This window comes from Humulus lupulus, chromosome 2 (genome assembly GCF_963169125.1).
Source record: "Humulus lupulus chromosome 2, drHumLupu1.1, whole genome shotgun sequence".
In the NCBI taxonomy this organism is placed as follows: Eukaryota; Viridiplantae; Streptophyta; class Magnoliopsida; order Rosales; family Cannabaceae; genus Humulus; species Humulus lupulus.
Genome location: NC_084794.1, coordinates 236738317 through 236810405, shown reverse-complemented (window position 1 = coordinate 236810405; position 72089 = coordinate 236738317). Strand labels below are relative to the sequence as shown.

Sequence of the window (72089 nt, the reverse complement as noted above, 5' to 3'; positions counted from 1 at the left end):
TTTAATCTTTCAACTTCTTCTTTTAAGGCTCTCGAGCGATCCTTATCGAGCAGCCTTCTTTTCTGTTGCACGGGTGGGAAACTCCTGTCTATGTTCAAGACATGGCTGACCACTGCAGGATCTATCCAAGCCATGTCTTTGTGCGACCAGGCAAAGACTTCCTGGTTTTTCCGCAAAAACTCCACCAGTGCATGCTTCGTGGTTGGTTCTAAGTTTTTCCCGACCTTCACGACTTTGGTCGGGTCTTTCTCGTCAAGTTGGACCTCTTCTAGGTCCTCGACGGGTCCAAAATTTTCTTCAAAATCCCCAAAGCAAGGATCTAAATCTCTGTCCTCACTTTGGGCAACACCCTATTTGGTGACTTCATCACCGGATTGGGCTTGTGTATCAATTTCCATCTGCAACCTATTTGGGGGAGTGATCTTTGATGTTCCCTTCTTCGCCTTTGTGACTGAGGCGTTGTAGCACTCCCTGGCCTCCCTCTGGTTTCCCAACACGCGTCTTACCCCTGCGTCTGTCGGGAATTTCATGGCCAAGTGCCATATGGAGGTGACGGCCCGTAGATCAACCAATATAGGCCTCCCAATGACAGCATTGTACACCGAAGGACAATCGACTACTATGAAAGTAGCGAGTAATGTCCTGGTAGCAGGCGCTGTACCTGCTATCACTGGTAGTTTGATTGACCCTGCGGGGGCGAGTCCCTCACCAGAGAAGTCGTATATTGTTTGGTTGCAGGGCTCCAAGTCCTTAACGGACAACTTCATGCGTTCCAGCGAAGACTTATGCAGGATGTTCACCGAACTTCCTGTATCAACTAGCACTCTCTTCACCATCATGTTGGCCATTTGGATATCCACGACTAGTGGATCGGAATGTGGGAACCAGACATGTTGAGCATTGCATCAGAGAAGGTTATTTCACCCTCTTCTGACCGAGCCTTTTTCGGTGCGCGGTCATCCACAGTCATCATCTCGATGTCTTGGTCGTGGTGCAGAGTCTGAGCATATCCTTCTCTGGCCTTTCCGCTGTTTCCCGCGAGGTGCGGGCCTCCACAGATGGTTAACAATGTGCCAGTTATGGGGTCAGGCTGCAAAGGTGGCGAGTGTTGGCGTGTGGGCGCTTGCTCGTTGCCACCTGGAGCTTCTCGTTGGGAATTTCCCAAGGCCTGTATATATCTTCTCAAATGTCCTTGTCTAATAAGGAACTCGATCTCATCCTTCAGCTGGTTGCATTCATTGGTATCATGTCCGTAGTCGTTATGATAACAACAGAATTTGGTAGTGTCTCTTCTCGAAATATCTTTTCGAATGGGAGCAGGTTTCTTATAAGGCACGCTGGAACTCGTGGCCTGATAAACCTCTCCCCGAGACTCAATAAGGGCAGTATAGTTAGTGAACTGAGGTTCATAACGGTTACCCTTGGATCATTTATTGTCAGAGGTGGAAGGCTCATTGTGTGGCCGTTTCCCCCCATTCTTGCCATTGTCGTTCCTGTTGCCTTTGTCGTTGCCATTGGGCTTGGACCCATTGGCGGCTTTGGCGGGCTCGACAGTCCCCTTATCCTTGCATGGGGGCTTCCCTTCATTGGAAATAGCATCTTCGAGCTTGATGTATCGATCAGCTCGATCCAAGAATTCCTGGGTAGTTCTAACCCCATGTTTTCTGAGGCTGTCCCAGAGAGGCGTGCGGCGTTTAACCCCTGCGGTTATGGCCATCATCTTGCCTTCGTCTCCCACTGTTTTTGCTCCAGCAGCTGCTCGCATAAAGCGCTGGACGTAATCCTTCAGTGGTTCTCTATCTTGCTGGCGTATTTCAACCAGCTGGTTTGCCTCAGTCGGGTGCACACGACCCGCGTAGAACTGTCCGTAGAACTCCTTTACGAACATTTCCCAGGAAACTATACTTGCAGGAGGGAATTTGAAAAACCACTCCTGTGCGGCATCAGAAAGTGTTGCAGGGAAGATCCTGCACCGAGCGTCTTCAGACACTTTCTGAATGTCCATTTGTATCTCAAACTTGTTGACGTGAGATACCAGGTCACCATACCCGTCAAAGTTTGGAAGCGTAGGCATCTTAAACTTGCTAGGAGTTTCTTCCGTAGCTATCCTCTGGACGAAAGGAGTGCCTTTTCTCCTATCGTGGTCGATATAAGATGTTCTTCCCCTGACCAGCTGCTACACTGCCTTGTTGAGGGCATCTATCTGGGCTTTTACGGCGCCAGGAATTGCCGTGGCCTCTGGTGCTGGGGGGACGTACTCGTCGTGCCGCTCGCGGCGATCGTTGAGTACATCTCTCAAATCTTCGTCTCTCCTCCGCTGCTCGCTAGCTCCGAGCCGGTTGTAGATGTTATTTTGCCTGGGCTGCCCCCTAGCGTCCCGTCTGTCGGGTTGGTCATCCCTAGGTGGCTGGCTTCTGCCTCCATCTCTTTCTTCATTCCTCTGACTAGCATTTCCTCTGCCTGAGTCGGCCTTGTTGTAACCATGGCCATCTCTGAATCTCGATTGGCTATGGTGGGATCGATTGTTCCCTCTATTGCCTCCCCGGGCTAGAACCGCTTGAGCGTTAGAGGGTGGCCTGCGTTGGTCTGTAGGTCCCCGTGCATTATCATGCCGTGGGGGGCCTTGGACCGCAGAGCCTAACTCTGAGTTCTTCCTGTTACCAGGTGGACGTTGTCCTCTGATCGGAGGGTTTGGCTCGACACCCCTGTGGCATCTAGGACTGCAAGGTGGCTGCCCGGCCCTATTCTGCCTCTGCTGCGGGGGATTGCCGCGACCAGCTTGTGATAGAGGTTATGCCTCAGGGTCCATCTGCGGGACATCGTCTTGAGGTGCCGGTGGATGCTCGGGCCTTTGTGGGCTCGAGGGCTGGATAGGCGGGCTAGGATTGGGACCCCTGTGGGGTGGCCCATTCGCAGGTTGATCAGGCTGCAAGACAGGAGCAGCCTGATTCCTAGCCAGTTGTAGGGCTGCCTCGAGGGCTGCCATGGCCTCCCTCTGGCTTCGGTCCATCTCTGCCTGTCTTTCACTCAGCTCCAGGTGCTGCCGTTCAATTTCTTGTTGCTGCCACGCCATGAGTTCGGCAGCACTTTCCTGGCCGGCCCTCAGATTGGCCAGTTCCTCTTGCAATACCCCTAGGGTATTCTTCAGCGTCTCGGAGTCAATTTCTTCCTCATCAAATTCCAAATGTGGCTCATCCTTAGCCACGTTTGGAGGAGGAGGAGGCGGGTTAGATGGTGCAGCGCCGGCCGCCTGTCCAGTTTTCTTGGTAGTTTTCGCCATTGATCTTTCAATGATAATGTATCAAGCTCTCAATGAAAGCACCAGAATGTTGACCCTGATTTTAGCCAATTGACACGGAGTCAAATTTGCTTGATGTGGACAAACACGTTGGAAAGAATGTGATGACGAAATAATAAAGGACACAAGAGTTTATAGTGGTTCGGTCCTAGAATATGGTAATAACCTACGTTCACTTGAATTTTTATTGATATAGAATTCAAAGGAGTGATCAAAGAACTAGGGTTCAATGAGTTTCACCAACCTCTGAAGAACAAGACAATATATCAAATGATCAGAAAAGCCAAAAATGAAGAAGAAGAGATCCTTTTCCCTTGAGCCCTCTTTCTATATTTATAGGCTCAAGGATGATTTACATCAGATATTATTTCCTAAATAATCGGATACTCAGGAAATCATGGGAGATAATTTCGGATACTATCTTAACTGCCTAGGATCTTTTCCGCGTATAGCATTCGTACGACTAGGCTGGTCGTATGAAGAGATTGGACGTCGTGACAGTAGATGTCGTCCTGGTCGATGGTCGAGCACGAATTCTGTCAGATGTTAGCCACGTGTACTAAATGTTTGCCATGTCATCCATGCTTGTTTTTTGGATAACAACATCATAACTTGTTATTACCCATTAAACCTATTTCTTGGGGTCTCCAGTCTATAGGTCGGGTTACCATCACGTGTGATTCATCATTCTAAGGGCAATAGTCTCATTCCTTTTGATGTTTTAAGGACTTTCTCTCTAGCTAATCCTTTCGTCAAAGGATCAGCTAAATTTTCATTAGTGCGTATATGATCCACTCTTACAGCTCCAGTAGAAAGGAACTCTCTAACAGTACTGTGCTTACGTCGTATCTGATGTCTTTTACCGTTGTAATAACGATTCTAAATTTTTGCAATAGCCGCGGTACTATCACAATGGATCAACACAGCTGGTATCGGTTTTTCCCATAAAGGGATCTCAGCTAGCAGGCCTCTCAACCATCCTGCTTCTTCACTAGCAGTAGCTAGTGCTATCATTTCTGACTCCATTGTAGATTGAGCCAGAATAGTCTGTCTTTTAGACTTCCATGAAACAGCTCCACCAGCTATGCTAAAAATATAGCCGTTGGTTGCCTTGGAGTCATCTGACAAGGTGTTCCAGTTAGCATCGATGTATCCTTCAAGGACAGTGGGAAACTTATGATAATGCAATCCAAGGTTCATAGTTCTCTTAAGGTACCTCATGACCCTTTCTATATCATGCCAATGCTCAACACTAGGTCTACTAGTAAACCTGCACAGTAGTCCCACAACATAGACAATGTCGGGTCTAGTACAATCAGTGGCATACCTAAGACTGCCAATGATGCTCGCATACTCTGTTTGTCTTACACCATCACCAGTGTTCTTAAATAGCTTTACACTAGGATCATAGGGTGTACACGCAGGTTTACAGTTAAAGTAATTGTATTTCTTTAAAATCTTCTCAATGTAATGAGATTGATCCAAAGAAATTCCCTTTCCAGACCTAATGATCTCTATACCAAGGATCACATTCGCTTCTCCTAGATCTTTCATGTCAAAGTTTTCACATAGCACAGATTTCACATCATTTATGACATGCAAGTTCGAACCAAAAATAAGCAAGTCATCCACATATAAACATATGATGGTGCAAATGTCATTCTCAGATTTATAATAAATGCATTTGTCACTTTCATTTTAAAACCATGTGAGATAACTAGATTGTCAAACTTTTCATGCCATTGCTTAGGTGCCTGTTTCAAACCATACAAAGATTTATCTAATTTTCACACTTTATTCTCTTGACCATGGATCACAAATCCCTTAGGTTGGTCCATGTAAATCTCTTCTTCTAATTCACTATTTAAAAAAGCAGTTTTAGCATCCATTTGGTGCACAACAAGATCATGTAAAGAAGCTAAAGCAATAAGCACACGAATAGATGTTATTCTTGTGACAGGTGAGTATGTGTCAAAGAAATCTACATTTTCTCTCTGTCTAAAACCGTTGGCAACAAGACGTGCCTTGTACTTATCAACAGTACCATCAGGTTTCAATTTCTTTTTCAGAATCCATTTACATCCAATTGTCTTACATCCTGGAGGCAAATCAACCAAATGCCAGGTTTTGTTAGACTCAAGAAAGTCCATTTCATCATTAATGGCTTATTGCCACAGGTCAGCATCTAATGAGGTCAAAGCTTCTTGGAGGTTTGAAGGATCCTCCTCTAAAGTATATGCACAAAAATTAGAACCAAAGTCTTTAGAAACTCTAGCTCTTTTACTTCTTCTAGGTTCAGTTTCATTCCCCTCATGATGCTCAATGTCCCTAATCACAGGCATGTTACTAGATGATGCACCCCCACTATTTCTCAATTTAAATGGAAATCTATGTTCATAAAAATTAGCATCATTTGATTCCAAAATAACATGGTCTTTCAAATAAAAAAATCGATATGCTTTACTATTAACAACATAGCCAATAAACACACATTCATATGCTCTACTAGCCAATTTTATCCTTTTAGGATCAGGAATTCTAACATATGCCAAACAACCCCAAGTTTTAAAATAAGAGATGTTTGGTTGTTTATTTTTCAAGATTTCATAAGGAGAAATTTTACTTTTAGATTTTGGAACTCTATTAAGCACATAGCATACAGTCAATAATATTTCTCCCCACCAATAAGATGCAGCACCAGAATTAAGCAAAATAGCAACAATTGATTCAGTAAAAGTTATATTCTTCCTTTCAGCTTTGCCATTCATTTCAGGTGAGTATGGTGCAGTTCTTTCATGTATAATTCCATGTGTGTTATAAAAATCAACAAACATGCTAGAATCATATTCAGTGCCTCTATCACTACGAAATCTCTTTATCTTTCTATTAAATTGATTTTCAATTTCAATCACAAAAGATTTAAACATATCAAGAGCATGACTTTTATTTTTCATTAAGTATACATATGTAAAATCAGAACAGTCATCAATAAAAGTGATAAAATAACGTTTTCCATTTCTGGTCAACGTTCCATCAAGTTCACAAATATCAGAATGAATTAAATCTAGAGGCTCAGTTTCCCTAGTCACAGATTTATGCGGTGTTTTTGTGATCTTAGCTTGGCTACAATAGTCACATTTTTCAAAGTCATTTAAAGATAATTTAGGAATTAAGCCTAAACTACTCATATTCTTGATTATGCGCTTGTTAACGTGACAGATTCTAGCATGCCAAGTATTAAAATTACACAACATATAAGCAGAAGCATTCACTTTATTAACATCAACATTCAATTTAAACATTCCCACAGTTAAATACCCTTTCCCTACAAATATCCCATTCTTAGTTAAAATAAAAAAATCAGCCCCTATAGTCTGTGTAAACCTCGCCTTGTTGAGAAGTGTTGTAAATTTTCTAATGATTAAAATATGCGCAAGTATACACAATCGGCAACAAGTAATACAGTGACAAAGCGTCAAAGTTCGTATCCATAGGGACTTTTTAACTAAATTACTGTAAAATCAACCAAAAACAACTTATAAAATAGTAACCAAAACAAAAGAAAGAGTGGGTAATTAACTTTGAAAATACTTGTAGACAAACAAAGGAATTAAACCAAAAATCAGAGATTAAAATGACAAAATACTGGGTAGTTTTCAGATATAAGAAAAAATGGATTCGGGTGATTAATTCCCCTCGGTTCGTTCCAGTTGTTACAGCAATGGCTCAGCAATAGGTTAGCAATTATGACAGTGTTAACAAATTTCGTAAAACCCAGCAAGTTTTTCCCAAAACGTGCAATCTAATGTCTATACTCCCCTTCTATACATTCCTGCATGAAATCAGATTATAAACATTCATTTAAGCATCAATTCTTAAGTTATGCAAGGTAGCAAAACATTCCTATTCTACTACTCAAAATCACCTAAAAATAGATGAATCTCTTGCATCAATTGAATGAAATCAGCTAGACTTCCCTTTTCCAAGTTAGATCTAGCTTAGTAAATGCTAAAAATGGCCAATAATTACATTCAATAACAGTAAAACACATTCAATTGAACAAAGACATAATCACTTAGCCATTGCATTTATATGTTGAGTTCATACTTGAGGGTTCATAATCACCCAAATCCTTAGGAAATTAGTTCATAGTTGCAAACTTAAACATGAAAATAATACAGAAGTAATCCGTGGAGTTTGCAGAAATTAGATGAAATTAATACAAAGAGAAAGAAATGGTGTAGGAAGAATGAGTTGTGAGCTCAAATCCTCCTTATGGCATCAGCCTTCTTCCTTCTCTGTTGGTCGTACTCTTCTTAAATCTTCTCCCTGAAACCTTCTCTGTACTTAGCCAAAAGTTCTCTCCCTTTCTAAAAATTGGTCCTCCTCCAAAAATACGGCTGCCTCCTTTAATTCTAGGGTACTTTCCTTTACCCTCATTGGACAATCCAGATCATTTGCCTACATGTACTTTGTCCCACATACTCAGCTGACTCAGTACTCAGTGCACTTGCCACCTGGCCGCCTCTTTTCTCTTCATTTAAGTCCAGCTGGAATTTGTCACGTTTCTTCACTGGCACCTGCCGATTGCTACGTTGTGGTTGCTACAGCATTGTTAGAACAGCAACATGCTAGTTCCAGATTTGTTCCCCTTTTTAATTCCAAAGTCCCCGATCACTTATTTCAGCTTCCTTTCTTGTTTAACACATACACTAAACTACATAAATCACTCAAAAATATGACAATGCAAACACAAGGTCCCTAGCTACACAGACACACTAAATTATACACAATTACACGAAATACAAACACATTACTCTTTTGTTTGGTTCAAAAATTAAGTTTAAAGATGAGAAAATAACTCTAAATCCTAGAGTTATCAACACCCCAAACTTAGCCTATTGCTCGTCCTCGAGTAATGATAAAACAGAAATAAATAAAAAAAACACACACACAAAACATGAGAGAGAGATCTAAATAATTCAATTCAATATGGCTTAGTGAACAAGTTGCTCTCAGAAAGGTGGAATGGAATGAAATGATGCAGTGTTTATGCCTTGACTTTATATGCTGTTTTTCTCAATTTCAGTACCCAGGATATCAGTAATACCTCCCTAAAGTCACCTAGCCAATAGTATGTACAAATGCTTCCCACCTACACCTTGAATTCCTCTAACAACTTCCCCTTGATCCTCAAAATTAATTATTGCTCCCATAAGTTGAATTAGTGCACTCCTCTCCACTAATGTAGTCTAATCTTATCCCCTCGATCAAAAGGACTTTATTAAGCTTGTAATGTAAGGCTTGGGTTAGGGTACGGTAAAGGATGTCATTTAACTAGCTCATAACCTAACCACCTCACTTGTCAAGAACCAAACCTCCTTATCATGATTCATATCTCTCAAACTCACTTCCCCAACATTTCTTTTATACTCACATAGACATATTGCTCTAATGTACTTCTCTTGCTATTATTTCTGAACTTTTCTACTATATTTTTTTTTTATATAATATTTTTTTTTCTGTTTTTTATTATTTTTTTGTTTGTTTGTTTGTTTTTTTTTTTTTTTTTTTTTTTTTATGCAAGGAAATACTAAAGACAAGTAAAATAAACTGTATAACGAATAGCAAGAGAATTGGTTTGATTGTATATATGTGTTTGTCTTGTGAGCTAATTCCCCCACCCCAAACTTACATCCCAACATTGTCCCCAATGTGGTTGATATTGAAATTTCGGATTAGCTCACCACAAAGCTACACTCACCCCAAACTTAGTGTGATAATTCTTGACAAGTGAAAGCAACTAGGTTGGGAGGTGTGTGGAAAGTTCATGTTTAGGAGGGGATATGTAGCATGCAGGATCGGGATAAACAAGAAAAATAGGCTTATAGGCTCAAAGATGGGGTCGCTAAGGGAACTTGTTATATAAGGGAGGCTAGAAAGGCTCAAGCGTCCAAAAATGGCCTAGATCATTTCTAAGGGATAAGATTAGCTAGGATTTTGCCTCAAGGGGTGCACTAACCAATTCTAGATGCTTAAAATTTCACAAACAGCAGTCATTTGAAAAACTCAAAACAAGGTGGGATAACAAAAGTACATCACTCTTGATTAAAGACTAAGAGGAAGCATCAATGATATCCTAGCAAATCATCAAGCATAAACAACATATAAAATCCAGGCAGCAAACACAAATGGAGTGAGCGGAAAAAAATCATCATCGAGCAGTACACTAAGCCAGACTAAATCATCAAATCTCTCAAAGACACATTGGACAACACACACAAACAGAACCTCAAAAAAAAAACAGTGACTGGACACTAGATAACTAACAACTAACAGACAGAACAAATAGACAAAACATAGTACAGAAACTATAAAATAGATGTAGGGAAAGGAAACCCCCTGTTACTCGGAGTCCTCATCGGGAGCCTCCGGATTGGGCGCAGGGGCTGAGTAGTCCGTCCATGGGTCGAGGAGTTGCTGTGGGAACTGTGGAATCATCCTGGGAGTTAGCTTTTTGAATGCACGTTCCACGCTGCCGTCTCTTTGCTGCTCGTACTGCCAAAATGCTTGCATTCTGTCACATAGTTCGCCCTGCCGATGATGCATTTGGTGCTGCATCATCTCGTACTGAGTAAACCGCTCCATGAGGGCATTGCCGACAGGGGCAGCAGGGTCATGCACTGAGGAGAAGGCAGAGGCACGATGAGTCCTCGACGCTCGGGCCGGGCCAAAACTCACTGCTGCTCTAGGATGCAACAGCCCCTCTTCGGGCCATACCAGTACACCAGCATCTCGACATAAGGCAGTAATAGTGGCTGGTAAAAATAGCTTCCCTTTGCCCCGCTGCGCGCACTCAAAAATTTCCCGCGCTAGGACTGTGCCAACATCCACTTGCAACCCCTTCCGAAGGCAATATAACATGAAAGCTCGGGCTTTGCTGACAGTGGAATCGTGCGAAGTTGGGCATAAAGTGGTCTGCACAAATGAATAGAGACACTTCAGCTCGTGCTCTAAATCCATTCGTCTAAGCCACAGGTTGTCCTGTTCATCGACATCCCAGACATCACCTGGAGCGACATTTTCCATCACTTCAACCAACTCATCCCCCCGAATATCTCCTCGGTTCTTGGAAAACACACATTTTCCTGTCTCGAGCCCAAACAGATTATTAATCGCCTCGGCAGTAAATTGGTCTTGCACTTCACGCACTGTGACTACGGTGGGCCATTCCTGAGATAAAAAATTCGATTAGAACTCGCGAACAACTTCAGTGAGAGCTGGTTCCGGTGTCACAACAAGTTTATCCCACCCCCTCTCAGTGATTGTTGCCTGCAACCATTCAGGTAACTCGTTGATGCCCTCTGAATCTGCCACGAGTCCCTGTTCCATGTACAACTCGCGATGAACGACTTGATTGTTGTATTTGGCCTCTGAAACTGGGCAATAGAACTTGGCCACTTCATGAAACTGTCGCCTTTTGCCTTTCTCTTTGTGAGCAACTGATTTTACTCGCGGCATTTGTGGATGGTGAAGGTTAGGTTAGTTCTATTGAATGATGTGGGGTGGGGAAATGGGTACTCAAGTGGCTCGGGTAGAGGGCGTGAATATTGCTGGGATGATGGCGGTTCACGGTCTGGTCGGTGAACTGGGTTGTGCGGCGGAGCTGGGTTTGGAGAAGAGCTTCGGCTGGGGGCTGGGTTGTGGATGAGATTCTTGGGCTGGAGAGAAGTGGTGCTCAGCCTGGGGTCACCGTGGGTTGTCGTGAGGGTGACGAGATGGGTCGTAGGGTCAGAGCCGTGGCTAGGTGAGATGGAGAAGGCGATGGGATGGCTTGGTGGCTGATGTGATGGGTCCGATGGGTTCGGCGGTGTGATGAGATGGACGGACGGGACGGCTCGGAGTGGTGAGAGGCGGAGCTGGGTGGCTTGGGCAATTTCTGAGGTTGGGGTTTCAGGGGCGGCGGTCAAAGAGGGGACTGAGGGATTACTGAGGTTGAGGCTGGCGAGGGTAAACTCAATATATATATAGATATATATATGTATAGAATAAAAGTAAGATACTTATATATATGATAAAAGTAAAAGACTAATATAATTAATATATCAGAAAAGTGGCATACGAATATATATAGATATATAAAAGAAAAGTAAAAGTAACAATATCTATATATATATATATATGAAGTATACCCTCAATGTGATGCGATGTCAGGTGCATGGGGTGGGCTAATGTGAGGTGGATGGGTTGACTACACATGGGGGCCCAGTTGACTTACTCAGAAAGCCCAATAAAATAATAGAGATAGATGGACCTTTTCCTTTGGTTTTGAAAACAACAGGCTTGTTGGGTCCACAAATAGACAGAATAATACCATTACTTTGTTTGAAAAAGTTAAAACGTGCCCAATGATTGCCCAAGTATTTTTTCTATTTCAGCACGTGCCAACTGCTCACTTTTCGGATCAACCCGCCTCGATGAAACCCTGATACTTCTATTTTTGACCCAGACTCATTTAGTTGATGCCCAGTGTTGCTGACTGGTTGCTATAGCAACTGGGCAGCAATTCGTTCCCTGCGACCCTGCTAAATGCTGAAGCAATGATATAGCAATCCACCATTCCAGAAAAATAACGCCTCTGCCCAGACTTCTATTTTCAGCTTATGCCCAGCGTTATCAACTCCTAGCTGACCTGCTGCTGTATGCTCTATTTTTTTTTTTTTCAAGGGGTAATACACCCCAAACTTAGTTACATCCATTATTTATTTACAACTGTCTCTTTCACTCATGGGTTGCCCAAATGTGCCACAAGAAATGCATGGCAACCCATAGCCTTTCTCCTTCAAGCATCTTTCAAACTGACAAAGGTCTTTTCTCTGTCAACCTCCCCACCCAAATAATGCTTCAGCCGCTGTCCGTTAACTGTGAATTCTCTTCCTGATTTTTCATCTTTCACCAGGACAGCTCCAAATGGATACACTTCCATCACAGTAAATGGTCCAGACCAACGGGACTTAAGCTTTCCAGGGAATAGCTTCAGCCTGGAGTTAAACAGTAACACTTGCTGATTTTTCTCAAATACTCTTTCCTTGATCCTGCTGTCATGCCATTTCTTCATCTTTTCTTTGTACAGCTTTGCATTTTCATAAGCAAACAACCGCATCTCGTCCAGTTCATTCAGCTGCAGCTTTCTTGCTTCTCCAGCAACTACAAGATCCAAATTTAACTTCTTCAACGCCCAAAATGCCTTATGCTCTAATTCCACAGGAAGATGACACGCCTTCCCATAAACTAAGCGATAAGGAGACATGCCTAAAGGAGTTTTAAAAGCTGTACGGTAAGCCCAGAGTGCATCATCTAATCGTTGGGACCAATCCTTCCTGCTGGGATTCACCACTTTTTCAAGAATTCCCTTAATCTCTCTGTTCGAAATCTCCGCCTGCCCGTTGGTCTGCGGGTGATATGCCGTGGCTATTTTATGCTTTACACTGTACTTAGCTAATAAGGCAGCCAAGACTTTGTTGACAAAGTGCGTCCCCTCATCACTGATCAGTGCTCTTGGTGTCCCAAATCGTGTAAAAACATTTTTATGCAGAAATTTCATTACCACTTTGGCATCATTCGTTGGACTAGCTACTGCCTCCACCCATTTTGATACATAGTCCACAGCCACTAAAATGTAGAGGTTCCCAAAAGATTGGGGGAAAGGCCCCATGAAGTCGATGCCCCACACGTCAAACAATTCCACCTCCAAAATGTAATTAAGTGGCATTTCTTTCCTTGCTGAGATATTTCCCACTCGCTGGCAGCGATCACATCTTTGAACAAAATCGTGGGCATCCTTAAATATAGAGGGCCAATAATAACCTGATTGAAACACTTTGGCAGCAGTGCGTTGTCCACCAAAATGACCACCATATGGAGCTGAATGACAGTGTTCCAAGATGTTGGAAACTTCAGTTTCTGGTACACATCTTCTCATTATATGATCTGGGCACTGTTTGTACAGGTACGACTCATCCCAGAAATAAAATCTTATGTCATGTAAGAACTTTTTAAGCTGCTGTTTGGTGAAATCAGGTGGATGTACACCCCCAACTAAAAAGTTTACGACATCCGCATACCATGGTACCTGTTCTTGCTCCACAACCAACAGCTGTTCATCAGGAAATGAGTCTTGAATTTGTAATTCTGCCTCTAAATTGCTGCTGTGAGTGTTAGTTTCTAGCCTTGATAAGTGGTCCGCCACTTGATTTTTTGTCCCTTTTCTGTCTCAGATTTCCAAATCGAACTCTTGCAGCAACAAAACCCAACGTATGAGCCTCGGTTTAGAATCCTTTTTGGCTATCAAATACTTGATCGCAGAGTGGTCTGTGTACACAATGACCTTAGTCCCCACAAGATAGGATCGAAATTTTTCAAAGGCAAAAATCACGGCCAGCAGCTCTTTTTCAGTTGTAGTGTAATTAATCTGGGCATCCACCAATGTTTTGCTTGCATAGTAAATAGAATGAAAAATTTTGTTCTTCCGCTGCCCAAGAACAGCTCCAATCGCGAAGTCACTGGCGTCACACATAAGTTCAAAAGGTAATGACCAGTCGGGTGCTGTGATCACTGGTGCTGTAACAAGGGCTGACTTCAATCTCAAAAATGCCTCTTGACATTCATCAGTAAACTCAAAAGGTCTATTCTGCTCCAGCAAGCTGCATAACGGTTTTGACACCTTCGAAAAATCCTTAATAAAACGCCTGTAAAAACCAGCATGACCAAGGAAACTTCGAATGCCTTTAACTGTAGTAGGGGCTGGTAGTTTCTCTATAACTTCCAGTTTCGCTCTATCAACTTCAATCCCCTTTTTTGACACTTTATGCCCCAATACAATGCCCTCTTGCACCATAAAATGGCATTTTTCCCAATTCAACACTAAATGGGTTTCCTCACACCTCTTTAAGACTTTTTCTAAATTCTCCAAACAACCTTCAAATGAATCCCCATAGACAGAGAAATCGTCCATGAATATCTCCAAAATACTCTCAGCCATATCTGAAAAAATCGCCATCATGCACCGCTGAAATGTGGCTGGTGCATTACACAACCCAAAGGGCATCCTCCTAAAAGCGAATGTGCCGTATGGGCAGGTGAAAGTAGTCTTCTCTTGGTCTTCAGGCGCGATAGAAATCTGATTATACCCAGAATACCCGTCAAGGAAACAAAAGAACTCCTTACCCGCCAAGCGGTCCAACATTTGGTCGATGAAGGGCAAAGGGAAATGGTCCTTTCTAGTGGCTTTGTTCAGTTTTCTATAATCCATACAAACCCGCCACCCAGTAACTGTGCGAGTAGGAATCAGTTCGTTGCTGTCATTTGTAACTACTGTAACACCCCCCTTCTTCGGAACACATTGGACAGGACTAACCCAAGTGCTATCGGAAATCGGATAGATTATCCCATAATCAAGCCACTTAATGACTTCTTTTCTAACCACATCCTTCATTACTGGATTCAACCTCCTTTGCTGCTCCACAGAGTGCGTACAATCAGATTCCAGCAAGATCTTGTGCATACATAGCGCTGGACTAATCCCTTGAATATCAGCCATTGTCCATCCAATCGCCCTTTTATGCTGCTTCAGCAATTTCAGCAATGACTCCTCAGCAACAGACTCCAGACAGCTTGAAATTATCACAGGCAAAGTGTCATCTTCGCCCAAGTATACATACTTTAAATGGCTTGGCAGCGGCTTTAACTCCAACTAAGGTGGTTCTTCAACAGATGGTTTAGGGGCCTGAAAGTGCTTTTCTGGCAAATTTAGAGCTTCAAACACCTTACTATATTTCTTGGTTGGTTGGCAAGAATCTACCCATGTAATCATCTCCTCATCTTCACTGCTATACTCCTCCTCATCTCCAAAAATCGGGGTTCCCATAGCAGCTTTTTCCACCCTTTTATTGAACTTCTCAGCTACCAAAGTATCAACAACGTCAACTCTAGAGCATTCTTCCACTTCATCCGGGAATTTCATAGCTTTAAACACACTAAAGGTGATTTGTTGGTCATTCACCCTCATGGTAAGTTCACCATTCTGCACGTCAATAAGAGCACGCCCTGTAGCAAGAAAAGGCCTACCCAAGATTATAGGTACCTCTCTATCCGCTTCATAGTCTAAAATGATGAAATCTGCCGGAAATATAAATTTATCCACTTGAACTAGCACATCTTCAATCTTGCCCTCGGGATGAGCCATAGATCTGTCCGCAAGTTATAAAGTAACAGTAGTGGGTCGTGCCTCACCAATACCCAGCTTCTTGAAAATTGACATAGGCATAAGGTTGATACTAGCGCCTAAGTCGCATAATGCTCTTCCCACATCTCTACCCCCAATTGAGCACGGAATTGTAAAACTGCCAGGATCTTTTAATTTAGGGGGTATTTTACTTTTCAACATTGCGCTGCATCCTTCTGTAAGTGCTACAGTTTCAAACTCCCCCAAACTCCTTTTCTTCGTCAAAATATCCTTTAAGAACTTGACATAATTTGGCATTTGCTCCAATGCTTCGACCAAGGGGATATTAATATGCAGCTGTTTCAGTACATCCAAAAACTTTCTGAACTGACCATCCTGTTGTTGTTTGCGAAATCACTGCGGAAATGGAAGGGGCGGTTTAGGACCAGAATTTACTGGAGCAGTTTGCTGACCCTTTGCTGTAGCAACTGGGCTAGTTTCAGCAATTTCCTGGGCAGTTTTGTTACTTGTTTCTCCTTCGCTTTGGATTGAAGTGGGCTCTCCACTACCCTGTATTTCCTCAGAATTTCCCAGATTTTTACCATTCCGCAGCTGAATAGCTTTACAGTGTTCTTTCCCATCTCTCCTTGGGTTTTCTGTATCACTAGGCAAAGATCCTTGTGGCCTAGTTTTCATTTCATTGGCTAGCTGGCCGAGCTGCATCTCAAGATTACGAAGAGAAGCTGCTTGGCTTTGTATTACTGCATCGTTCTTAGCCATATACTCCCTCATTAGATTCTCCAAAGAGTTCGACTGGGAGTTTTGAACATGTTGTGAAGGTCTTGGCTGCTGTGAAAAACCTGGTGGATATGCTTGTCTTCCTTGTGCTGGTGCTATGCTTGAACTTGCTCCTTGACCCCCCATGACAGATTAGGATGATTTTTCCACGCTGGATTGTAAGTGCTAGAATATGGGTTGTTGTTGCGGTTGAAATTCTGATTACCCACATAGCAAACCGAGGCTGGATTTGAAGGGCAATTCTCAAAAGTGTGCCCGTCCCCACAATATACACATGATACTTCTGCACTTTGAATGGCAGCAGCTGGCTGAATACTTCCTCCTAAACTCATATTCTTCAAGATGTTGGTCATTGAGGCCATTTGAGCTGTTAGAGCTGTTAATGCATCTACTTCAAGAACTCCCGCCACCTTTCTACTTGTAGGAGCTCTAGTGTTTGACCATTGATAGTTATTACTTGCAATCCTTTCCAAAATCTCAAATGCTTCGTTGTAAGACTTGGAAAGAATGGCTCCATTGGCTGAAGCGTCCAAAACCATTCGAGAGGCTGCATTGAGACCATTGTAGAATGTCTCCATTTGTATACAATGGGGATACCGTGGTGTGGACATTTTCTTAAAAGCTCTTTGAATCTTTCCCACGCGTCACTAGTGGACTCATCTTCAAGCTGCTGGAATGACATGATTTCACTTCGAAATTTTGCATTTCTGGTGGGAGGGAAGTATTTTCTTAGAAATTTCTCAGCCAAGTCATTCCAATTTGTAACGGAATCGAGAGGAAGGGTGTTGAGCCATGATCTAGCTCGGTCCCTCAAAGAGAACGGAAATAGCTTCAGCCTCAAAGCCTCTTCACTCACTCCTTGTAGCTTGAAAGAATCGCTCACCTCCAAAAATGAGCGAATATGGAGATGAGGATCTTCCGTTGGCAACCCACTAAATTGACCAACTGTTTGGAGCATTTGGAACATGACAGGTTTGAGCTCAAACTGAGGTGCTTGAATTTCGGGCCTCACAATGCCCGGATTGAGCTCGTTGAACATAGGGGCAGCATATTCTCTTATTGCCCTGGCTCTATCATCCGCCAAGACAATAGGATTAGTCATGTTCTGCGCACCCTCTTCTTCTTCTCCAACATTTTCAGCCATGTTGCAGCGGTTGTTAGCCTTTTGTGCCTTTCGATCTCGGGGTCAATAGGAGCAAGTTCACTGTCCTCTTGCCGGTTCATACACTGTAGGTACCTGAGATTGCACAACCCGAACCAACAAGGTTAAAAACAATGAAAATAAATTGTCAAATAGTTGATAAAACAGAATTTAATTTTAAAGTCCCCGGCAACGGCGCCAAAAACTTGTTGTAAATTTTCTAATGATTAAAATATGCGCAAGTATACACAATCGGCAACAAGTAATACAGTGACAAAGCGTCAAAGTTCGTATCCACAGGGACTTTTTAACTAAATTACTGTAAAATCAACCAAAAACAACTTATAAAATAGTAACCAAAACAAAAGAAAGAGTGGGTAATTAACTCTGAAAATACTTGTAGACAAACAAAGGAATTAAACCAAAAATCAGAGATTAAAATGACAAAATACTGGGTGGTTTTCAGATATAAAAAAAAATGGATTCGGGTGATTAATTCCCCTCGGTTCGTTCCAGTTGTTACAGCAATGGCTCAGCAATGGGTTAGCAATTATGACAGTGTTAACAAATTTCGTAAAACCCAGCAAGTTTTTCCCAAAACGTGCAATCTAATGTCTATACTCCCCTTCTATACATTCCTGCATGAAATCAGATTATAAACATTCATTTAAGCATCAATTCTTAAGTTATGCAAGGTAGCAAAACATTCCTATTCTACTACTCAAAATCACCTAAAAATAGATGAATCTCTTGCATCAATTGAATAAAATCAGCTAGACTTCCCTTTTCCAAGTTAGATCTAGCTTAGTAAATGCTAAAAATGGCCAATAATTAACATTCAGTAACAGTAAAACACATTCAATTGAACAAAGACATAATCACTTAGCCATTGCATTTATATGTTGAGTTCATACTTGAGGGTTCATAATCACCCAAATCCTTAGGAAATTAGTTCATAGTTGCAAACTTAAACATGAAAATAATACAGAAGTAATCCATGGAGTTTGCAGAAATTAGATGAAATTAATACAAAGAGAAAGAAATGGTGTAGGAAGAATGAGTTGTGAGCTCAAATCCTCCTTATGGCATCAGCCTTCTTCCTTCTCTGTTGGTCGTACTCTTCTTAAATCTTCTCCCTGAAACCTTCTCTGTACTTAGCCAAAAGTTCTCTCCCTTTCTAAAAATTGGTCCTCCTCCAAAAATACGACTGCCAACTTTAATTCTAGGGTACTTTCCTTTACCCTCATTGGACAATCCAGATCATTTGCCTACATGTACTTTGTCCCACATACTCAGCTGACTCAGTACTCAGTGCACTTGTCACCTGGCCGCCTCTTTTCTCTTCATTTAAGTCCAGCTGGAATTTGTCACGTTTCTTCACTGGTCCCTGCCGATTGCTACGTTGTGGTTGCTACAGCATTGTTAGAACAGCAACATGCTAGTTCCAGATTTGTTCCCCTTTTTAATTCCAAAGTCCCCGATCACTTATTTCAGCTTCCTTTCCTGTTTAACACATACACTAAACTACATAAATCACTCAAAAATATGACAATGCAAACACAAGGTCCCTAGCTACACAGACACTAAATTATACACAATTACACGAAATACAAACACATTACTCTTTTGTTTGGTTCAAAAATTAAGTTTAAAGATGAGAAAATAACTCTAAATCCTAGAGTTATCAAGAAGGTAACCCGAGACCAGATCCTTTCTCATCTCTGGAGTGTGCATGACTTCCTTAAGAATCACAGTCCTTCCAAAGGTAAAATTTAATTCCACATCTCCAATACCAGCAACAATCGTAGTGTGTGAATCTCCCAGCAACACTTTCTTATCCTCAGTAGCAGTATATGTCTTAAACATATTTCGATCATAGCAAACATGGCGAGAAGCGCCGGTGTCTACCCACCACCCTTCTGATCCACCAACAAGGTTGATCTCAGATATCATAGTCGTGAAAGGCTCTTCAGTTGTCAGGTTAGCCTGCAGTGCAGAGCTTGGCCTATTCCTGCACTTGCGTGCCATATGACCTGGTCTGTTGCAAACAAAGCACATAAATGGAGCAGGTTCATTATTATTATTATCATTAGGGGGGTGTTGTTGTTGCCTGTTTTGGTTCCTTTGATGGTTCCAATTCTGATTATTGTTCCGAGATTGATTGTTGCGGTTTGAGTTCTGCTCTTGATTCTGATTCTTGAAGTTTTTCCCATTGGGTGTCAGAACCGCAGTGGACTTTTTGTTAGTGTTGTTGTTGCTGGATACAACAAGCACTTCTTCTTTCTGGTCTTATTTACGAGCTTCCTCCTCAATACGAAGGTGAGTGATCAGACTTTCTAGTGAAAATTCTTTTGTTTTGTGCCTGAGAAATTTTTTAAAATCTTTCCACGCAGGGTGAAGTTTGTCAATAATCACAGCAACTTGAAATTGTTCACCTAAAGACATACCTTCATAAATTATTTCATGAGCGATTTTCTGAAGTTCATGAGATTGGGCTTCCACTGACTTGTCATCGGTCATCTGAAATTTGAGGTAGCGACTGACAGCGTACTTCTTGGTTCCAACCTCCTCAATGTCATACTTCTTTTGCAGTGCGTCCTAGATTTCCTTTGCATTTTTGTCAGAATTATAATAATCATACAAGTCACCAGATAAAGCATTGAGAATGAAATTTTTGCATAAAAAATCATTTTCAATCCAAGCCTCTAATGCCTTAGTTTGTTTGTCCTTTTCATCGTTGTCATCTTTTTCAGAGACAATAGGCTTATCAGTAGTCAGAGCAGTGTTAACCTTTTTTATTGTGAGAAAAAATAACATCTTCTTTTTCCATCTTTTAAAATGGTTACCCTCAAAACGAAATGGTTTATTTATGTCAACAACACCAGAGTTATCATCGGTAGTCATGGCAGAAACTTAAACGTCTTAAATTGTTGATATAGTTGCTGCAGAAATAAAAAGGAACGAAATTACTGAATAATAATCTGGGTTGAGTCACGGACTAGGTCGCTCTCTTTAAGACATTCGCAGCACTGCCCAGAGATGTGCAAGCAGACTATCAGCCCCGTCGTCCCCAGGATAAAACAGCCCAGTCAATACTGTATCGGACCTCCACTGCACCGTAGAGAACCGTCGTTTACTACACCCTTAATAATGCTATTGCTCGGAATAAACTCAGTGCAATTTTTTCAGATCAAAAAATATATTGAGAGTGTTTTTTTTTTCTGAAAAGCAATCGCCCTATTTTTAAAGAAAAGGTGGATCTTTATTAACGGGAAAAAAATGTTTTATTAAAACGTGGGAGAGGAAGTTGGAATCCTAAAAAAGCTGAAGAGAAAAAGTCTTCAGTTTTACCAAATATTAATCACGTTTTTATTAAATAAAATAATACTTAATAAATAAATTTTTCAAAAAAATAATAAGGTGCACACCACACCAACCAACCAGCCAGCTCAGCTCGGTCGGACGGCGGTGTGCACGCGTGTGTGGTGGTCAGGTGAGCCTTTGTGTGACTCTTCCCTCTTCCACAAAAGTGGGTACCCCTTGGGGCACAACCCCAATACTCAAGTCTACTATCTATATACCCTTACAAATGAGTATTCTAAAACAATGTGGGACTCTTCCTCTAGGGAGTCATTAAAGCACCTTTTTTATTTTTTTAACAATTCATACTTATATAGATAAGTTCCAATAGTCTCATTACTTATTTCATCACTTGAGTCCACAACGAACAAGATTTTCTCCTCAAAGAATATTTTCCATATAAAAGAAGAAGTATCTAGGAAAATGTAAAAAAAAAAAATTATTAGCGGCTAAAGTCTCTGTTTTTTTACAAGTGTTGTATTTAAGTTCCTTATTTTTTTTATTGGCAAAAGTCTATAATGTTACATAATTGTTGCACATTTTTCCCAAACCGTTATCCTATCATTAGAATGAGGACTAAACATGAATATTAGAGATTATTGCCGCTAAAAAATAAAAGATCGCGAACTTAAATGCTTCAATTTTGAAAGAACGATGACTTTAGCCGCTAATTTCCATATAATTTTTTTCAAGAAGATCAAATAATCTATAATTAACATATAAAAAAATTATTTCTTAGATATTTTAAGGAGACAAATTGTAGTTCTACCACTGTATAATCTCATATTAATTTTTTTAATTACAAAATTAAGACAAAATAATTTTTTTTTACAATATATCAGTTTCTCTATTTTTTATTTACATCATTTAAATATTATATCTTTAAATATTTTTTATTTAAAATAATAGAAATAAATAAATAAAAACTACTAAATTTGGAGGGAGAAAAAAAATAAAATTGAATAATTTTGAAAAAAAAAATGTTTAAAGGAGCTCTAAAAATTTATAAATGTAGATAAGGAATTATTAGAGCTCATTTTAACATATTTTTTTAAAAATTATTTATTCAATTTTCTTTCTTTCTTTCTCCAAATTTATCATTTATTCTTTTCTATTATTTTAATTAATAAAAATATTTAAATATGTTGACTGTCTTTTTCGCTATCAACCTTATAATAGAACTTAAAAAAAAAAATAAAGACAAACACCAAAGTTTTACGTGGTTTAGGTTATAAAACAACCCTAGTCTACGAGTCTTTAGTATAGGAGTTCTTGAAAGCTTGAGATGACAAGCTTCAATGAGGGTTTTCTCAGGCAGCTTATTTATTGCTCTGGGTACAAAAGTTGTGAACCCTTTTACAATGGTATCCTAGCCCTATTTATAGGGGCTGAAGGTCATTAATATCATTAATTACAAATATTCTCAAATTATTTGGGGAATTAATTATTATTTAGCCCCTCTAAATGTTCTAATAAAGACTGTGGGCGCGTTCATATCGCAAGGGGCCCAATTGTAGGTTGCCGCCCATCAACCTTACAGGAGACATGCTTTTGACACTGTCAGGGTGCAGCTACACGTTTTCCCGTGTCAGGCGGCATTGTGGGAAATACCAATTGTTGAGTGTACAAACCCAACGCCACTACTCGAGGCGCCCAAAAAGCTGTCTGACAAGGCTACAGTGATGGACACCTGATGCTCTCTCCAAGCCTGGGGACAAAGCTCCCAGACCTGGAGGACTATTAGATCAAGAAGACGGGAGGTCCTCTAAGGTGGTCCTCGGAATGTAGTCTCACTTGGAGACATCCACGCCTAAAACATGGAATTTGGCTTGCTGGGAGGATACTATACTTCGAGGAGCTCTGGGCGAGCTTTATAAAACTTCACTATCCTCCCAATGAGCCTAATTACTTCTCTAATGACTGCCACTTGTCCAATAATGAAATCATGGACAACAAAATAATGTAAAGAAAAGAAAACTCATATATTGTAAAAAAATATTATTTTGTCTTATTTTTGTAATTAAAAAAATTAATATGGAAATATAAAGTGGTAGAATCACAACTTGTCTAGGGTAGTCAATAGCCCCTTAAAAAATCTAAGAAATATTTTTTTTAAAATGTTAATTATAAAGTATTTGATCTTCTTGAAAAAAAAAATTATATGGAAATTGGCAGCTAAAGTCCTCATTCTTTCAAAATTGAAGCATTTAAGTCCCTCATATTTTAATTTTTAGCGGCAATACTCCCTAACATTTATGTTTAGTTCCAATTTTAACGGAGGGATAACAGTTTAGGGAAAATGTGCAACAATTATGTAACGCTAGATACTTTTACCATAAAAAAAAAAAAGATAAGGTACTTAAATGCTACACTTATAAAAAACACAAAGACTTTAACCTAAAAAAAATGAAAAAGTAAAAGAGTTCTGGAAATTGTTATTGACATGTACCAATGTGCTCGTAAGATAAGTTACTTTTCTGACGATTTACTGCCATTGTTATGGAGAATTTCTTTTGCTAAAGTTTCTAAAAGTACCACAAACTGTAAAAGTATTTTGAAATATACCGTTTCATTTTTGTCGGGCCTTTACCCCTCCCCCCCCCCCAACCATCAAATGTTTATATTGTATTTTTGTAAAAATTAGTGTATTTAAGCATTTTAGTTTATGCAGCCACAAGACAAAACGGCCTCCACCACAGCTCGTTATAAGTTAAAATTTTCACAAATTCACAATATATTTTGTTACATACACATTCATAAAGGAAAAAATGGTACAAAAATAATCAATGATGAGCGTACCCTTATTCTACTCGTGGAAATGGATTTTACACACATGCAACCGATGAGTAGTACTAACTAATGACTTTCTAGTTTATGTATAAACTCATCAAAACAATCAATAAATAAATATTTTTATATATATATATATACTAGATAGAAATAATGTTTGTTTCATGTTAAAATTGTAAATATTATCTATAATTTTAATAAAAAATGATTCACTGTTTTTTCTTTTATATATATATAATAGAATAAATTATAGTTCTATAGTATATATATATTTATATTAATAATCTCTACATATATGACATATAAGCACAACATTGACATAGATATATATATATATATTCATATGACTACATAACATATATATATATAAAATACAATAATAATTAAAAAAAGAAATTAATAATAAAAATAAAATAATAATAGAAAAAGTCATAATGTAGGCAGTAGTATACATGCATAAACTATTTTTAGTTTCTAATGTATCTCACAATATCTTTTAGTGAATTTGATGAAGAAAAAGAACTATAATCACTTGATAAAAAATAAATTATTACAATTTTATAAGATGAAAAAAATGATATGTATATCTTTATTGTTTTTAAATAAATATGATTTAATTATTTAAATTATTATAAAATATCTTAAAAATATCATATTTTAATTAATTAATTTATTTAATTTGATTAAGTTTATGTTCGGTTTAGTTTTTTAATTTGGAAGTGACAAAAAAATATTAAATATTATATATTATATGTTTAATATAATATTAAGTTTAAATTTAATTAATTTTTATTTAAATTATTAAATATATAGTTTTATTATTTTTAAATAATTATTATTGTTTACGTAATAGTATGCACCTAAATTTTGCCCAATTAACACGCATCCAATATATTTTTTTGAATCAACACCATAAACCAATTGGAGCTAGAGTAGTATATATATATATACATGTATAATATACAAATCCCCTAGCCATATAATGTCTTTGGACCAATTAATCATGATTTAACTTGAATATTTAGTATATTCTATAGATAGATATGAGACACCGCCACTACAAAAAAGACTTTTTAGGACTAGTATTGCGAGTCATCTATTTGAGAGCCTTAAAAACTGAGGTTTTTTATGACTCGTTTCAGGACTCGTATTGAGAGTCCTAAAAACTCTCGTTGAGTGCCTTTAATTAAGTTTTTAGGACTTGCGTTGCGAGTCCTAAAAAATCTGGTTGAGTGCCTTTAAGTAATTTTTTAGGACTCGCAATACGAGTCCTAAAAAATCTCGTTGAGTGTCTTTAAATTAAGATTTTATGACTCTCTTTGCATGCCCTTAAAAATAATTTTTTTTTAAAAAATATATATATATCTCATTGAAAGTCCTAAATGTATTATATATGTTAGATTTCTAAAATTTTCAAAAGAAAATACAACACAATAATTTTTTATTAATTACTCAAAATCATATTACATGATAGTTTATTCTACAGTCAAATTCTATCATCACCAAATATTAACACAAGAAATGTATACAAAGTTAGTGAAATATATTTTTGATTCTAAAAACTTAAACTACCAATGTTGTCTATTATTGCACCAAATAAATGCATCTCAATATAGACCTGCACATTATAAAAAAGTTCTTTAATTATTATGTTTATAAAACTTTTCAAAAGTTTGCTTAAAAACAATCAATCAATTGCAAGCTAATAATTAATATTAGAATATTGTATTTATAAAAAAAAATATACTTTTAGAAAATAAGTACATCCAAAAGATAAATTACACATATCTAATATAAAAAGAAATTTAAGTGCAAAACGTTAAAAATAGATGTCAATCTGCATAATGTCTAGATTTAGTATTGGAGTTTGGAGAAATATTTTGTTACACATACTAATTAACCTATAGACATTCCACATGAGGAAATAATTTCAAACCAACATTTAAATCCCAATGAACTTTGAGTGTCACATCTCTAGAAAAAATACTGCAATTTCATAAAAACTAGTGTTGGAAGTCCTTACCAAAGACAAATTCTAGATTTTGCCACACTAAGCTATTTTTTAATATCAAGCGACAAAACATGATAGATTTCAGAGAAAGAATCCTAAAAAAAAAGCAGGGAGACAATTATACTAAAGTAACTTTTAAGTATGTTTCGATAGACTATATAAAGCATGCTTAAATGTGTCTCAAACCTTTAGATGTTGGAGCTTATATTGAGATTATAGGATAAAACTTGGGACTTTCATCAAACATGTGTTATGCAAGAAAATTGTAGAACATGCATAAATTACTATAATGATATAATCACACAACATAATCTGACTGAGCAAAGCACAACATCAATTAACAGAAATATAATACATGAAAATTTAACAAAAAAATAGGTTAAAAAAAAAAACATATTACATGAAAATTAAAACATAGTAAAATACATATCTTGCACTGAAAATAGAAGAAAAAGAGAAAAGCCAACATGTCACCATCTATAGAAAATCGGACAGCATATCCCCTAATTTACTAGCTTAGCCATCTGTCACATTCAACACCAACATGTCAAACAAATCAAACAACACACAGGTTTTCATCCATATATCACCGCAGCACACAAAATTCTCATAACCTACTTCACTAAGACATGCAAGTTCTCAACCTTCCGTTATCACCGCAGCACACAGAATTCTTAGAACCTACTTCACTACGGATGAATATCTAAGATATTCAAACTCCACTAAAGTTATACAAATTCTATTCAAAATTATAAAAGATTGAAAATTAAAAAAAAAATCAAATACAACATACCTCTTGCAATTAGCTACCAATCCAATGCTTTATAAGAATCACTAAAGCATTTATAAATCATAAACACATTATAAAGACTATCACTCAAAAATCTTCCTTAAACAAAATATAAATGTAAAGCAACTGGATCCTAACAAAAAAAAAAGAGTATTGTTAATTCCCATTTCAATTACTAGCTAGCAAAAAGTACTTAATGAAAAGTTGAACACCCTTTTTCTCACCAATCCGACAAAGTTGGTCTCATACTTTTTGTAAGTTCCAAAAGTTTCAATTGCCAATCATCTAAAGCTCAAACACAAACAACATTTAGCATATTGATGTATTTGCACAAGTAAATGAAAATTGAGAATGTGTCTTCTCAGTCAGAGCAAGAGGTCCGGGCGTTGCAGTAGTGGAAGCATACAAGGAAGATTCAACTGGAGCTTTGGGCTCAACAAATTTTTTAAGAGCCACTCTGGTGCTCCTTAGTGACTGAATATATGCAACATGAGCTGCTGCTAGTGCGCACCTCCCATCAAGTGCTTGCCTAACAAACTTCTTCGTGTCACGACATAGCTGCAGGGCTTTATCTTCTTCTACTCTTGAGCTAGAAACGCCCATTTTATAATACCCGGCTGCTATATATTCCTCCTATGATGGGATGAGGACATAATCTTCTTCTTGAAGTTTAGTAGTCTGTAGATACATTAAAAGAGGGAAAGAGGGAAGGCATTATAACTTATGTGGCAGAGCAGAAGCCTTCTTCTAAGTGCTTGTTTAATTGATAACATTTTTCTTTCTTATTATCTCCAAATAGTTTCAGCATTTGCATATGATCTTTCTTATTATCTCCAAATAGTTTCAGCATTTGCATATGAACTTTAATAGTACACTCAAACGAAGGCCATAGGGAAGGATGATAAAAATAACTGCTAAAGTTCTCATGTACACTGTCATATCATATACTCTAGAAGGCATCTACGTAACTTAACTTCTTCGTAAAGGACTTTAAATAATTAATTTATACCCAAAAATAAATCGAAGAAAGTAGTTTAAGCTGACAAAAGTTCAATATTCTAAAAAAAATGACATGAAGCATGTACCACAGTGCAAACGAAAGAAACAACGAGGTTTAAAAACACCAACCTCCACATATTGGAACAATGAAGTATAGATAAACGAACATTCGCTGAATAATAATAAAAAATTACAACTTTCAATGTTTTTAAAATCCAATCCAATCTAACAACCAGGATGAACAACACTTGAAAGACATGATGAAAATAATATATACCTATAAATTTACTTTATTTATATGTGTACAAAAATACCACCAACAACAAAAGAAAAATTAAGGAAACATATGTAAGCAATGAAAGCCAGTAAAGGAAATGGACAAGAGTTAAATTAAACTGCTAAAAGCAAAAGGCTTTTGCCTCCTTCAAGTTTTCCTTTTCTTTTTTTTGTAATCTTTTTCGTTTTCCCCTTTTTATTATCTTTTTAAAATCTAGATCAAAGTTATGCAAAACCCAGATAGAGCGTAGACAAACTAAAAACTTCCAATGAGAAAGCTTTTAGCCTTGGATCACATCAGAGAGTAATCAAATGCAAATGAAAAAGCTATGAAACTAACCAAAACAAACATTAACAAAAGTTATAAGCCTGTTTGGGTACTCTATGTAGCGCACCACACTCTCCATAGACACTGACAATTGCATTTTGAAGCACTTGATCATATAATCCTCTTCTCATAATGTAACCATGAGTTTCTTTTACCAAGTAAATACTTTTCAACCCTTTACATGCCAGCAAAATACTTTCAATCATCATTCAATCAATGACCACTCCTTCCACTTGTCCCTTCTACTCAATTCTAAGGCCCTCACATGAAAATTGTTCAAAGCATAACCAACAATGATTTTGCTATTACAATAAATAAATAAAAAATGAACCTAACATCTTATACCATGTTTTCCTATTAGAGCATTATTACAAACATATGGTGGGCAGAGGCCAAAACTCTCTCAACTATAACGTGAATCATTTAACTTTACAACAAGCCAAGAAAAATTAATCAAAGATTAATGTACATAAGCTGCCAAATCATTAGAACAAGGGCAAAACTTATACTAAAAATACAAAAAAAAAGACTAAAAAGAAATGAGATAATCGACTATTAAGCTAAACTAAGCTATATTGAAATTGAGAGTAATGAAATGCTCATGGAAAATAAATCAACCAATAGAAGCTGGAAAATCATTCGTAGAAGAAATTCAAAGATTCTTTCTCAGATTTGAATCTTTTTTCTAGGGCACAAAAAGAGAGAGATAAGAGAAAGATATGGATAAACCTTGATTGAGTGAAATGCTCAAGAGAATGGAGATGTTGAGGCTGAGATTAGTGTAGAACCATTGGAGCCAAAGCACTTCGTAGGGAAGAACTCCATTGTTGCTCTCTCCTTTGCTCTTTGTTTGTTTTCTGAGAATTTTGAAAACACACTTAAGTTGTTTTCTGAATTTTCTATTTTTTGTAACTCAGTTTTTAAAAGTTGTTCATAGAAAACAAAGCCAAACACTACTACTTGTTCTCTAAAAACAATTTTTTATTTTTTAGAACAGAAAACTATTTTTAAGTTATGAAGCCAAACAGGCTCTATGAAACTATCAACTTTTATAACCCCAATGCAAAAGATATTTTCCATCATCTAAGTTCTTATCTCTGCTTGATCAGTCCCAAATGAACAAACAAACAAACAAACAATTCCATAAAGGGGAGAGATAGAGAACTGACAAAGAAGAAACCCAATTCAGAATAACTTAAAGTCAAAATTCATCAACTTAAAGTCTAAAACTCATTGAAAACTGCCATAATTTGACAAATGAACAAATTAATAAGAAAATAAAACTGCCAAAATTTTCATCACCATCAATCAAAATCGAGAAAGATACCAAAAAATATAGAGAGAGAGAGAGAGCAAAAAAACCATTTAAACTATCAATCGAAAGACGAAAAAACGAATCCAAAACAGAACAATAGCTTGAACAATCTCAGGTCTCCATAAACGAATGAACAGAAATTCAACATAATATTAAAAAAAATAAGGAAAAAAAACCTGTTGCCGAGACCATATGCTACAGTGCTGCCGCCGAGACCCTCTGCTACAGTTGTCGGAGCCGAGAGAACCTAGGAGTCGTGCGTCTACGCCAGCCTTCTTCTCCGCCTTCGTACGCCTGCAACAGGAACCCAACGCGTCGACGACAACACACCAGTCAACTTCACCGTCTGCAGCAGGATCCTTTGTGGTACGCGCTCCTGCCGTGGAGATCGTCGAAGCCGTTTTTGCCCTGCTGCCGTCGCCCCTGGTTTCAAACCCCAACAGCCGAGACCCTATTATTTCATCTTCTTTGTGTGTTGAAAAATTTCTATGTGGATCCCTAAGTAAAAATCCCCAATTTCGAAAATATTATAGTGTATTTATCAAATTTTAGTTAAAAGTTTTTAGGGCTCACCTTGAGAGTCCTTAATATTGTTTTAGGATACTCAAATTGGTACCTTACCAGTCACTTCTTTTAAATTTTTTATTCAAATTTTTTAGGATTCATACATGTTTTTAGGACTCTTATTACGAGTCCTAAAATGTAATTTTTAAGAACTCTTAATGAGAGTCCTGAAAACTAAGAGTCCTGAAAACTCTAGAGATATCTTTTAGGACTTACATTTAGGTGCGTGTCTTAAAAATGTGTCCCATAAAGTATATTTTGTGAAAAAAAAAAAAAATTGTTGTGAAACAGTTTGACATATATAGACCCACCAATTAATTCTTATTGGTTTGGTACTATTAATAATAATAACAATCATATAGTCCCTACTAATACTATTATGTCCAAGTGTATGGTGTTCTTTCATGCAAAGCAAGAGCCAGGTACTCATGAGTAGGGTTTTATTTTTATTTATTTATTTATCTATTATGAGTAAGCCAAACCATGAGTTACCCTTCAAGAAAAAAAAACACGTGTCCATTATTGAATAAAAAAAATACATAATTAACAAAATATTTGCATAAGAGATAAAATTGTTCTTCTTCCTCATTTGATTTAAGTTTTTTATTTTTTTTGAGGGAACATATACATATTTTGTTTAAGTTTGGTGATCTATAATGAGTATACTATATTCCTTTTTGGTTACAATTATTATGTATAGTTGGATTATGATATGTATAAGTTACACATGAGATGTATGCATATTATCATACAATTACAAATGAGAAGAGTAAGAGTGAAGTGTTATGTCAATAATTTAAATTTTCTTTTCAGAGTTGGTATGTCTCACTCGACATGGTAGATCGTTTTGACCTAATATATCAAAACACGAATCCCAAAGCGTGATTTTAACATATATATTTGTATATATTCTCATTGGTACCGGAGGAAGGCATATACATTACTAGATTAGAATCTAATTAGAGTTTTGAGTTTTGCATTGGTCCAAATGTACAAGACCAGCCTTTTAGAATATTTTATTAAATTAATTAGAGTTGTCAAAACTCATTATCTAATTAATTCTTATTGAAGTTAATATTAAGATTAATTGCTTGATATTTTCAATATAATCAATATTTAAGATAATTACTCAATATTGAGGTACTTAATATTTCAAATCTTAATGATTATCATATATTCTAACGTTAATATATTTTATTGATTGTCATATATTGATTGTCCCCAAGCTCAACGGTTATTCTCATACTCCATCTAAGTGAGAGATTGGAAGACCTTTACCCTTACTAATATTCTTTTTGCATATCTAAAGCTGTTAGATTGAGGTTATCAAAATCAATTGGCAGAGGTATACTCTAACGATCATCTATATTTTTGTGACAGTTCTATTCCGTCTATTCAACATATTAGGATTGTTATGCATCTATATAAATTTTATTTTGTATCAAGAACCATGTTTGTCTCTGCCATAATATTGTTGCATGCATATATATATATGTATATGATTTATATATAATTTGTCTTCATATGTACCCATATCCATTCGTGTATATGATTTGTATATTTGTGTTTTTATTGGATTTAGTTGTTAGAAATGCCTCATTTATTAAATTTCTAATAGTTTTGGCCAATAAAACTAAATAATAGGTTTCATTATGTATGTGAAAATTTTGTTGTTAATTCAAATTTATTTTTCCATAAAGAATAGCATTAGAAATTCTTTAGTTCATGTTTCTAATGATTTTGTAAGAAAAAAATGAGTGTGAAACTTAAGAATACAAATTTTTTAAAAATTTGCATATATATATATATTCATGGTCAAAACTTAAAGAAAATCAAAGTTTGATTTCTAGTTGTTTCTTTAGCAACCTAAGGTTGTAAATTTTCAAGTTCATGATTTTTCAATTAATTTGTGCATTAAAATCGAGTTTCCCTAAGGAACAAATTAATAAAATAGAAAAATTTAGAAAAATCCAAAATATTAAAGTTTTTAAAATACTTTTGGAATTAATATTTTTTTTATTTCCACATTAATTTAGGCAATAATTTTTTTTAATTTTGCTTATTTTAATTAAGTGTATAATTTTTGTAATTTATATGTTATTTGGAAATGAATTAAAATATGAAAAAAAATTATTTGTTATATTGATTGCATTGTTTATTTTTATTTATTGAACATGCAATAATGATGATTGTACTAATTTGAGTATGTAATTAAATTTAATGTTTTACAATAAGCTTTAGTATAATTATTTATTAATTTACCAAATTAATTTATTGCCTTATTAAGTATTAATTTTTAGATTAATTCTTCCAATTAATTATTTATGAAATTATTGCATTTATTATTTATCATACATATAAATGTAGTGGATTGTGCTAATTTGTATGTTTATTTGTGTTTTAACTCATAAATTTTTTTATTATTAGTACAATTAATTTTGAGATATTATATGTATGATTTTATGGATTGAATGCATGATATGTATTCCATATTTGTACTTTTATGCTTAAATATTATTTACATAATGTTATTTATGTTATGTAATTTATTACATTTTATCAGTATAATTAAGTGCAGAAAAATTAATATATTATACATTTAATTACAATTAGATTTTGCTATATAAAAATATACTCATAAAACTTGAGAAATTTGTTAAGCATAAATGAAATGTGTCTAAGTAATTCATATAATTTTATTTAATTATGGATGTTGTCCGTATTTTCACCAAGGGACACGTGGCAATCAGAAACCTGTGTGGGCAGGATACGTGGCGGAGATGAGTGTCTCTTCAAGTGAGGTCATGCCCCGAGGTCAGTCCTCAGAGGGTGGATATCTCGAATGAAGGCAATGAGCGTCTCTATCTGAGGTTGTGCCCCGAAGACTAGTTAGTAGTCATCGAGCTCTTTACAAGCAATTGCCCTTCAGGTCAAGGACCTTGTCCTCGAGACCTAGAGAACTAGCCAGATGTCAACCAGTGTGTGTTTGCAGTGTCAGAGGATCGTCTGATAACCTTTTTGGTGATTCGTCTACAGTGTTGTCAAGTGTACGACTCGACAATTCGCACTCCCACTACGCCGCCTGACATGGAGATACGTGTGACATGCCCTGACAGTGCCAGGGGCATGTTCCCCATTAAGTAGGTAACTTTCTGCAGTGAGCCCCGTATATATCACCTGACCCGTGGTCTCTAGTTAATGCAACTCAATGCATTAAAGTGGTATTAATACCCCAATAACAGGGAGAATGTGTATTAATTACAGATAATTAGCATTAATGACCTCAGCCTCTATAAATAGGGCTGGGAGTCACATTGTAAAGGGTGAGATTTTTAGAGAGAGAGAGAGAGAGAAACTTTTACTCAGGGCAATATAAACGCTTCCTAAGAAAATTCCATTGGAGCTTGCCCTAATAAGCTTCCAATCTCCTTAATACCAAAGACTCGTGGAATAGGGCTATTTTTATAGCCTGAACCACATAAAATTGTTGTGTTCTTATTTATTCATTTCTTTAATCTCTCATATTTAAGCTGATAGCAAAAACGATAGTCAACATTCTGGTGCTTTTATTGAGAGCGTGAAGAAAACATTAAGAACATTTACAACCATGGTAACCACTCGAAGAAATGTCACAGACGACGTAGTCCCTCCCACCAGAGAGTTGAAGGAGGGGAAACTAGTTGACAGCCACCCTATGACATGCTTGAGATGGTGGAGGATTATGAAGAAGACGCTGAGTACAACAACAAAGACGATGGTGACGACCAGGAACATTATGAGGAAGAGTATCCTCAGCCCATGGATGCGAAGGAGACACTAGAAGTGGTGGTGCTTCGTGAACAGGTGGCCACCCAGCAACAAAAGATTGATGCCCAAGAGTAGGGGTGTTCGTGGTGCGGGTGGTGCGATTTTTCTCTAATTTTTTGGACCGCACAGCATATGCGATTTGAACAATTTTCCAAACCGCAACCCGCACTGCATAGACCTCAAACCACATAAACCGCACCACAAAAATGCGGTGTGGTGCAGTGCGGTGTGGGCGGTTTATACCTATCGCCAAATAATTTAACAATTAAATATTATAATTAAGAAAGATTCATAATAAACCTTATAACCATAGAGTGTTTAACAAAATAATTAAATGTACAGCAAGCTAATAAACTTTAAGCAAAACAATAAAAATATAACAAATTAATAACAAAGAAAAAATATAATATAGAAGTAAATATTATTTTAATTAAGGAGGAATATCTTTAGATTGAAGTAGAATATGTGTTAGTATCTTATGAAACATTATATATTTTTTTCTAGATATTGTGTATATTATATTATACTATATAAATATTTATGCATTAACTTTAAATGTAGTCAAATTGAAAAAAATAATATAAAAAAGTTAATATATATAATGATGCGGTGCGGTGTGGTTTGAACCGCATTTATAAAATTTAAAACCACAAACCGCACTGCACTGCGCGGTTTGGCAAAAATACAAACTGCAACCGCACCGCGAAGGGTTCTAAACCACAAATTGCGGTGCGGCATGGTGCGGTGTGGGCGGTTTTATGAACACCCCTACCCAAGAGGGTAACATTGTCGCCCAACAAGAGATGGTACTTGCCATGAAGGCCACTCTTGTAGCCCAAGGGCTATGAGTGGACCCCAATGTAATGTTCCAGCTGGGAACCTAACTGGCGTGCCGCCTGTTCACCCTGTTAGAGTGCCACCTATCGCAGTCAGAGTGCTCCCCGAGCACCCGAATGAAAAGACCCGTGATCCGCCAGTTGGAGTGCCCACCGAGCATCCAGCTAGAGTTGGAACCCCAATGCCGCAACAGGATTGTGGCAAAGGAAAAGTTGGCGATAATCCTGCTCCAAAGCAAAAAAATGCTCGTCGGGATCCCGAGGACAACCATATATCCCAAGCAAGTTGGTAAGGGTAATGGCCCAGGAGCCCAAGGACACCGCCAGGCTATCAATGCCCGTGGAGCTCAGGGCGTTCTGCCCCGACGCGACAATACGGACTGCGTGAGGCCTGGAGGTGGTGTCCCCTCAGAACCTCCATAACCCCGTACGAACAACAGTCCAGAGGTCCACTCGAGAAACGTCTCTATGAACCGAGAACGTGGCATGAGTATCTCGGTAAATAATGAGAATATTGAGTTTGACGGTGAAACTGAGGTGGCTCGTCCTGAGGATAACGATGCATTTCGAGGTTAAGCTAACCTATGGGACAACCTTAATGGTCATAGGTGAAATAAGACTAACGGGCATGAGCCCGCCAAGAAAGGTCTATCAGACCTATGGGACAATCTCAACGCCCGAAGAAGAGATAACCCGGCGTAGAGCGTCAACCGAGACCGCAATCTGCTCCGCGTGGAATTAGAAAGTCTAGAAAAGCTCATGCTAAGAATGTCCAGATGGCAAGGCCATGACTCAGACTCGAAGGACGAAGAAGGGGAGCCATGCGCTCCTCACATTGTGGAAGCCCCTTTTCTGCAGGGCTTCAAGATGCCGGCCATCCCGCCTTATGATGGTGGTTGGGCCCACCGACCACCTTTCTAAGTTTGATAGATTGATGTCGGTGCACCGCGTCTCCGAGGACGCTAAATGTCATGGGTTGACCACTGCATATTTGTCCTCATGCGCCTCGACGCTTTACGATTTCTCGGGGGAAGCCCTCATCCCGATGGGGCAGATAAAGCTCCCTGAAACTCTCGGAGAAGTGCCTTGCCGACCTTCAAATACTCCACCTTTGTGGTGGTAGACTACTCCTCGATGTATAACGCCATCTTGGGACGGCCTGACTTGGTAGAGTTTGGAGCCATCACTTCCATCCGCCACCTGTGCATGAAGGTCCCCACGGAGGTGGGGGTTTGTACTGTCTAGGGAGATCAGAAAGAGGCGAGACAATGTTACAATGTGTCTCTCAAGACCCCCGTGATGGTGGTGGAAGCAGCAATCCTTGAGCAGCCCGAGGCATTTGAAGTACATGCGGTCCAGGAGACCGAGCCTGATGAATTGGACATGAGGGTTCAAGAGGAGAAGGCTATTGAACCAAAAGAGGAGGTGGGTGAGGTGGTTCTTCATACCTCCACCCCCGATAGAAAAATAAAAGTTGGGGAAAGCTTGAAGATGGAAGTCCGAGAAACACAAGTGGACTTCCTCTAAGAAAACCAAGACGTGTTTGCTTGGTCGCATTCCAACATGACTGGCACTGATCTAAACATCATCTGCCACACCTTGAATGTCAATCCCAACTTTACTCCCGTCCAGCAAAAGCAAGGGACGTTTGATCAAACTCGAAAAGAGGCTCTCAAGGCCGAGGCAGACAAGCTTCTCACCAATAGATTTATCTGAGAAGCCCAATACCCCAGGTGGCTATCCAATCCTATTCTCGTGCCCAAGCCAAATGGCACATGGAGGACATACATCGATTTCTCGGACCTTAACAAGGCTTGTCCAAAAGACTGCTTCCCACTCTCAAAAATAGATCAGATGGTCGATGCCACCTCCGGATACTATCTATTGTCGTTCATGGACGCGTAATAGGGCTATAAACAGATATCCATGTATGTCGCGAACCAGAAGCATACTAGTTTTTGGACCGATACAGGTGTCTACTGTTACATTGTGATGTCTTTCAGATTGAAGAATTCTGGTGCATCTACCAGAGACTGGTAAACCGGATGTTCAAGAGCTAGCTGGGGCGAAACATGAAAGTTTACGTGGACGACATGCTGGTCAAATCTAGGACAACTCCCAACCATGTGGGCGATTTGGCATAGGTTTTCTCAGTGTTCCACTAGTTCGGAATGAAATTAAATCTCCAAAAGTGCACATTTGGAGTTGCCTCCGGAAAGTTCCTAGGTTTCATCGTCAGTGCTCGCGGAATTGAGGCAAACCCTGAAAAGATCAAGGCGCTAATCAAAATTCCATCTCCTCAGAAGCATAAAGACGTTCAGATCCTAACTAGAAGGATCATTGCTTTGAGTCGTTTTGTCTCCAAGGCAACAGACAAGTGCATCCCCTTCTTTAATGTGAACATGCATTCCAACAACTCAAGGTGCACATGGCCAATCCTCCGATTTTGTCCAAGCTCATAGATGGAGAACCCCTCATACTCTATATGGCTATTTCGGAGAATTCTATCAGTGCTGCCTTAGTACGAGAGGAAGGCCGTGTTCAGCACCCACTCTTTTACATCACCAAAAAACTCCTCAGCGTAGATTCTAGGTACCCGCCGATGGAGAAGTTAAATTTTTGCCTAATGGTGGCTTCTCTAAAATTAAGACCCTACTTCCAGGCGCATCCAATTAAGGTCCTCACAAACCATCCCCTTAGGCAAGTCCTTCAAAAGCCAGAGTCATCGGGAAGACTCTTGAATGGCCAATGGAGTTAAGTCAGTTCGACATCACCTACCATTTGAGGACTACTATAAAGGTCACGCACTGGCCAATTTCATCACCGAGTGCACGAGGAATCAGGAGAAGCCTAAAGCTGTCCTAGTGGTTGGACCAGCCTTGAAGTTGTATGAGGACGGGTCTTCAAATGAAAATGGTGCCGGAGCTGGACTCATTTTGGTTTCCCCCGAGGGGCACAGGATACACAACGCACTCCATTTTGGTTTCAACGCCTCTAACAATGAAGCGGAATACGAAGCCTTAATTGCTGGGCTCCGAGTGGCACTTGAGCTCAAGGCCGAGGGCCTCGAGATTTTCAGTGATTCTTAACTCGTGGTAAACCATGTACTCGGAGAGTACTAGGCCCGGGGAAAAAAATGGCAGCGTATCTAGCAAAGGCTCAAGATATGTTGCATAACTTCAGAAGATTCACTATTCAGCAGGTTCCACGAGAATAGAATTCCAATGCCGACGTCCTGGCTAAGTTGGCTACCACCAAAGACGCTGAGTTGATCAATGTGGTCCCCATTGACTACTTGTCTACTCCGAGCATCTCAGCTCCTGATGAGGTGGAAGCTATACAACCCCAAGATGGGTGGATGGAGCCAATAGTAAAATATATTCTCTCCGGGGAGCTGCCGCAAGATAAGATGGCAGCTCAAAAGATGCTCTATCAGGCGCCTCAGTACGTAATCATGGACAGTAAGCTATATCAATGAGGTTATTCTTTGCCTTTGCTCCGATGTGTGTCCAAGAAAGAATCCAATCTAATACTCCAAGAGGTACACGAGGGCTTTTGCGGGACCACGCTGGGGGGCAAAGTCTTTCCAAAAAGATCTTGAGGCAAGGGTACTTTTGGCCCACCATGAATGGAGATGCGATGGATTATGTCAAGAATTATGACAAATGACAGCGCTTCGCTAACATCCCTAGAGCACCTCCGAATGAGCTTATGCAGATGACCAGTCCATGGCCTTTCGCTGTCTTGGGTATCGACCTTATCGGGTCCTTGCCTACAGGAAAGGGAAGAGTTAAATATGCCATAGTGGTCATTTACTACTTCACAAAGTGGGTCAAGGTCGAGCCACTTGCAATGATCACCTCTAAAAAGGCCTTGGACTTCGTCATCAGAAACATCGTTTGTCGATATGGGCTCCCGAGCAAGATAGTCTCCGACGGTTGCAGTTTGATAATGAAATATTCATGGACTTCTGTCAACCACATGGAGTTATCAAGAACTTCTCCTCTGTGGCCCATCCACAGGAAAATGAATAGGTGGAAGCAGTTAATAAGACACTTAAGTCCACTTTGAAGAAAAGACTGGAATAGACAAAATGAGCTTGGCCTGAGGAATTGCCTAGGGCATTGTGGAGCTTTCGCACCACTGCTAGAACTTCCACCGGCCACTCGTTGTTCTCCATGGCCTATGGATATGAAGTTATGCTCCTAGTTGAGGTAGCAATCTCCACACACCGAAGGAATACATATGATCCGACCACTAATCATGCTTTATTTCGAGAGTCTTTGGACCTTGTGGAAGATCTCCACGAAGCTTCTCAGCTTCGAGTAATGTCCTACCAGCAGAAGGTGGCAAGATATTTCAACTTTAAGGTGAAAGATCAGAAATTTGGGGTCGGGGACTTGGTGTTGCGAAGGGTTTTCTTAGCCACCCGAGACCTAGGTGCGGGAGTGCTAGGACTTAATTGGAAAGGCCCGTATCAAGTCGAGAGCATCATGTGTCTAGGGACATACAAGCTGGTTCGACTCAATAGGGAACTGATACCCCACATTTGGAATGCCAAGCACTTTCGTTGGTATTACCAATGATAGTAATTAATGAAAATTTTCATAATTATTTTGTAGCCTCCAGGCACGATTAATGGAAATCGTGTGAACAAAACACGGTAGAAAATTTTCAATTTTTTTTTGCTTTCATGTCTTAGTTTCTTTTATCATGAATACTTGTTAGAGCACCCGCTTACTAGCCTGAACAAGTGACCACAGACTAGTCTCTGATCACTTGTGGGGCACTGTGTTCCAACGAGCACCAAGTCACTGACTTAAGTGCTAAGAAAAACCAGCAGTGAAAGTGGGGGAACTAAACTAGTCGACAAGTGTAGTGCCCCTAAGGTTAAAACCCTAAAACACTTAAATTTGGAGTAAACCCAGCATAAAAAGTCCAGTAATGCAAACTTAGAGATCCATGTTACCTCCCGCGACAATGCACGCCTGAGGAGTAATAACCAAATCCTAATCCTCGAGATGTGAATGGACGCCTGAGTCACTTGTACTCGGGCACAGACTGAAGTCGCCAGACTTTCAAGTCAATACTTTGCGAGATCCTAACACTAAAACCTCGGAGAAAGCGAGTGGACTCAAGGTCACCACTCGTGGACATTGCGCCTAAGGAGCTCTGACCGAGTCATAGTCTCAACACGTTGTTAGGATCCGAGCTTAATACTTGGAAGAATAGACCCTAAAAGTAACCCCTAGTAGCGCTAGTACGGATTAACATCACCTCTCGAGGACATCGAGCTCGAGGAGTTGTGAGATGATCTTGAAAGGTGAACGGAAGCCCCGAGATATTTACTTCAGGGGCAAAGTTAAAGCCCCAAATAGGCCTTCCGGGTATTGCATACTCGGGGGGGGCAGGCGGTTTTATGTGCAAGAACTCCTGAAAGCTTGAGTATTTGGACTACAGGGACATAGAAGGACGACAAGTTAATCGAAGGACTTCGAGCATGGGATAACACTAGATGTCTAAAGGTTCGAGCACAATAGGCCAGCTCCATCCCGAGTTGTAGGAACTCGAGGACATTGAGCTGTGTTAAATTAATGCTAAATTTCGCATTAAAGTTACTTCTAGGACTACGAGCGTACAAGAAACACTAAACGTTGGAAGCACCTACAGAGCGGTTTGAGTTCTTGTTCTCGTGGTAGTTATGTTACGTTGAATTTACAGAACCAAATCAAATACTTAAAATGGTTTGAGTTCTTGTTCTCATGGTAGTCATGTTACGTTGAGTGCTTATTCTTGTGGCAACTAGGTTATGTTGAATTTATAGAACCAAACCAAGTAAAGCAGGACATAGCGTTCTTGTTCTCATGAATGCAATGTTACAACAAACTAAAAGAATCGAAGGAGTTTAAAAGTAGTGCAGACTGCCATTACATTAAATATTTACATTAATGCTCGGGGGCTCGAGCATTACTAGTTTTTCCCCAACAAAATTGTGGCACGCAGACCTACTTACAAAGTAAAAAGAAAAAAATTACCGATTATGGGGGACCTTGACCCAGAGGGACCTTAGCCAGCAACTCGACCACGAAGTCGGCCTTAGGAGCGTGGCCCGCAGCAGCGACTTCCCTTGCCATAGCGATTTTGGCCTCCTCCACTTCCAAACGCACCTCGAGCATTGGCCTGCATGTTGGGCTCTTCAGTGAACAACAGGTCCATATCCCTGTTGCTCTACCACGCAACATATATGCTGTCATCCGCCATGGTGTCAAGCTCTTTCTTTACCTCGACTGCTCGGAGACGGAAGGCTTCACCAACTTTCTTCGCCTGGGCCAACTCTTTGGCCAACTCCTCGGATCGAGCTACAAATTATCTTTTGGCATTGGCCAGCTCTTCGGTCCGAGTAGTCAGCTCCTCAGTCCTCGTGGCCACCTCCCTGGTCCTAGTGGCCAGCTCCACGACACAGGCATCCAATTCCCCTTCTACGACCCGAGTCCAAGCCACAGCTTCCTCAAGCAGTTTTGAAGAAGTATCCTCGAGAGTCGACACCTTCGAATGAGCCTCCAGAGAAATTGACGACACCTTAAGTTGGGCCAATTCATCTCAGGCTTCTCGCAGCTCAAAGGAGCACATCAACATGATGTAACCTAACCGTTGACTGAAGGATGCATTCTGTATCAAAATAATTAATCAGTACATATACACAAGCACATAAATTGGAAACTTGATCAAAAGGTTATATCAGAGACTTACCCTCAAAGTGAAGTGGCGGTTGGCAGTGACTAGGGGCACTTCATTGTTGCTACCACATTGGGTGAAGTTGTGGTAGGGAATTTTGCATAGGGACCCTACCATCGCTTGGAGTAACTCCGCGGAAAGTAGAGTGACCTTCTCTCCAACCCTGCCCGCGAATAGGGGCTCCAACTCCTCGCGACTGGGAGGCTTGGCTTGACCCTGTGGACGGTCATCTTTGAAGAATTCAGCAAGGAGTTTGAAGTCCTTAGTCCCCTTTTCCAGCCTGGAGTTGTAAAACTCCACCACCTACCGGTGTTGCTCGAGATCAGCCCGTCAAAGTGTTCGAGGAAGATGATAAGCCGAGGTGCCTTAGCGAAAGGCTTCCTGGCCACCTTAGAAGAGATTTCCTTACCCTTCCTTTTCTTTCCCCTATCTTGATGGGGAGAAACGGAGGTCAATGACCTCGTCGGGGACCCCAGTCCTTGGAGTGAGGACTGGGGGGGCAGCTGCAGGAGCTGCTGCAACCACCATAGCAGGAAGAACAACTGTTGGGGCCACCACGGCTGGGAGGACAGCCATTGGGGGCATCGGCCTAGTGACTGATGTCACCGATGTTTCAGGTTCTGAGGGCCATGTCACCCTTTGGCACTTGGCCCAGATCTTTTCTGCTAGGCCCATGTTGTCTACACAAAGGAAACGAGAAGGGTCAATGATCGGAATGAAGAAAAAATTCAAGAAAAATAACTAGTTCTTATAAAGGCACAAAAGAGTAAAACTCCTCAGGAGCCCATCCACATACGGTCTCCTCGGGATGAAGGATAGAGTGGGAAAACTCACGCATGAGTCAACCCATCTCTTGTGTTAGGTTTGTCTCATATTGACAAAAGCAAGTCGCATGCATGGACATCGAGACGTCCAGAGGCACGAGACCTTGAGGATGCTTCATTCTCTTCGGATTGTCCAGGAATACGTCAATGATGTCCTGGTAATCTTGGTACTCCTCATCGATCCAGTGTTTCCCCAAGACTTGCCCACACTCATGAAGCGAAGGCGAGAAAGAAGATGGTCGGGACTAGCTCCCTTCCTTAAGCAATTAGCACGATAAATAGTGATGGGGGTTTTACATTGAGGCATGGCGGATGACCCGATCCCTGCCTCGAGCTCCTGGTCTTTTCTCGCCTCCTCGATCGCCTGGATGGCAAGGGCGGTCTCCACGTGCTCTTCGCGAAGATATCTTGTATATTCAATCTTGGCCTGGGCTGCCACGTAGTTCGAGTGCCTCAGCGCCTTCATGCGTGATGCCTTCAAGTCGCGAAAGCCAGTGAGAAGAACAGGGTTGATCCTTTGCCCTGGTTGTATCCCATATTTCCTTAAGTGAGCGACAGTGACGAGAAACATGAGGTTCATATCCTCGTCAGGATGTTCACTCATTGCCTTAAACCTCGCATTGAAGGAGTCAACAAAGGAAGTGCGGTTGTAAGGACCTGAAAGGAGTTAAAATCTTAATAAACATTGAAAAAGGGTACAAATCAAAGGCGCGAGGAGAAGAAACTTACCAACCCTAGCGAAATATAGGAGAAGGGTGGGGTTGCTCCTCATGGGAAAACCACTGGCGAAGAAGAACTGGTCTTTATAGTCGCGGGCATGGTTGTCGTTACCGCACGGGGCTTTGCATACTTCATCAAAGTATAATAACCATCCCGACCGTCCTTCTTCAGGACCTGGTGGAAACTGTAGAGATGCAGTATCTCCGCTGGGGATGGCACGGGCTAGTTCTACATCTTGTATAGAATGTATAGTCCCGCCAACACCCAATATTCATTCGGGATGAGCTGGAAGGGGGCTATGCCGACAAACTTCAAGAAGTCGACATAGTACTGGTGTAGGGGCAGTGCTGCACCAGCTTGAAGATGAGAAGCGCTCTTGGCCCCGAGGCTGTGGACGCTCTCATGAGCCCTCTTGTCGTCCCAAGCAAGGCGCACCAACATATTATGGGTGTCCACCCCATAATGAGTTGTAATTTTCTTCAGCGCTCCTCGGTGCTTGAGCTTGTTGGGGATAGTTGTCGCTTTGAACTCCTCGGCAATATAAGGAGTGCCCGAAGGCACGAGGCCCATATTGACCTCCTCATCCGTGAGGCCAACTCGGAGAGGTTTGGTGGCTGACGGTGCATCCTCTCACACCACGAGTGCTCAACTCTCATTGACCACTTGCTTTCTCTTTTTGGCGCGCTGTTCATTCTCTCGTACCATCGCCAGTAGCTCGGAGTCAAATGCGTAGAAAACTTGTTGATGGAGCTGATAAAGCTCCTCAAACATCTGAAACAAACACCAAGCAGTTAGCACCTTGACGCGATGAAAACTAGGCCAAAACGAGAACCCCTAAGACCACTGCTTGGGGAGAAGGGAAGAAAAAAAATTAATGACACTGGAGTGTCCTCGAAGCCAGACACCTAGCGCCAGAGGACACCACCGGAAAAGATGAACACCATCAGAGATGATGAACATCGCCGGAATCTGGAAATTTCCAGATTTTGGTCGGAGGTTCAGAAAGACAAAAAATGCCTCAAGACACCTCAGAACATCTAAATAGGACATTTAGACCATTTTTGACAACAAATAAGGTCAAAATGACCTCTAAAAAGCTCGAAAACAACTCCTAAGCATGCATCCTAAGCCCTTAAACATACACAAAAACATAAAGCCATAATTCAGAGGCACTTACTCGAGATGAAGCGTCGGATGGTGTTAAATCGAGTGCAAACTCTGAAGAATTGTTTGTTGTTTACCCAGAAATAAGAAGATTCACGCCAATCGTCTAGAGTGACAGAGAAGTCAAAGAGGATGCAAATCTGGGGGATGTTGGGAAGGAGAATGGTTTGGGAAGCTGAGAAAGGTTGGAGAATAGAAGGCGCAAAAAAATTGAAATGAGCAAAGGTAATGTTGGAAAGTTGGTTGTCGACCTTTTATATGCCCAGTGCTTAGGGGCGAAGTAAGTTCACCCCAACCATCAGATTGCCTAAGACATAGGTACTCGAGAGTGATCCAAGGGCCAGGATCCAAAAGGCATGGATCGCGATCATTAGCATTGGAAAAGGAAAACCTCGAGTACGGGCTGAAAGGACGCCTAGGGTACGGATAAGACGTTTTGGGCCGCGGACCTGACCCCTCATTATTTACACATATTTGTGGGCCCAACAATGGGGGCTCAGCATGTGACAGGAAATCTTGTAGTGATGTCAGAGGAAGTTCAAAAGTTTCCATCCGAGGACTATTCGATTTCTCCCCAGTTTTAAGTCTCCATTGTCTGAGGACAAATAGAGACTTGGGGGGAAAATTTTGTCTGTGTTTTCACTAAGGGACATGTGGCAATCAAAAACCTGTGTGGGTAGGACACGTGACAGAGATGCGTGTCTCTTCAAGTAAGGCCACGCCTCGAGGTCAGTCCTTGGAGGGTGGATATCTCGAAAGAAGGCCACGCCTCGAGGTCAGTCCTCGGAGGGTGGATATCTCGAAAGAAGGCCACGTCCATCGGATAAAGACAGGGCACGAATGTCTCTATCTGAGGTCGTGCCTCGAGGACTAATTAGTAGTCCTCGAGCTCTTTACAAGCAATTTCCCTTCAGGTCAAGGACCTTGTCCTTGGGACCTAGAGAACTAGCCAGATGTCAACCAGTGCGTGTTAGCAGTGTCAGAGGATCGTTTGAGAACCTTTTTGGTGATCCATCTATAGTGTTTTCAAGTGTACGACTCGACAATTCGCACTCCCACTACGCCGCCTAACATGAAGATACATGTGGTACGCCCTGACAGTGCCAGGGGCATGTTCCCCATAAAGTAGGTAACTTTCTGGATTGGGCCCCGCATATATTGCCTGGGCCGTGGTCTCTAGTTAATGAAACCCAATGCATTAAAGTGGTATTAATACCCCAATAACAGGGAGAATGTGTATTAATTACAAATAATTAGGATTAATGAGCACAACTCTATAAATAGGGCTAGGAGTCTCATTGTAAAGGGTGGGATTTTTAGAGAGTGAGAGAGAGAGTCTTGTACTCTGTGCAATATAAAAGCTGCCTGAGAAAACTCCATTGGAGCTTGCCCTAATAAGCTTCCAATCTCCTTAATACCAAAGACTCGTAAACTAGGGCTTTTTTATAGCCTGAACCACGTAAAATTGTTGTGTTCTTATTTATTCCTTTATTTAATCTCTCATATTTAGGTTGATAGCGAAAAAGACAGTCAACAATAGAGTAGCCACAACATCTTTAGTTAAATAAAATTATACATTTTGGCAATAAGGATCACATAAATAATTTAGACATTAATTATAATTTAAGTGCTAAATAAATTAGATTTAAAATTTTTAACATTCAATTTAGTTAAAAGTTAGCACTTTAAGATTCATAAAATATTCTCTAATTAATTAGAATAATTACTTAGATGGAATAATGAAGTTTTGAATAATACATTAACAATTTTTTGGTTAACATGGGAAAGCATGAAACTAAGATAATGCTCAATCTAGAACAATTTTTAATGATCTTCGGACGACCACACTAGGAGCACTCTTAGTGATTTCCTATTATGTTGCCGCATAATTGCTCTTAAGTAGAGCCTAAAAACATAATATCTATTGAACCATATAATTTTAAATAATTAGAGAGTAGCCACAACATCTTTAATTATATAAAATTATATATTAAGCTTATTAGGATCACATAATGGACATAAATTGTAATTAATTACATAGATATAATAATTTTACCCCTCAAGAATTTTATTATGTTTATATAATTAATTAGGATATTATATTAATTTAATTTTCTTAATCTACCCACTGGAGTTATGATAATTAATTTAATAGTTTATCTTAAATTTTATTTAGATACAAATATCGAACCTTAAGTTTTTCAATTATTTTATTAAACTATCATAATGTGCATATAATCTTATTAAATTAAAAATTTAGCCCACAACAATTTTTGTTTAATTAGTTTTCATCTTTGGCATGTTTGTACATTGGTAAAACATGAATTCATATAAACCTTTAAAAACTTTATACTCATAAATTTGTAATCATATTCATGCAGCCTAACAACCCATTTATTTTAATGTCCCAAAAGAACTTCTCGAACTTTGGGGTGATAACTCCAAAGTGCGGGAGGAAAGCATTCTCCTCCATCCAAGTTGCACAACCTTTTATTGTGCAATTAAGATCAATAAAACACCCATCATCACCACTAGAACTTTAATTTCATATGTATATTATGAATCTAATATGGCTGATGTTAATATTAACACATAGTGGATTAATTATAGATCAAAAATTCACATTTAAGATTTCGTTCTAGGTTTACAAAACCAGATGAAGCTAGTAGGAAGTGAGTAAAACATTTTATCTGGAAACAAGATGGGCTCACATGTGGAAGCTATAAGAACATGCAATTTAGTTTTAAGTAGTAGTTTTGTTTTAAAGTTAGAAAAGACCCTTTATGTTCCAAGTTTTTCTAGAAACTCGATTTCAGTTTCAAGACTTGTACCTTTTGGATATTCATTTACATTTTCATACAAATATTTTAATCTATTATATCAAACTGAATGTGTTGGGAATGGTTCAATGTTTGATGGTCTTTACTAAATTAATATGTAAAACAACACCACTTATAATGTTATGCATGTCCAAACTGGCATTAAGAGATGTGTTATGAATGAGGATTCCTCTACATTGTGATACCGGAGATTGGGACATATCTCCACTGATAGGATTGAGATGTTAGTAAATGATGGGGAACTTAATACCTTGGATTTTACTAACTTTGTAACTTGTGTAGATTGCATTAAGGGAAAGCATACCAACAAGTCTAAGAAAAATGGTGTCCATAGGAATTTCAAAATATTAGAAATCTTACATACAGATGTATGTAGTCCAGATATGGACTCATATTGTCAAAAATACTTCATCTCTCTTGTAGATGATTACTCACGTTACATGTATCTCTACTTACTTCATAACAAAATCAAAGCATTGGATGCCTTTAAGACATTTAAAGCTGAGGTAGAGAAATAATGCAATAGGAAAAATTAAGAAAGTGAGATCAAATAGAGGTGAAGAATATTATGGTAGATACACTGAGGATGGATAAGCACTTAATCTGTTTGCGAGGTTTCCTGAAGAAAAAGGGATCGTTGCCTAATACACCATGCTTAAACACCCGAGCAAAATGGTGTTGCAGAAAGAAGAAACCAAACACTATTGGACATGGTGCGGAAGATGCTTAGCAGCAACTCCAAACTTCCTAAATCCTTATGGACTAAAGCTCTAAAGAAGATTGTGTACATATTAAACTGTGTTCACACCAAGGCAGTCTCAACAACGCTTGTTGAATTATGAAAGGTTGGAAACAGGGTTTCCAACATGTACGCATTTGGGGATGCCCATCTGAAGTTAGGGCATATAATCCACAAGAAAAGAAACTGGACCCTAGGACCATTAGTAGGTATTTCATTGGATATGCTAAAAGGTCCAAAGTTTACAGATTCTACTATTCATCTCATAACACTAGGATTGTGGAATTAAGAAATGCAAAATATCTTGAAAATAACTTAATTAGTGGGAGGGATTAATCAAATGACTCAAATTCTGAGAAATGTAACGGCTTGGTTACCCCAGAACAGTTACGGTGAACGGTGAACTGGAAATTTGACCCGCTACCTGAGTCCTTTGGTTAAAAACGTGTTCTAAGTGTTATTAACAGGCTAAGGTAGAAAATCAATAAAAAGGAAATGATATATTTTATTAAATACATAAAGCTGTTCATGGGCCCACAAAAACATTTACAAGTTATTTACAACTCAAAATGGTCATTACTGTTTCAAAATTACAATCCCGCCGACCTAAGCGGCAAAAATAGGGTAAACCCCCTAGTTCCTCTGAGAACTCCTTGGCCGTGGTGGTCAAGCGGCCGCATATGTACACATCACCACCTAAGCTCTCCACTCAAGGCTGGGTGAGCTTTTCTTTCCCTTTACCTGCACCACATAGTGCCCATGAGCCAATGCCCAACAAGAAAACACAATAAAGCATGATATAATATCAACAGTGATCATAATAATCATTCAGGACTATCAGTCCAAACAAATAGGTGACAGTTGCAAAAGTCACTAAGTTGGGTCTAGCTCCCTTTAGCCTTGACGATAGGGTCACCGGGGCTTAATAGATAGGTGAACCTTTTATTAGTTCAAATAGGATAGGTACATGGTGACTAGTCACCACCATAACCTTCCTCATGACCATAGAGTCTTAACCTTGGAACATCGTTCCCTAGCCATGTGACAAGCGGTCACCTGGGCCTTAGGCCCTGGCTCTAGTAACTAGTCTTAGACTAGGCAAGCGCTTATAAGTTCATCGACCTTAGGGTCGGTCCAGCGTTAATTCCTTAGAGCCATTCAACGCTGATATCGATTAGATCTAATCTTCATCCGGCCCTGCGTTCAGGACGCTTATGCCGTTTCTGACTCTTAGGTCAGTGTCCCTGACTAGTCAGTACCATATACAAGTAAACAACATTCACTAGCATTTAATATGCAATCCATGTCCACATTTATCAATCAACATGCCTCGATAACAATCATGCATGTCAAATAAACACAGGGTGCAGTTTTCTTACCTCAGGTTCGAGCAAGAAATATAATAAGAACGACTCCTGAGAACGATCGACCTTTTGGTCCCTTAGCGGTTACCTGGTCATAACCAATTATGGGATTCCATCAATAAAATTAATAACAAAGGGTTCCCAAACCAAAACCTAGCCTCCGGGACATCGAATCCTACTAAACAGGGTAGTAGGATCGATCCCGAGGCTTAAGGCTAGAATCCCCAAGCCAAAAACTCATTTCTGGCCAAAATGCCACTAAGGGCCGCGACCCTGCCTAGCCATGCCGCGGCCCGCCCCTCAAACAGAGGCGACCTCCATCAGCACCCCATAAGAGCCGCGACCCTCCTTGGCCATGTCGCGGCCCAACCTACAGTTCAACCTATTCTCTGGTTTTTCCACCCTTGCGATTTTCCTTGGAACACAACTTTCAAACCAAGCTCAAACACCACTCAAACATCCAATACAACCCCTAAACTTGATCTATATCACACCCTTAACACAACCCAAGGTAAACCCCAACCAAAACTTCCAAAAATTCCAACTATCCACAAAAAAATCACAAGCTAAAACTAACAACCAAAACAGAGCAAACCAGGGAACTAATGGCTAGAAACTTACCTCAAACTCAGGTTGTGATGCTCTTCAATGGTAGAACACTCTCCCAAACTCCCAAGGTCTACTTCTCAAGCTTGAATCCCCAACAAGTGCTCAAAAATCACAAAGGAAATAGAGGAGAAGGAATGTACGAGTAAGCTCAAGAACTTGCTCTGTTTTCCCTTTGTTTCACAGCCAAAGGTAGTTTATATTAATCCTAGGGGTAAAAAGACCATTATACCCCTAGGCCAATTAAGGGTTTCTAAAGGCTCCCAAGGGCAAATTTGTCCTTTCTAACCTATCTCGTTAATCATAATTAACGCTCTCCAATTCCCACTATTCTCGATAATCTCAAACACCAATAATTTATATCCCATTACCCTTTAATTCCCGGTAACACTCTAATCATTAAAATCACCCCGAGACTCATCCTGAGCCCCGAACTTAAACCTGTTATGACTAGACCGCTAATCAATATTCCAAGATCGTCTCATGACGAATAGCTCGAACAAACCCACATTATAATGTGGTCTCAACAACATATCACCGACATGCATACAAATATACAATTACACCCTCAACGGGCCAAATTATCATCACACCCCTGTAATTAAAATGTGGACCCACATGCATGCATTTAACATCATATTATAATATAATTCACATATACATGCATATATTCATTTAATGGCATAATTAAACAAGTATGGCCCTCCCAGCCTACTAATCCTGCCATTAAACCACATCGGAGAATTCGGGGCATTACAAGAAAGATCACTTAGAACCTTCCACCTCAGAATCAAGATTAATAATGGTTCAAAAACATCCCTTAAGTTCAAAGGATGTTGAACAACCACAACAAGTTACTAAAAATCCACAAGTCGGTGATGAAGTTCTAATGGATCAAGTTGTTAATGAATTACTTACAGTTGATAAACAACTAGTTGAATCACCTGCTTCCCAAGAGCTTGTTGGTGTAGCCTTAAGAAGATCCACTAGAATAATAAAACCAACGCAATTCATAGTGACTACATTGTTAATTTGCTAGAATCTGACTACAATATTGGAGCTGGAAAAGATTTGGAAACATTTCCACAAACCATGGATAGTCAAAAACATTTCCACAAGAAAGATTCGCTTAGAGTAATCTTAGTATTAGTTGTTCATTTCGATTTAGAGCTACGACAAAAGGATGTGAAAACTACTTTCCTGAATGGTGACCTAGAGGAGAAGGTATATATGAAACAACCAAAATGATTCCCCTCTAGTAATAATAAGCACTTGGTATACAAGCTTAAGAAGTCAACCTATAGATTAAAACAAGCGTCCTGCCAATGTTATTTAAAATTCCATGATGTCATCTCTTCCTTTGGGTTTGAAGAGAATGTCATGGATAAATGTACATACCAGAAGGTTAGTGAGAGTAAGATTTGTTTTTTTATTTTATATATCAGCGATATTCTTCTTGCAACCAATGATATGGGTTTTCTCCATGAGGTGAAACAGTTCCTCTCAAACAACAATAATTGTAGTCGAAACTAGCATATCGACATTAAGTATTTAGCCATGAAGGAGCGTGTTAAATTAAAATGGTCATTAAGCACGAAAGCACTAAATTGAATGATCGCAGATCCCTTGACTAAAGGCATGCCACTACATTAATTCAAGGGTCATAAAGTGAATATATGAGATTCTATTACCCTTATGTTTTTCATTAAAAAGTATTGATGAAACTCTTATTTAGACATTTTCTCATATTCATGCGCACCTTAATTTCATTTAAGAAAATTTATCTTCATTGGACTTGAATAAGCATAGAGTTTATTCATTAAGTTGCATCGCCACATAAAATTTATTATTAAGTAATAAATACATGGAAGATAATACTTGTTATAAAAGATGACCTATCACTATGATTCATGTATTTGTTACCTAAAAAGGATAATCATTAGGCTTAAGTGATACTTTAGTTTAAATGCAGAACAAGTGGGAGAATGTTAGAATATTTTATTAAATTAATTAGAGTTACCACAAATCATAATTCTAATTAATTCTTATTGAAGTCAATATTGAGATTAAATGACTGATATTCTCAATTGGTCAGCATTTAAGGTAGTTACTTAATATTGAGTTATCCAATATTTTATATCATATTGATTGTCATATATTCTGACATCAATTGTGGTAGATACCTTAATGGAATGTCACCGATATAAATATATAGGGTTCTGGTCCCCAAGTTCAACGCTCATTCTCATACTTCATCTGAAGAGATAGTAAGAGTTTGGAAGACCTTTAACCTCACTAATACTCTTTCCTTTTTTTTTTTAAGATCTAAAACAATTAGATCGAAACTTAAAATCAATGGCTAGAGATATATTCTAACGAACATCTTTATTTTTGTGATAATCCTGTTCAATCAGTAGTGTATATTACAATAGTTATGCATCTACCTAAATTTTTACATAATGATCATACAATTATAAATGATTATAAATGAAGAGCAAGTGTGAAGTGCTATGTCAATAATTCAAAATTTCTTTTCAGAGTTGGCATGTCTTACTCGACATGATAGATCGTTTTGATCTAATATATCAAAATACGAATCCCAAAGCGTGATTTTAACATATATATATATTTGTATATATTCTCAGTGGGTACTGGAGAAAGGCATATACATTACTATATTAGAATCTAATTAGGATTTGGCATTGGTCCAAACGAACAAGACCAACCATCATATCATTTAAATATATATATATATATACATATATATAAATAAAAAAATATCAACTTGACTTACAAGATATTTTAACCAAGCTAGGTCTTGTTTTTATTTTTTTGTAGGTAATTAATAATATAATTGGCATGGCATGCATGCATGCAATGCAATGTTAATACGTCCAAATACATGCCTTCTTTACAATAAATTTTAACAGTATTTTACCATTTTAATCATTAGTAGATACGAATCTCTTCACACATCGATCCCAACAATCTAAATTATTGGCTTTTTATATAATAATGGAATCACTCAACAACTATATAAATATTTTCTTATACAAAATATCTTCGACATTTTATTCTTACAGTTTTATGGTATATTCTTGTAAGAAAAGCAATTTATTCGAAATTATGAGTCATAATACAAAAACTATGGCCCTAGCAAAGAATTTTCAAACAAGGGGCGATTCCAATGGGGGCATGCATATTGTCATTATCAGTAGTAATATGTCTGTTGGTACTGAAAGAATTATAATTTAATTTTTTTTATATCTGTATATTATAATTATTTAAATTTTTTTACTAATTTTAAAAAAAAATTGAATAATTTATAATACTAAAAACAAATTTATTATTTTCGACATTGTAAATTATTTAAAATTTTTAAAAAATTTGTGAGAAATTCTAAATTACTCAATTATACACCGTGATATGAAAAAAATTAGAATTGTAATTTATTCATATACCGAAAACATGTTGTTTTGAAGCATATTTTATACGCGTATAATAAATTGTTTTGAAGTCTTTTTAATACTATAGATTATTCGTAATTTTTCTAAGACTAGTAAGATGTTTACTATATCTACAGTGTACATCGTCATATAAAGAAATGTGATTTATAATTTTTTCGCAAAAAATAAAAATACCCCTACCAATGAAGGCAAAATCCATACCCCCTAGTAAAGAATTTTCCTACAAATATATATCTTAAAAAAAATATTATAAGTTTTATAATATAAAGATATATATCTTTAATGAAAAAAAAAACTTAACAGTTAGATCTTTATCGTTTTTGTTAAATCCATATTGATAAAAGTAAGCTATCGTGCTATAAAGTCAAGCAACGGATTGTACTATAAAAAATGTAGATACATATACTACTTTAGATAAAGATTTACAAATCTTATCAGGCTTATCTAATACTTTTTATATGTAAGCACTGCTAAAATAAATATTATAAAATTGGAACACTAGCACTAATTCATTAACAGTCAAATATAGCTAGCTAGCAATCATGAATTTTGATTTTATCTATACTAATAATAATATATTAATTATTTTCATATAGCTAGAGAAGAAAACAATGAGACATTGAGATCCCAAACCTATAAAGTTATTAGTGGCCTAACTATATGCCATTTAGCTGCTGTTAATGATTATTAATTACGAAACTTTGTCTTAAATATATAAAGGTTTTAATTAATTAATCGTTATTATTTGTTTTATAGTTTATGAAGGCGCCACTGCCTCTGTTAAATAAACAAATTAGCTAGTATATATGTTCAGCATATATAAAACAATTAAACAGATTAATTAGTTTTATGATTATGTACTAATTTAATTATTAATGTAAAACATAAATAATTAGAAATTAAAAAATAAAATCTCTCTACCTTCCAGTTTCTCTCTCCTCTCTTCTCCTCCCCCCCCCCCCCCGATCTTTTCTCTTCTGTTTACCTTTTTAAATTTTTAATAAAATTAGAAAACATAACCACGCTTCATACGGTCATTTATAATTATTAAAAAATATGTTTTTAATTTTTTTTATAAATTATAAATAATTAAAGTACTAAAAATAAAATTCAAATAATTTATTGTACACTTGGTTTTATTTATTTATTGTTGTTATTATTATTATTATCATTATTAATTATACGCTTTGCTTGGTATTTTGTAAAAATTATAAATTATGTATAAATAAATCTAATTTTTGTGAAATAGTTATTGATTACCCATTTAGATCCTTTATTTATCAAAAATTAACTTTTAGACTTTGTGTTTTGTCAAAATGTTAAAACTAGTAATAGATAGATCAATTATTTGAATATAACATTTTGGTCGATTACTTGTTTTGACCCTTTATTTTTAAAAATTAATCTTTGGACCATGTATTTATTCAAAATGTTAAAAATTCTTTATAAAAAAAGTAAATTGTATATATATAATTTATTTTTGTGCAAATATTCACACGATTTTAAACCTTGTATTTTAGCTGATTACCCGTTTGAACTTTTATTTTTAAAAATGAACTTTTGGATCGTGTTTTGTCAAAATGTTAAAAATAAGAATATATAGATAGATTATTTTAACCACATGTATTTTCGTCGATCCTTATCTGTCGAATCATCGGTACCTTGTGTTTTGACCCTTTATTTTTAAAAACTAACTTTTGGACCCCGTGTTTTGTCAAAATGTTAAAATTAGAAATAGATAGATTATTATTTATTATTATTATATATGAAATATTTTAATTGACATCTATTATAATTATTATTAGAATAAAAAATGAGAAAATAGATAGAGTTTTCCCCTTAATTAATTAATAAACATAAATTAGACAATAGAATAAAAAGTGAGAAAAAACACGTTTATTATTATATTTATAATTTATAATTTTATTAAACAGTTATCGAATTCCAATTAAATATCATTTAAATTAAATTTTTATATAAATCAAATTAGAATTTAAATTTAAATTATATATGTTGTTAAGATATATTTTTGTAAAACTATTTACGTTTCAATAAAAAGCATAAATAATTCGAATAAATGTTTATTATACTAATTATTATTATTATTAGAAAAACTAAAATTAAAAAATGAAAAAAATAGAAAAAGTTTTTACTCTCAATTGTTTAAGTATATGATTAGGTATAATATGACACTAATTTATTTGATTTTAATTGGTTTAAGTTAGTTCATAAGAAAAAATACACAAAATAAGGAATCTAAATCCACATATAGAATAATAAATACCAACTTTTTTAAATGATATATTGTTGGGTTAATACTTAATACCAAACTTGAACGACGACTCTTTGAAATTGAATTATCATACACTGAGTATTTGAGGTCAAACATTAGACCCATAAAAGATAAAAAAAAGGAAAAACTAAACACAAGAGACTAAAAAGATAAAAATAAAAAGGAAGTGAAATACTGAATTTAAAGTTTTCAACAATCAATCTTACGAATGCAATGATAAATAAGAAATGCAAAAAAAAAAAAAAAACAATAGACAGATAAGTAAATAGTATCATAATAAAATAGCATAAAAATAGTTCTGTTGACGCGGTTATTTGCCAACAGATAATTATACGAATAAACCAGATGAATTAGTGCTAAATGGTGAACCGTAATATGTAAATATTTATATTCCAAACTGGAAAAATTAGTATTGTGGGAAGGTTATCACTCCTTTCCTTTTAGGTGGTTCGAAGGTTAAAATCTCTCTAGTCCACCAGTCAATATTATTGATATCTCTCGAGTATTCCTTACAGAGTGTTTTTTTACAATAAAAAACCCCTAACCCCTTGCAACGCCCAGGGTCTCGATATTTATAGGGAGAGGATATTTGGGTGTTGGTAAAGGGGGTCATCCCGTGACCTTTTTACCCATCATGTCATCTCTGTGACACTTATGATTAATTCCTAAAACCTGACAATGAGGTGTTGTCTAATCAATAGGTAAGGGGGATAATGGGCCGCATGGCCCAAACCAGTCGTGGGGTGCCTGAACACGCACAGTTATGCTGCATGTCCGAGAATTCAAGAATGGAATAGACACGTGATGTCTGATATGCACACGTTTACATTGCGTGGTTGACTTCACAAATGGTCGGGGATGCCAAATCTATGCCGCACCTCGAGCTTGATATAGCACCAGCTCGTGATATCCATACTGCTGACCCATTGCCTTCGAGTATACTTGCTAACTCCTTGATCAGCTTGGGCTAAAGAGGTGGAGACTCGTAACAGCAACTCCGGGTAGACGGTTTCCACGTGGCGGATTGAATTATGCCTTTTTCCAGCTCGCTAATAGCTCATGGATATTTAGGGCGTACATTTGCCCCCCAAGCCCCTGCTCATGACACATGACGTCATCTGTGGCCACAGTGGGGGCTTTTAGGTTTCTTTTTCGACTCTTCATGTCTCGCCCATTGCGCTGGTATCGGACACGTGGAGCATCGTGGTTGGCGACGGTCCGGCTTCCGAGAATCGCATTAAATGGCCTAGCCTATCTTCGTCCGTCATTTCGTCTTTCGAGTTGTGACCCTCGTATCTCACATTAAGGCGATCGAACGGTCCTCACTCCTTTGCCTTTTATGTATATATAAGGTTGGCCACCTTTCGCATGAGCCACCCTTTATTTGAAAAAAAATTCCTCATCTTCTCTCTTCTTTAGCCTTAGAAGTCTTTTTCCTTCCGGTTATCGTCCCAGAGGTCTCTACGCTCCAGAAACAAGGGTTTCTCCGTGACTCCAGTTCTAAAGGCTCCACCAGGACTTCGACTCCTACGTCTTTTGCAATTTTCACACAGCAAAAACTCTGTAAGTCCTCTGCCTGTTGTACGTTTAGGTGTTTCTGTTTCTCTTGTTAGGTAAATTTCTTTCTTAGTCGCACACTGTAGGTTGTTTTTTCTTTTTGGCTGGTGTTTTGCACGAGGTTTTAATCCTAGGGGTATCGATAATATGAGAATATTTTTAGGAATGTGATGTATAGGACAAGATAATTCTGGGGTGACTTTTCTGGGTAACTTTTCGGAATGCCTGTTTGGAGAGGGGAAGTCGATAGGTTTCTGGGGTGCAAAACTGGGTAGCTTAGGGGTCACGCTTCCCAGGCGGTTTTGCTTTTTGAAACTTTCCCTCCAAGGCAAGCATTATCCTGACCCTCCTGACACACAGATCCTGAGCAATTGGGGACCCGTTGGGAACATAGGCGCGTGTTCATAGAACCGCGTGGTCTCACGCATCGTGGGCTGAGATTACCTCAGTCCATGTAAGAAAATCATTTCTTGCGCTAGATTCCCTTTCCTATTTTTAGGCCGCCTTTCTAAACTTTCTTCAGCTTTGTTCATTAGGCGACCAGATGGGACCCAGGAAGAACATGCCCAAAAAGAGCGCCACCGGCTCGTCATCCCAGCAGGCCAGCAAGGGGAAGGAGGTGGTAGTTGAATCCCCGATCCCCCACTTTGGTCCCACCGTGGAGAAAGAGGTCGAGGTGGGACCTGATGCCTTCTTCGAGGCCGAGAGGATAGTCTCAAAGGTTATAACTCAGGGGAAGGTCAACAAGATCCTGCTATCCCATAACATCGAAATAGGGACAGGCGCTCTTGTTGCCCGACCTCCCCTCGAGGGCGAGCGGAGCTGCACACCGCTGGACGAGGAGTTCGCGACCTGGAGTGACGAACACCTCAAGGCCGGGGCCTTTCTGCTTCTGGACCAGTACTTCGCGGACTTTCTAAACTACATGAAGCTGGGCCCCTTTCAACTCCCCCCTAACTCCTACCGCCTGTTAGCGGGGCTGAGGTATCTGTTCCTGAAGCAGGAATGAGAGGTCCCTACACCGGCGGACATTCTCTATTTCTTCTGCCTCAAAGCCAACCCAGATCAATGGGGGCGAGGCGAAGGGTTCTATTACTTGAACCATTTTCCAAACTCTGTCGCAGTCATCGAGCTGCCCAGCCACCCCAACGACTTCAAGGACCAGTTCTTTATGTCGACGGAGTTTTGCAACTATGAACACCACTACTTCAATCATCCTCGTAAGCTCTTTCTATCCTCAGCTCACAAAATCGTCACTGATTTGTTTCTTTCCATGCGTATTGACTTGAATACCATCGTGCAACTATTTTTGTGAGGACAGCTAAATCGGTGACCCTCGGGGGTCAATATGAAACCTTGGCGGGGCTCCCTCCAAGCGAAAAAGACTACCGCCAGCTCGTGTCTGATGAGACGATGCTGGCATGTAAGTTAATTTCTTCGGGTCAGACCCTGGCCTTGAGGAGGTTGCGGGCCATTCCAGCAACTTGCGAACTGGCACCCATCCCCAAGAGGGGTGCTGCGGATGATGACGACCAGAACGAGGAAGATGAGGTGCCGCTTATGCGTTGGAAGAGGGCTCTTGAGATCGCCCAGGGGTCGACAGGGAGCGGATCCAGTCCGGGGCAGCAGCCGGCCCCTCCGGCCAAGGTAACCCATACTTGTTTAAGGACTTAGACAGGGATGCCACAGACCTACGACTTGCTAGGTTTAACCCCAGCCATCTCGTACATCGTCATCAAAATGACCCAGACCGTAACATAACTCTGCTCTAGTGCGTTGATCAACTAGTGTTGCGCCATGACATGGACCGCCCTAGGGGCACTATAGTGGTAGACAACACCCTGGCTTTTAGGTCAGCCTTTTATGAGGAGTATGAGACCAACCTTAGGTCGTGGCCCTCCCTTCTGGAGGGTGTAGTAGCTCCGAGGCTTAGGCAGTATGTAGAGGAGTCCAGTCCTGAGTCGGATCCGGACCCAGATCCCCCTCTCATTCATGAAGTTATAATCTTAGACTCCCCCGTAGAAGCTCCACGGCCAGAGGTCGTGGCAATAGATTCCTCCTCTAGCTCGGAGGGTAGGACCTTTTCAATACATTCTTAGATTTTTTGTGATCAAGTATTTTTACATGCATACTAACACTTCCTTGTCTTTGTTTTAGGCGAGGAGATCTCATAGCCCCGGGACAACGTCCTGCGATCAATTTTCCAGGGGGAAAATCCTCCCTCTGGGTTGTCTAGACCATTGGTAAAGAAGCCTCGGCTAACCAAGAAAACTCCCCCTCCCGAGACCACCTCCAAGTCTCCCGCCAAGGGGAGGGGCCAGGTTCCTCCCGCCGCAGAGAAGATGCCCCCACCTCCCCCGCGACCTCTGGTCTCTAACCAGGAACTGGAGGTACCGATTGGGACCTTGCCGGCTCCGACTCCCACTGTGCGCATCCCGGTCAACACTTAGGCCCTGGAGAAAATCCCCAAGGCTTTTCGAGGGACGGTTTACAAAACTGTGAGCTATACGGTGGATCATTACTACAATGCCACCCGAAGGGACTTGAGGGAGATTGAGACGAGGAGCCCCGAGAACGTTATGGAGTCTTCACTGGGGATGACCCTCATGGTAAGTTTGCTTAATCAATGGTTCTCTTCACTTTTTCTAAAGCACATGCCTTATTATGTTTTGACCTTGCAGGCGGCTTTGGCTCTACACTAAAGCATAGCTCGGTCGAGGGCCAGGTTTGACGAGATCAGGGGCGAGTTCCATACTGCTCAGGTCGCTCTCGCGTCTGCTCAACAACAAGAGCAGGATGCCAAGGCTGCCCTGATGGCTGCTAGGGAAAGCGAGAAGGTCACGCAGGCTGATATGGAGGCAAACCGGGCTAAGCTACTGGAGGCTGAGGCTACACAGGTCGCCTTGGATGCCGTGAAGGTCGGGCTTGAGGAGGCCAAGGCCGCCCTTGTGGCAGAGAGGGCATCTTCCAGCTCCTCCATGGAGGCCATGCTTTATCATTGCTGGGCCTTCAACCAGGATGGCAATTTTTCCTTCTTGGCACCGGAGGTGTGGGAGCCCTTCCTCGAGAAGTTTAAGGCTCGACTTCAACAGGAGTTTCCCTCTGAGACTGGGGAGACTTCCGCTGCAGGCAAGCAGGACGCCGAAGGGGTGGCTTCGTCGGAGCGGGGTGAAGGGGCCTAGGACTTTTGATCCTTCTTTTTCTTTTTTTTATTTTATTTTATTTGTAATTTTCTACCACGAGGTTTTTTTCTCCTCGAGACAATTGGTTTCCCCAGATTTCACTTTAATCTATTTTTTACCTTTATTGTTATTCATTTTCTACGCATTTGGTAAGAACTTAGTTTCTGTTAGTGTTTTTATTGATATCTCGTGCTTTTTAAGAAAAATATCGGTCAATAAATTTAAACTAACTTCTAAGTTTTAGGACCTGGTCGTATCCAGGAAATTAACTTTAAAATCTTAGTTCACGTTAATTCTTTATTGATATCTCGTGCTTTTTAAGAAAAACATCGGTCAATCAATTTAAACCAACTTCTAAGTTTTAGGACCTGGTCGTATCTAGGACATTAACTTTAAAAACTTAGTTCGCGTTAATTCTTTATTGATATCTCGTGCTTTTTAAGAAAAACATCGATTAATCAATTTGAATCAACTTCTAAGTTTTAGGACCTGGTCGTATCCAGGACATTATCTTTAAAAACTTAGTTCGCGTTAATTCTTTATTGATATCTCGTGCTTTTTAAGAAAAACATCGGTCAATCAATTTAAACCAACTTCTAAGTTTTAGGACCTGGTCTTATCTAGGACATTAACTTTAAAAACTTAGTTCGCGTTAATTCTTTATTGATATCTCGTGCTTTTTAAGAAAAACATCGATTAGTCAATTTGAATCAACTTCTAAGTTTTAGGACCTGGTCGTATCCACGACATTAACTTTAAAAAAACTTAGTTCGCGTTAATTCTTTATTGATATCTCGTGCTTTTTAAGAAAAACATCGATTAATCAATTTGAATCAACTTCTAAGTTTTAAGACCTGGTCGTATCCAGGACATTAACTTTAAAAACTTAATTCGCGTTAATTCTTTATTGATATCTAGTGATTTTTAAGAAAAACATCAATTAATCAATTTGAATAAACTTCTAAGTTTTAGGACCTGGTCGTATCCAGGACATTAACTTTATAAAAAACTTAGTTCGCGTTAATTCTTTATTGATATCTCGTGCTTTTTAAGAAAAACATCGATTAATCAATTTGAATCAACTTCTAAGTTTTAGGACTTGGTCGTATCCAGGACATTAACTTTAAAAACTTAGTTCACGTTAATTATTTATTGATATCTCGTGCTTTTTAAGAAAAACTTCGATGAATCAATTTGAATCAACTTCTAAGTTTTAGGACCTAGTCGTATCCATGACATTAACTTTAAAAACTTAGTTCGCGTTAATTCTTTATTGATATCTCGTGCTTTTTAAGAAAAACATCGATTAATCAATTTGAATCAACTTCTAAGTTTAGGACCTGGTTGTATCCATGATATATGCCCCCCAAGTAATCAGGAAAGGACCTTTCGTGGTTACTTGAAACATGCTTTTTTAACATTGCATCCACAAACATCCGACAAAGCGAAAAGACTATCTCTCATTATTTAATAAACAAAGGTGGCTTTTCTAATTAAGCCTTACAAAAGTATTACTGATAATATTTCTTTAGGAGTATCGCGTTCCAAGTCTTTTGGGCTAAAGAATGCCGGAGATACATATCAAAGGCTTGTCAACAGAATGTTCCAGAACCTGCGCGGGAAGAACATGGAAGTCTACATAGATGACATGTTGGTCAAGTCAAAGACGTCGGATCAACATGTCGACGACCTGGCGAAAGCATTTGACATTATCTGGAAGTACGGGATGAAGCTAAATCCTAAGAAGTGCACTTCTGGTGTGGCATCTGCAAAGTTTCTAGGCTTCATAGTAAGCTCGAGAGGAATAGAATCCAACCCGGATAAGATCAGAGCTTTGATCGACATGCCATCACCACAGAAACACAAAGATGTTCAGAGTCTGACGAACATAATAGCGGCGTTGAGCCACTTTGTGTCAAAGTCCATGGACAAGTGCATCTCATTTTTCAACATTCTTCGCAGAAACCAGTGGTTCGAATGGACAACCAAGTGTGAAGAGGCTTTCCAAAAATTGAAAGAGCATTTGGCTCAAGCACCAATCTTGTCGAGGTCCAACTCCCAATCTATTACGTAAGCAAAAGGTCATTGGGCACTGAGTCTAGATACCCTTTGATCGAGAAACTAACATTTTTCTTATTGACCGCTTCAAGAAAGTTAAGACCTTACTTTTAGGCTCATGCCATCAAGGTACTAACGAACCATCCCATACGACAAGTATTACAAAAATAGAAATCATCAGGAACACTTTTGAAGTGGGCCATGGAGCTGAGCCAGTTCAATATCACCTACGTCCCAAGAATCTCCATCAAGGGACAGGCCCTGGATGACTTCATCGTAGAATGTACCAGGATTGTTGAGGACGAAGAGCCAATCGACCTTGTAATGCCTTTTTGGAAGATCTTTGTTGACGGAGCCACCAATGATAATGGGGGCAGGGCTAGGATCTGTTGGAAAAAGCTTATACATGATCTTTATTTATTTTCATGTATATCTAATATTAAACAAATTAATACGAGATAGCCTAAAACATGTTTCTAAAATTGAATTCAAGAGAAACAAAGAATAGAATACTTACAGTATACGCAGCGGAATTAAGAGTCCTTCCTTCAGTTTCTCTAACTCTTGTATCCTCTCTGTCGCAGAGTGTTATCAAGAAACTGAACCGATCTTCTATTTTCTTCACAATCTTCCAATGTATCCTTAGAACCACCTAGACTAGTGTGGGAAATTCTCAAAACATGAGATAGATATAGAGAGAAGAAGAGAAAATAACAAAGTGGCTTAGAAAAGGACTTGTGTTTAGAGAGAATATAAAACTATCAGAAAATCTGACTTGTGACTTATCAAACTTCTTCTTTTGACTTCTCTCTAAGCACTCCTTTTATAGACTCAATTAGGCCATTTAATTTAATTAAAAAATCAATAAAATAATAGCCATTTTGAAGCCCTAGGTCGAAATTATCATGGGCTATAGGCCCGTGAAATTTCCCATTTGATTATAAGTCCATTGGACTTAAAATCAAGGCCTGTATTATTTTCTATTGATTTAATTAATTAAATAATTATTTAAATCCTTTATCAAATTAATTATTTATAATTTGAACCTTGATTTAAATTTATTTATTAATTTAGATACCAATTTATCTTAATTAATAAATCTGCCATAATTTCTCTTTTCTTCTCAAAATTACACAACTCTGCGAAACTATCCAAAATTGATCTGGTCAACTTTGATAATTCTAATTGATGATTAAATCAATTAATTGAGACTATCGAGATGATTTTATCCAAGGTACAATGGGGACCATGGGCCTATGAAATCAAGCTCCAATAAGTTATCATAAATCTAACAAATAAATTTACTAACTTATTAATTCCTCGTGACTCCACTATAGACTTGGAATTGCACTCTTGAATTCATAGAACGCTCTATAACAAATATAGATATGCTATTAATTATCCATTGTTACAACCATAATTTTCACTCAATCCTCTATAGACGGTCTACAATGAGATAGGACTAAAATACCGCTTTACCCCTCATTTTATTTTATCCTTAAAACACTTAGTTCCTTGTAAATGATATTTCAGTAAACTAATTTAATTACTAAAATGAGATCTCTATCATTTAACACCTTGAACCAAACTAAAAGGAAACCATCGTTTCACTTCTCCATCAGAAGCTATAGATGTTCATATCTATGATTAACACTCCCACTCAATTATACTACCGAGTTCCCAAGATGTAAGTATGGGCTAGTCCGTAGGGTAAGCTGGTAACGAACAAGTCAAAGAACTCAAATAATACAATCAGTTAGAATACTAACCACTCAGAATTGAGATTGAATTGACCTATGGTTAACTATATGATATGACTAGAATAGATAATAGCGGTATGTTTACTTATCTTATCAAATGTCAATATCGGTCCTGTCCGATGTAACAAATACATCCGATCTTATCTACTTTGCTAATGTTATGGAAATAACATAACACTGTAATGTGTAAGTAGATCATATCGTAGATTGGCAAGTCAGTGTAAATCCGGTGCACTAACTAATCTTAGGACAACTTATTTTGAACATATAATCATATTTATATTCCACTGTGATTACGTCACTATAAATAAGATTAGCTATATGCTCGGGATTTAATAGAAGTTTATATTAAACAAATAATCATGAAAATAAAACATGTGAGCAAAGTAATTGACCAAGTCAAAAAATGATTTCTATTCTTTTATTGATAATAAATGAGATTACAAAGAATTTGGGTTTTAATTAGGGCATAAAACCCCAACAAACTCCCACTTGCACTAATTGAAACTAATGCCTTAATTCTACTAATCCCATCTCCTTGATATGCTTATCAAATGTAGCTTCTGATAGTGTCTTTGTAAACGGATCTGCAAGATTGTCTTTAGTTGCAATCTTCATAACCTTCACATCTCCCCTGGCCACATATTCTCGAATAATGTGATACTTCCTTTCTATATGCTTACTCCTCTTGTGACTTCGAGGTTCTTTCGAGTTGGCTATCGCTCATGTATTGTCACAAAACAACACAAGCGGTTTATCCATTTCTGGAATAACACCAAGATCTGAATAGAACTTCTTCAGCCAGACTATTTCCTTAGCTGCTTCTGACGCGGCTATGTACTCAGCCTCCATGGTGGAATCTGAGATTGCAGACTGCTATACGCTTTCCCAAATCACAGCTCCACCCCCAAGAGTAAACACCATTCCAGAAGTAGACTTTCTGTCATCGACATCAATCTGAAAATCTGAATCGGTGTAGCCTACAGGGTTCAGAACACCACCATTGTAGACTAACATATAATCCCTAGTCCGTCTCAAATACTTTAGGATATGCTTAACTGCTATCCAATGTTCCGGTCCTGGGTTTGACTGATACCTGCTCACTACTCCCACTGCATAGCAGATATCTGGTCTAGTACACAACATGGCATACATCAGACTTCCAACTCCAGATGTGTACGGAACTTCTCTCATTGCATCTTCCTCTTCAGGAGTCTGGGGAGACTGCTTCTTTGAAAGATGAATTCCATGGCGGGACGGTAGACGCCCTTTCTTGGAATTTGTCATTGAGAAACATTCAAGCACTTTATCAATGTAAGTTGCTTGAGATAGAGCTAAAAGTTTGTTCTTTCTATCCCTGATGATCTGGATACCTAGAACATAACTTGCTTCACCCAAATCCTTCATCTGGAATTGAGTGCTCAGCCAATTCTTCACATCTGATAATTTCTTAACATTGTTTCCAATGAGTAAGATATCATCTACATAAAGAACCAGGAATACCACTATTTGACTTGCCTTCAGTTGGTAAACACAGGGCTCATCAATATTTTGTTCAAAGCCATATGTTTTGATTATTTCATCAAACCTAAGATTCCAGGAACGAGAAGCTTGCTTAAGTCCATAAATGGACCTATTCAACTTGCAAACTTTTCCTTCTTGTCCAAATACTTTAAATCCTTCTGGCTGATCCATATAAATGACTTCGTCAAGCTTTCCATTAAGAAAAGCTGTCTTGACGTCCATTTGCCAAATCTCATAGTCGAGAGCGGTTGCTATGGATAGAAGGATGCGAATGGATTTGAGCATGGCTAGCGGACTAAAAGTTTCCTCATAGCCCACGCCTTCTCTATGGGTATAACCCTTTGCCACTAATCGAGCTTTATAAGTCTCGATATTTCCATCAACACCTCGTTTCTTCTTGTAGATCCACTTGCACCCAATGACCCTAAATTCACTAGGTGCTTCCACAAGATCCCAGACGAAATTTGAGTACATGGACTCCATTTCCTGTTTCATGGCCTCGAGCCATAGTTCCTTTTCAGGGCTTGCCATTGCCTGTTTGAAAGACAATGGATCATCATCACTAGTGTCACCAACAACCATATTGGTTTCACCATCCAAACCATAGCGAACTGGGTTCTTCGAAACCCTCCCACTACGACGAGGCTTTGTGACTGTTTGCTCAGGAACAGTGGTACTTTCTTCATTTAAATCGACTTGCGTCGGTTGTACATGAAGAGTGGGAATTTCATCATCAACTTGCGTTGATGATGATGAAACATTGGTTGGAGTCAATTCTTTAACCATCTCCTCTAAAACTACTTTGCTGCGAGGTTTAAAGTTCTGGACATAGTCATTTTCCAGAAAAGTAGCATTTGTAGAAGTAAACACTTTCTTTTCTGAATGGCTATAGAAAAGTCCACCCTGAGTACCTTTAGGATAACCAACAAACAAGCAAACTTCAGTTCGCGGTTCTAGCTTTCCCTCCTTTTTCCTCAGGACGTGAGCGGGACACCCCCAGATTCTATAATGGCGTAAACTAGGTTCACGACCATTCCAGCGTTCTAAAGGTGTTTTGGGGATTGATTTTGATGGCACGACATTGAGAATGTCATTTGCGGTTTCAATTGCATGTCCCCAGAATGAAGTTGGTAGAGTTGAGTAACTAAGCATGCATCTAACCATTTCCAATAAAGTTCTGTTTCGGCGTTCCGCTACACCATTTTGTTGCGGAGTACCTGGGGCAGTAAGTTGTGATAAAATCCCAAGTTCAGTTAAATGATCTTGGAACAGCATATCCAAATATTCTCCACCCCTATCAGATCGCAAGATCTTTAACCTTTTACCTAATTGGTTCTGAGCCATTGCTAGGAATTCCTGAAACTTTTGAAAATGTTTCTGATTTCCTATGCATTAGGTAAAGACATGAGTATCTAGAGTAATCGTCAATGAAAGTGATGAAATACTCAAAACCACCCCTAGCTTGTACATTCAAAGGTCCACAAACATCTGAATGCACAAGACCAAGTGGTTCTTTAGCCCTATCACCCTTTGCAGAGAATGGACGCTTGGTCAGTTTGCCTTCTAGACAAGATCCACAGACAGGTAATTCACCTAAGGTGAGTTCCCCCAAAGGTCCATCCTTTTTAAGTCTTTGATTCCTATCATAGCCAATGTGACCTAGTCTCAAGTGCCATAAATACGTCATATTTTTGTTATCGGTCTTTTGACGTTTATTGGTCCTAGGTTTAGCTACTTTGAATAAATCATTGTTAAGAGGGAGGGGTTTGTTAGGTCGCAAAATATAAAGCCCGTTTTCCAAACATGCAATACACAGTTGTGATCCATTGAAGGAAATAGATATATTAGAACTTGTGAAAGTCATAACAAATTGTTCTAATTGCAACATGGAAACTGAAATTAAATTTCTACTAAAATCCGGAATAAAAAATACATCTTTTAAAATTAAGTATTTATTTCCGAACTTCAGACGAGCTATTCCTCTAGCTTGGACCGCAACGAACGCTCCTTTCCCAACTCTAAGCTTTAAGCCGCCTTCGTTCACTTCCTCCCACGATTCAAGAAGTTGTAAAGAGTTACAAACATGGTTAGTAGTTCCAGAATCAATAATCCAAACAGATTTATCATTCTCTTGAACACATGTTTCCAATATAAATGAACTAAATAATTACCTTTGTTTTTCACTGCTAAAAACTTAGGGCAATCTCGTTTCCAATGCCCCTTCTCTTTGCAGTGAAAGCATTTATCTTTACCTTTCTTGTTTTTCATGTTCTTCCCCTTAGGCGTCTGTGCACGTGGTTATGCACTCATCTTTGCAGCCTTTGTAGGCTTGGGGTTGTTGTTTTGTCCACCTTTCCTCTTGTTTCCAGCTTTCGAAGACGAAGCTTGGTTAGCTTCAGCCTTAGCTAGATGAGCAACAACATCAGTAGTCTTATTTTCACCTCCTTTACTAGGTCGACCCATAATAGACTCAATAGTCTGAAGCTCGTTCATGAGCTACGTCAGACCATAGTTGAGTTGAGCACAAACGTGCAGACACGGTGCCATCCAAGAATTTACGGTGCCATCACGAACGTGCAGAGACGGTGCTATCCAAGCATTTACGGTACCATCACGAGCATGCGGAGACGATGCTCGTTTTGGGGATTCCTCAATCATGACGAATTCAGAGTTGTCACCTATCAACTCTATGTTGATATTCTACTTCCAATTAAGGAAGTTTTCTCCAATGAGTTTCTCCATCGAAAGTTGAGAAAGGATGGGAGTAGACACATACACTACTTAGCTTAAAACTACAAATTATCAATAAAATAGAAATCAATCACATTTGCTCAATAAAACTTCTATTCACACAAATTTCAAGAAATAGCACAACATATACCAAAAATATGTAAGATATGAGAAAAAAATACCAAAAACAATCATATCTCTATTTCTTTAGGTTTTTAACTAATCTATGATATCCTTGTCCCGGTTGGCGAGAGTCAAAAATACCACTAGTTAAATAGAGTTGTAAACTCATTTAATAATGGACACCACTATTAACAACCTACTATTCGATCAAAATAAGAAAACAAAATCTCTTATTTTATGAGCTAGACCTACGGTTTCAATAATCATAGATTTAGTCCTAGTAGTCACCGTAGGGGTGAGTCTAGTAGAATTTGACCTATAATTATCTATCTTTCAAAATCTAACCTTGTCAAAATAACTAATGAACACCTTCCGTAGGGGGACGAATCAAAGTGCCTCAAGGCCCCATTAAGCTATTGACTATGTTAAACCAACGGTGGAGATCGAATAAAATTCTTAAAATAAGCTCATTATAAAATTAAAATTAGTATTTTTATTATTTATTTTTACAAAATTAATGACTATGGTTTTCCCAAAAAAATTAAACAGATTAAAATTTTTAAAACCAAAGTCCTATAATTTCTTATTAATTCTAAAGTGTCACATTGAAACAAATTCAATTAATTTAGAATTAATTTGTTGCTAATCAATATTTAGGTTTAACTAATATAATGAACCTATACATCATGATGGACGACAAGCTCTATCGCAGGGGGTTATCCATGCCGTATATTTCATGCTATTCGGGATTGAGATGAGCATAATCATGCATGTAGTGCACGAAGGCTTTTGTGGAGATCACTCAGCCAGACTCAGCTTGTCCAAGAGAATCCTAAGGCAAGGATATTTTTGGCCAACAATGAAGAAGGACTATGTAGATTATGTCTGCAAGTGCAAGCAATGCCAAACGTATGCAAAGATCCCGTGAGCTCCTCCCACGGAGATAACCTTGATGACCAGTCCCTGACCTTTTGCAGTTCGAGGAATTGATTTGGTAGGATCTCTCTTGACCGGGAAGGGCGGATTGAAATATGCCATTGTAGTCGTTGACTATTACACCAAGTGGGTCGAGGTAGAACCAATGAACACCATTACCTCCAAAAGGCCCTAGACTTTGTCATCAACAATATTGTGTGCCGATACGACCTCCCTCATAAAATTGTGTCCGACAACGGGAAGCAATTTGATAGCATCCACTTCACCAACTTCTATGAAAGACATGGAATTGTCAAAAGCTTCTCCATAGTCGCAAGGCCTCAAGCAAACGGGAAAATAGAGGCTGTGGACAAATTTTAAAAGGGACATTGAACAAAAAACTTCAAGCTTGCAAGAGCAAGTGGCCAGAAGAGTTGCCCACATCTTATGAGCATACTAGACCACGTAAAGAACTTCAACCAGACATACTCCCTTCTAGATGATTTACGGATGCAAAGCAGTCATCCCAGTAGAAACTGCAGTCCTGTCCCACAGACGAGATACATACGATCCCGTCGAAAATCAAATCTTGCTCCAGGAATCCCTGGATCTAATCGAAGAGATACAGGAAGAATCAAAGGTGCAGCTGAAGATGTATCAGGGAAAGGTTGCAAGGCACTTTAACTCTAAAGTTAAGAGCTGAAGGTTCGAGATTGGTGATCTGCTCCTAAGAAGAGTCTTCCCTGCTTGTCAAAATCCGGGAGTGGGGGTTCTAGGACCTAACTGGGGAGGACCTTCTGAGATCCAAACTGAAGTATGTCCGGGAACATATCGCCTATAGTGTTAGATGGAACAGAGGTCCCAAGGGCCTGGAACACTGAACACCTCGGTCAGTACTACCAGTAGTTGTGAGGATTTAGCCATATCTTCTCTCTTTAACATTTTAATTTTCAAGTAATGTATGCCCCAGGGGAATTTCTTATTTAAAGTAAATGGTGTGAACAAAACACCATAGGAAATGTTTTAAGAAAAGAAAAGGTTCATGTAGCGTCCCAAATTTGCTAATAAGGCTTAGGGCCTTGATTAGCGTGCCTGGGGGGCAATAAGTGATTTATTACCTTAATGTGTGAATTGATGAGTATGTGATTAGAGATGCATATTCAAGTGAATTAAATATGCATGTGGGCCCCGTTTGGGTATTAGGGCATGTTTGTAATTTTAGCCCGTTGAGGGCATAAATGTAATTATTGTGATATATTTGTGATATATCTATGTTGCATGATCCAAGACAGTCCTAGAGAGCGGTTAGCTAGAAAGTCACAACGGGGTCGAATGCTCGACTCGGGGCGAGTTGAGGGGTATTTCAGGCATTAGATGTATTATGGGGTTATCGGGTTATGGAAATAAATATTTGGAGATATATTTGAAGTTAGAGTATTTAGGAGGGAATATCGGAGAAATTTACCATTTTTCCCCCGGGGACGTTTTTGGTACCCCGAGCCTTTGAGATAACCTTAGAGACTTAAGTTAAGTAAAAAAAAAACCGAGGAAGCCTTCAGAAATTAAGGAATTGACCCAAAACCTCTTCTCTCTCTCTCTCTCTCTCTCTTCCTCTAAGCCATACCAAGGAGAAGTGTTGAAGATTAAGCAAGGATTTTGGCTCTAGACTTGGGGATTAGCTCAGCTTCAATTTGTGGATTCAAGCAGAGGTTAAGGTAAGCCTTGAACTGTGATTTGAGCCATTTAATTATCTGGTTATTAGCTGGGTTTTTAGTTCTCTTGAAGCTTTGAAGTGGGAGATTGGAGTTAGGATATGATAAGGTTTAAAGCTAGTTTCTTGTTAGGTTTTGTTGCTGAAACTATAGTAGAGCTTCTGTGATGATTGAATTGGATTGTTAGGTTGATTATGGGGTGAATTGGCTGGGTTTTCATGGTGAAAATGGAGGATTTTTCTGGGTTCGAAAGGTCGGGCTGCGACATTGTTCTTGCTGAGCCGTGACCCTCTAGAACAAGTTGGAGGCCAGGGCGAAGGGCGGGCCGCGGCGCACCCTAGCTTGGGTCGCGATGTGCATGGGGTGTTTTTGGGGGATTGGTTTCTGGTTGAGGCGGGTTGCGGCATGGGTTCATGGGGCTGCGACACTTAGTGTGCTTTTGGACTCCAAGGAGGTTTTAGGCTTGAGAATCCAAAAGTTAAGGCTCGGGATGGATTTTATAACCCGGATTGATAGAATTCAAGGTCCCGGAGACTAGAATTATGACCCAAAGCTATTTAATGGATTAGAACTTGATGGATGGATGTTGTTGATATGTTGTGACTAGGTTTTCAACGAGGCTCGAACTAGGGGAATGTGCTTGGGACATCAGTGCTTGGAAAGCTCGGGACACAGGTAAGAAAACTGTTGTACCCGTAGAGAAGGGCGAGGCCCTATTGTTTGTGTTTCAAGGCACGACCCTATATGATTGTTTTGCAAGGCATAGCCCTATTGATTATGTTTCTATGTGTTTAAGTATTTGTTTAATTATGTTGTGTGTGCATATAGGTGAATGAATGGCAAGAGCTGGGAACGGCGAAGGCCGAGAACGGCGGGGGCTGGGACGGCAAAGGCCGAGAACGGCAAGGGGCCGAGAGCAGCGTTTAGCACGTGGAGTGCGAGTTGCCAGGGTGAGACCCTATAGGATACCTGGGATATCCTCACGGTGTAGAGCGTGAACCTAGGGCCTGGTAAAGCACCTAGGACGGCATGGCCGTATGTGTTTAGCTTGTTGGCGGCTTGATTATATGTTGAATGATAGATATGCATATGTTATTTGCTTGTGTGAGTTTCCTTGTTGGGCTTCGGCTCATGGGTGTTCTATGGTGTAGGTAAGGGCAAGGGGATAGTCGACCAACCATGAGTACAGAGAGTGTGAAGTGACGCGTACATGTTTGGCCTGCCTGGCTGCCATGGCCAG

At 38.9% G+C, this 72089-nt stretch overlaps 1 protein-coding gene, 1 long non-coding RNA gene and 1 other non-coding gene across 3 annotated transcripts; 1 reads left to right on the top strand and 2 right to left on the bottom strand.

Annotated features, from left to right (window-relative positions):
- Positions 1 to 16414: 16414 nt before the first annotated feature.
- LOC133815274 (uncharacterized) lies at positions 16415 to 17463 on the bottom strand. Its single transcript, XM_062248130.1, has 2 exons — positions 16917 to 17463; positions 16415 to 16866 (listed from the first exon to the last, which is right to left on the bottom strand). The coding sequence occupies exons 1-2, from the start codon at positions 17461 to 17463 to the stop codon at positions 16415 to 16417; spliced, it is 999 nt and encodes a 332-aa protein (XP_062104114.1).
- LOC133820271 (small nucleolar RNA R71) lies at positions 16913 to 17019 on the top strand. The gene has a single exon (XR_009886692.1). It is a non-coding gene; the product is annotated as a small nucleolar RNA R71 (small nucleolar RNA).
- Positions 17464 to 26545: 9082 nt separating the features above from the next.
- LOC133819081 (uncharacterized) lies at positions 26546 to 29908 on the bottom strand. The gene is made up of 3 exons (XR_009886265.1): positions 29506 to 29908; positions 28744 to 28871; positions 26546 to 27089 (listed from the first exon to the last, which is right to left on the bottom strand). It is a non-coding gene; the product is annotated as an uncharacterized LOC133819081 (long non-coding RNA).
- Between the last annotated feature and the right edge of the window lie 42181 nt (positions 29909 to 72089).

What these genes read in the sequence shown, in the direction of transcription:
- LOC133815274 (XM_062248130.1), bottom strand. Translation starts at nt 17,463, where the DNA reads ATGGCTGAAAATGTTGGAGAAGAAGAAGAGGGTGCGCAGAACATGACT. An exon ending in AAGAAAATGTCCACACCACG is followed by an intron (nt 16,867 to 16,916) that starts GTATCCCCATTG and finishes GTCTCAATGCAG; the next exon opens with CCTCTCGAATGGTTTTGGAC.